Genomic DNA, 70999 nt, shown 5'->3' with positions numbered 1-70999 from the left:
CTGTATAGAAAAACAAAATAAATAAGGTAATTGTATTTAGGCAATTGAAGTTTGTTTACAAGAATATTCATACTTGTAAACAGACAATAATTCAGGAAAAATAAATGCTTGCAAATCTTGAATGTATTCAAATGTCAAGTCACAAGTTTGTGACCGTTAAGTCTCACATGATACAAGCTTGCGAAATTAAAATGACACATATGCAAATCGTACTTGCGGCCATGAATCTCTTTGTGTAACCATTGTAATATTCATATGTGAATACATACTGAATTATAATTGGATGCATTTTACCGCCGTATCATACTGTGCGGTGATTGGTTAAGACCACCCAGACGGTTAGGTCATGTGCAGTTGATCGTGGTTGGAGATAGGCTAACATGTAGTTGTAGCTAGTTAATAAAGAGTTATGTTAAGAAACATCCTGTAGTTCTGCGTTTTATTATTTTGTACAAAGTGTACAAAACAAAACATGGTGTCAGAAGTGGGATGGTCTTAAAAGATGGATTTTTCTGGAGTTCCTTCACCTCGAATGGACTGGGAGTCTACAAACTTACCCGATGCATGGCGTAAGTACAAACAGCAATGTTCACGGGTCCCCTGAAGGAAAGAGGAGAAGAGGAAAAATGTAGCTACCTGCTCCTCTGGATCGGTGAAAAAGGGAGAGATATTTACAACACATGGACACTTACCGAGGCTGAATCAAAGGTACTGGAAACATACTACGATCGTTTTGAAGCATATGTTGTGCCGAAGACTAATACAATTTACAGGGAGCTAGCGAGTCTTTTGAACAGTTTGTGACTGAGCTGCGTCTGCTTGTGAAAGACTGTGATTATGCAAACAAGGATGAGATGGTCAGGGACCGTATTGTATTTGGAATACACTCACCACGAGTGAGAGAGAAACTTTTGAATGTTGGGTCTGAGCTAACGCTGGACAAAGCTATCGACATAGCCAGATCTCACGAGCTAGCACAGGCTCAGATGAAAACCATTTCGCGCGGCAGCACGAGCGCATCACGTGAACAAGCAGTGCACGCAGTCAGGCAGACATCAAAGCACACCTCCGGTGCCCAGAGAGAGCGTTTCAGAACGGAGAGAGACATAACTCCAAAACAGAGCGACACAGACTCAAAACGCCCCAAAACATGTGGATATTGTGGATACAAAGTGCATGGCGAACAAGGAAATTGCCCAGCTAAAGGCAAACAGTGTACTAAATGTGGTAAATGGAATCACTTTGCAAAAGTGTGCAGAGCTTACCGTGGAAAAACAGTACACACAGTGAGTGAAGATGAAATGTCAATCAAAGAGTCAAATGATGATGAACTGTTTATTGATTCAGTGACACAGAAAAGTCACATATCAGAGACAGAGCAAGCCTTTGCTGACATTGAGATAGGAACACAAGGCACAAAGCTAAAGTTCAAACTAGACACTGGTGCACAAGTAAACATTATTCCTCTGAATAAGTACCGCAGCTTGACATCTGAGTGCGAGCTACAGCCCACCATGCGCAGACTGAATGGTTATGGTGGTGAACAGCTCCCAGTAAAAGGCACATGCACTTTCAAATGCAAATACAAGGAAAGTGACATGATGTTGGACTTTTACGTTGTTGACACTAGAGCACCTGCAGTGCTAGGTCTTAAAGCATGTTTAGACATGGACCTCATCAAGCTAGTTTTATCAGTAACAGCACCAGTAGAGACAGAAAATGTACTGGAGGAGTTTGCTGATGTCTTTACAGGAATAGGATTATTCCCAGGAGAATGTACCATTCACCTTGACCCAAGACGCAACCCCTGTGGTCTACCCACCGAGAAAGATTCCCCTTGCTCTCCGTGCCCGTCTGAAGAAAGAGTTGGAGAGCATGGAGCAATCTGACATAGTCACCAAGGTTACAGAACCGACTGACTGGGTAAACGCGTTAGTGGTGGTGGAGAAACCACGCACAGGCAAGCTCCGAGTATGCCTCGACCCAAGAGACTTGAACAAGGCTATCAAACGGCCCCATTACCCTTTACCGACGCTAGATGGTATCACGCACAAGCTAGCGGGAGCACACTACTTCAGTGTCATGGACACTAGATCAGGCTACTGGGCTATCAAGCTCACAGAAGAGTCATCTAAGCTCACAACATTCAACACACCGTTTGGACGCTACAGGTTCCGTCGCCTGCCTTTTGGGATTATCTCAGCCCAAGACGAGTTTCAGCAAAAGATTGACGAAGTATATGAAGGCCTCGACGGAGTTGTGGCAATTGTGGACGACATCCTTGTTTATGGTCGAACCAAAGAGGAGCACGACCGAAACCTCCGCGCGATGCTGCAAAGGTCCCGCGAGAGAGGAGTCCGGCTCAACCCCGAGAAGAGCACAGTCAGCGCTACAGAGGTCAGCTACTTCGGACATCTTCTCACAGCGAATGGAATCAAGCCAGATCCACAGAAGATCTCAGCCATAAAAGAAATGGAGCCACCAAAGAACCGTGCAGAGCTGGAAACAGTGCTTGGCATGGTCAACTACTTAGCCAAGTTCGCACCCAGCCTCTCCAATGCTAATGCACCCCTGCGTCAACTGCTAAAGCAGTCCAGTGAGTTTCTTTGGGACAAGCAACACGACATTGCTTTCCAGAATGTGAAAGACTTGATCACGAGAGAACCAGGACCAATCCTTGCCTACTACGACCCCAACAAAGAGCTCAGACTCCAAGTGGACGCGTCGAAGTATGGACTAGGTGCAGTGCTACTGCAAGAAGGAAAGCCCATCGGCTACGCTTCCAAATCTCTCACAGACTGTGAAATCAACTACGCTCAAATCGAAAAGGAGCTCTATGCCATTCTGTTTGGATGTAAACGTTTCCATCAGTACGTATATGGACGACAAGTCATTGTGGAATCCGACCACAAGCCCCTTGAGTCAATCATGAGGAAACCACTAGCTGCAGCCCCGCCAAGGCTACAGAGAATGATCCTTCAACTACAAAAATACGACTTCACAATCACTCACCGTCCAGGCAAAGACATCCCTGTCGCAGACACACTCTCCAGGAAGTTTCTTACCTACAAGGACAGCAGCCTCAGTGAGGGCATGGACATGCAAGTGCACACTGTGTACAGCAACTTACCAGTTAGTGACACGAAACTGAAGGAGATCCAAGCAGAAACAGACAAGGACTCACAACTCACACAGCTGAGGAAAGTCATACAGGATGGATGGCCTGAGGAGAGGAGAAAATGCCCTCAGAGCGTCTCAGAATTCTGGAACCATCGTGATGAACTATCACAGATCAACGGAATCATTTTCAAAGGACAGAAAATCATTATTCCTACCAGTCTCAGAGAACAGATTTTGACAAAGATCCATGCTGGACACATGGGCATGGAAAAGTGCAAACAGAGAGCACGGGACATTTTGTTTTGGCCTGGAATGTGCAAACAAATAGAGGACATTGTTGGTAGATGCACCATCTGTCTTGAAAGACGCCCCTCAAACACCAAAGAGCCAATGTTACCTCACTGTATCCCAGACCGACCCTGGCAGGTTGTGGCAACCGATCTGTTCACCTGGAACAACGAGGACTACATCGTAACAGTGGACTACTACAGCAGATACTTCGAACTCGACAAGCTTCACAGCACCACATCTGCAGCTGTGATACACAAGCTGAAAGCAGCCTTTGCCAGGCATGGCATTGTAGAGACTTTAATATCTGACAATGGGCCCTGTTACAAATCAAATGAGTTTGAATCCTTCACAAAAGCATGGGAGTTCACACATGTCACCACAAGCCCACATTACCCTCAAAGTAATGGCCTTGCTGAAAAATCTGTGAAGATTGCTAAATCACTCATGGACAAAGCAAAAGCAGACAAGAGGGACCCCTACCTCAGTCTCCTTGAATACCGCAACACTCCAGTTGACAACTTCAAATCACCAGCCCAGCTGTTGATGAGCCGCAGACTTCGCTCAACCCTTCCCAGCACCAACCAGCAGCTGCAACCTGAGGTTGTCAGCTACAAGGAAATGCATGAAAAACGTGCACAGAGACAACAACAACAAAAGCGATACTACGACAGGTCAGCTAGACCACTGCCACCACTGATCGACGGAGAGTCAGTTAGAATCCAGGAGCATGGCCTCTGGAAACCAGCAGTCGTCATCCAGCCAGCTGACACTGAACGTTCATATCACGTCCGCACAGCAGAAGGAGCAGTGTACCGCCGCAATCGTCGTCACTTACTGAACACAAAAGAACAACACACTGATGAGATGAACTGTTCCCCTGAAAGAGAACGTGATGGACTAAACACACACACAGCACAACATACACCACACTTACCTGCAACACCACAAGAGCTGTTGACTGACACAGAAGCATGCTCAACATCATATCGCACAAGGTCAGGAAGAGAGGTCAAGCCCAGAGCTGTCCTCGACCTGTGAAATGTCAAAGGGTGTAGGCGGATCGCTGCCCTAAAAGCGTTCCAGACTGTAAACTTGTTATTGAAAGTTCACTTGACATGCTTTGGTATTGTATTTGTTTGAAATGTTAAGATGTCATTTCTACAGTGAAAGCTGAGTTGCTGAGAATCCCTTGTTTGAAAAGTTGGATCATTGTTTCAGAGTCTATGTTGATTCAGTTGGTGTATTATGCAATATAAATGGTTACTTACCTTGAGTTCAAACTACAGAGCATGTATCCAAAAGAAAAGCTTAGAATATGTAAAACATTTGTATTTTGTTTAAAAGAAGGGGGATGTAATATTCATATGTGAATACATACTGAATTATAATTGGATGCATTTTACCGCCGTATCATACTGTGCGGTGATTGGTTAAGACCACCCAGACGGTTAGGTCATGTGCAGTTGATCGTGGTTGGAGATAGGCTAACATGTAGTTGTAGCTAGTTAATAAAGAGTTATGTTAAGAAACATCCTGTAGTTCTGCGTTTTATTATTTTGTACAAAGTGTACAAAACAAAACAACCATGACATTCAAACTCACGTTGACCAGTGTGGTGACTAATTTCTGCATTACATTTTTACATTTATGTCATTTAGCAGACGCTCTTATCCAGAGCGACTTACAAATTGGTGCATTCACCTTATGATATCTAGTGGAACAACCACTTTACAATAGTACATCTATATATTTTTGGGGGGGAGGGTAGGGGGGGGTTAGAAGGATTACTTAATCCTATCCCAGGTATTCCTTAAAGAGGTGAGGTTTCAGGTGTCTCCTGAAGGTGGTGATTGACTCCGCTGTCCTGGCGTCGTGAGGGAGCTTGTTCCACCATTGGGGTGCCAGAGCAGCGAACAGTTTTGACTGGGCTGAGCGGGAACTGTGCTTCCGCAGAGGTAGGGAGGCGAGCAGGCCAGAGGTGGATGAACGCAGTGCCCCTCATTACCAAATGAGGATAGTTACAAACACACCAGTCCGAGTTAACTACATCTTTAATACTTAAGATACTTTTGCAAAAGCACTTGACCCTCAATGATGCCATTGAAAAAGGTGATTACACAATGGCTACAGAGATATTTTATAGCAAAGATACACCCCCTTCAACGTACATGACAAACCACAGATGCATAGAATGGGTCACAAAGGTTAAGTTTTGTATGACAGATATCCATAAAACACAGCAGGCAGTAACTGCTATGTCAACAGGGTTCATTGTATATCCCAGTATCTGGTCCCCCTAGAACCGTCCCTCCCTGGTACTTCATAGAACAAAAACACAATTTCATCCAATGGCATATATCAATTGTCAACTCTAGATACTCCCATCTCAAGCAAACCCCCTCTTGACCCCACTCCTGGACAGGCTCACTGGGGGGAGTGAGCCTCTAGGCCATATATTATCACAGGATAAGTGTGAGATCTAAGAGAGGACATACAAGGGTCCAGTTACTGCCATAAACCTCCCCACAATAAAGAAAAGGAGGGAGTGACTTGCTCACAGACATTGTGGAGACAAGTCATTGGTTCCCCATTAATCACGCCATCCCTTCACATGGTTTAAGAATAGGTGAAGACACATTCACATATAAAAGAGTCTGACCTCTCCCCTCTCTGGGCCCCAAGTGACTGAGCCCCAGCTAAGGGAAACGTGCAACTGAAACATACCAGAGTCCAAAGGACACTTTCTGATGACAAGTATCTCACGTAAGCATATTATACTAATAAAACATCTTAATTATCTATGTTACCCAACTAATTCTGATTCATCCACGACACCAGACCGCACGCACACGTCGCACATACATGTTATTCAATCATTGAACCAACACTGCTTGCTTGTGTTTGCGTAGCCAGGGGCTAAAATAGAACTTGGTTCTATTTGTGACGCGTTGCAAGTCCTGCCTCTCTCATCTCCTCAGTGGTTTTTAGGCACAATTACCCACGTGCCATCTCCTCATTGGTTTTTAGGAGCATATACCCACATGGGTAATTGAAAGATGAACTGAAGTCCACACTCCAGTACAGTGTGTTGTGGTAATGCACCTTAAAGTTGGTTGCCAACCGCCATATAAAGTCCAAAGAAGAAGCCTGAAGGAGGAGAGATTAACAGAAAAACTTTTAAACTCTTTGTTTTGGGTCCCTGGACTACACATAATACCCCAAAATGTCAACGTGGAATTTTGTTTCTTCAAATTCTTTACAAATTCCTACAAAATGAAAAGCTGAAATGTCTTGAGTCAATCAGTATTCAACTCCTTTGTTATGGCAAGCCTAAATAAGTTAAGGAGTAAAAATGTCACATAATAAGTTGCATGGACTGTGTCAAATATAATATTAAACAATTATTTCAATGACTACCTCATCTCTGTATCCCACACATACAATTATCTGTAAGCTCCCTCAGTTGAGCAGTGAATTTCAAACACAGATTCAACCACAAAGACCAGGGAGGTTTTCCAATGCCTCGCAAAGAAGGGCACCTATTGGTAGATGGGTAAAAATAAATATCCCTTTGAGCATGGTGAAGTTACTAATTACACTTTGGATGGTATATCAATACATCCAGACACCACAAAGATATAGGTGTCCTTCCCAACTCAATTGCCAGAGAGGAAGGAAACCGCTCAGGGATTTCACCATAAGGCCAAAAGTGACTTTAAAACAGTTCCAGAGTTTAAATGGCTGTGACAGGAGAAGACTGAGGATGGCTCAACATTGTAGTTACTCCACAAGACTAACCTAATTGACAGAGTGAAAAGAAGTAAGCCTGTACATAATACAAATATTCCAAAACATGCATCCTGTTTGCAACAAGGCACTAAAGTAATACTGCAAAAAATGTGGCAAAGGTTATTACCTTTTTGTCCTGAATAGGGCTGTTACGATGACCATATTACCACCACAACGGCGGTCACGAGTCATGAAGGCAGTCAAATTCCACGTGACTGTTTAGTCACGGTAATTAGGCTTCTCCAAGCTCTGATGCTGATGGTCATTAGTAGCCTACCAAACTTGCTAACTGCCTGGTACTCAGGACTCTATTGTCCCTCGAATCACTCTGACATCAATGCAAATGTAATTGAAAAATCGAATCAAACAATTCATGACAGCCCATGAGCTCATATTGCGCAACATTTCTATAGGCTATGCAATTGTGTGTGAAAACAGAGTGGTGAATTTAATGATAACGAACATGGAACGATACAAAACAAGAGAAGAGTCTGACATGGAAACACAAACAATACTACCTGATGACTGACAAAACAAGAGTGCTAGATAAATAATAAGTAATGAAGGTAGTCTTCAACCCAGTGGAGGAGTGTCGCAATGAATTCTGGGTGTATTCAAGGATGGAATCGGGCCAACTTTGGATTGGGCACATACGGAACAGGAGTTGACATAACAAGTGACGTCCTGTGCCAAGGTGGGCCACCAGTACTTTCCAGAGATGGACTGAATGGTGCGGGTGATACCTGGATGTCCAGCAACGACAGCGCAGGGATGCAAACTGGTGGGTGCCCAAAAAGGTGCTGAAACATGCAAAAAATCCCTGCTAGGGGGAAATGCAGGTTTTAACTAATTAAACACCAAAGAATATGATCTACATCATGGGTGTCAAACTCTGGCCCGCGGGCCAAATTTGGCCCACGGGGTAATTATATTTGGCCCGCGAGACAATACCAAATTACTACTAGAGCTGGCCCGCCGGTATTATACAACGCATTCACCGCTAATACTACGAATCCCATAATGCTCTGCTGTTGTTTTCGCGCGCCAATCAGGACAGGACCCAGAAACGCCCTCTCCTCTGTGACAGTAGTCATAGCAACATATCCCTTCCCAAAAATGGCGAAAAGAAAGGCAGAAAACAGGAGCTTTCTGGACAAGTGGGAGGCAGAATATCTGTTTACATATGTAAAAGACAAACCTGTTTGTCTTGTTTGTGGAGTCAACGTGGCTGTAAGTAAGGAGTACAACATTAGACGACACTATGAAACGAAACACCATGACAAATACAAGGACCTGGACATGACTCAAAGGAGCCAGAAAGTAGAGGAGATGAAAAGAAGTTTGGTTTCACAACAGAATATGTTCAAAAAAGCCACATCACAAAGTGAGGCTGCTGTAAAGGCTAGTTATATAGTGGCAGCAGAGATCGCAAAATCAGCCCGGCCCTTTAATGAGGGAGAGTTCGTGAAAAAGTGCATGATGAAAGTTTGTGACCTCGTATGCCCAGAGAAAAAGCAAGCATTTTCAAACGTGAGCCTGAGCAGGAACACAGTAGCTGATCGCACATGTGATCTTGCCACCAATCTGTATGACCAGCTGATGGAAAAGGGAAAAGATTTCGTTGCGTTCTCCCTCGCTGTGGATGAGAGCTGCGACGCATCTGATACTGCTCAGCTGTCAGTCTTCATCCGTGGAGTATTATCATTTTATTTGTAAAATTATTAGCCAGTGGAAAAAGTTTATTTTGGTATTTAAATCAGAAGGCTGCAAATAGAAAAGAGGCATACGATTTTTATTAAAATTTTATTTATTTAATAAATGAATGCCATTGATGTGTTTTTTCATTTGAAATTCGATTTTGCATGTCTCCACTATTAAATTATATATTGTATGGTAATAAGCGATGCTTGTTCCATATTCAATGTTAAAGCAAAACTTGTTTGGGTCCATATTAAAAGGTTCATTTGTTCAATGTTGGCCCGCGACTTTGTTCAGGTTTTACATTTTGGCCCACTGGGTATTTGAGTTTGACACCCCTGATCTACATGATCAGTCTCTGTGTGTAAAAAAAAAGTGGGCAATGTGAACCTAACTCACAGAAAGCAATCCAATGTTATTTGTTGCCTAGACTTTACAGCAAATGACACTCAAGTCTTGAGAAAAAAACAACACTAATATTGCAGTTTGCCATGACAACCTTTATAATAGAACGCTTGTGACCACACACACAATATATAAATAATGCACTTGGGGGAAAAAAAACATCTTAAAGTAGAAATAGAATGAAACAACCCGGCATTCTATTTTTGCTCTACTATAGTGGCCACTATAGTAGACATTGATCACAAGGCTACATGTGTGCAAAAATAACGTTCACTGAGTAAAAACAATTATAATCCCCCCCTCACACATGTGTTACTGTCAAGTTCAACACGACAAAAACAAAAAGCTTTGTGCTGCACTGCACATTATACACTTTCTGCCTGTGGATATCTGTTCTACAATGTGCCAGCAGAGCATGATACCCTTTGTTGGCATAATTGATCTCTTTCAGACAGAGTACACCTGGCATACCCCATTTTATCCACTGTATTGAAAAAGTGAGAAAGGGGGAAAGTGTGTGGTGTTCCTTTCACCACTGGCATCCAGCTTAAGCCAGGCCCAGCTCCAGCTACTCTTGATCCCTGAATCCACTTGTTTCACAAGCAACGCCTCATTTTCACCTAATTCTCTCATTCTGAAAATTAACCACATACTGTAGAGAGAAAACATTAGTTAACAGATAGTGGTTAGTTCTTCAGCTAGTTAACTAGTTTCACACAGATTGCCAGGGTCCAGTAAGCAACTAACGTGTTATAACTTGAGGAACGGCAAGAAGTTGTATACCAGTTAATACTATAGCGAATTGTTTAGGTTACTAAAGTTAGCTCATCTGATGTTGTAACGTTAGCTAGCCAATGTTAGCTGTCTGACTTGATTAGCAAGCTAATTTTCACACCATAAACTCAATTTTTTGATTCGTTAAGGTTGCTCAACATTTCTCTGGCTAGCTAACGGAGAAGTCGATCCAGCTAGCAAGATACTTAACAATGCTAATACTTGTTCCACCACACTTTCTCCCTCACCTCAAACTTTCCAAATGCCAGTTGTTTTTCGGGTTACAGCTCATGAAGTACGCTTCATCACCTTCTCACCCCGTCTCCGTGGTCAGGCTTCTCACCTAACGTTACCTCTTCATTATCGTTCAGGGGACCCGCTGCTGTAAATGGCAAGCTGCCTGTCCAGAGTGCACGCTAATACTATAACTAGTAAGTTGGTTGTCTCTTCTTTCTTCAGTCGCGTGCTGCGCTGAATGCTGTTATGTGAACGATTGGCTGAGCCTTGGATACAACCAGTATTGCTCCAAATGTGCATCACTTGTTCGCTTACAGTCAGTAGTGATCCAACCCCACCCCCCCAAAAAACAAATTCTCATTGGATCTACACGAATCACGTAGGTCACCTATTTTGGATTCAAAATGGCGAATTTCGCTGAAAGGTGACTAGTTGGCATCCCTGCAGCTGTTTGCGCCCAGGTCAACAGCCGATCCCTTACCCCCGTGGGAACGTAGGTGCACTCAGGAGGACAGCTAGCAGGCGTGGGTTCCCTCTCCAGGGCCTGGTGAATGTTCACATCTACGTCCCAGAGAACGTGGGCTACAACTCGAGAGGGCGGAATTATGGGTGCACTCAAGACAGGAACCTCTCCTGAATCGTAGAGATGGAACAGGGCATTGGCTTTGATGTTTATTTAACCTGGACGATATGTCAGCGTGAAATCAAGTCTGGTGAATAAAAGCACGCACCTGGCTTGGTGCCGGTTCAGTCACCTCACTTGTCCATATATACTCCAGGTTCCGATGGTCGGTGAGGATGAAAAATGGGTCCTGGGTGCTCTCCAGCCAGTGTCTCCACTCCTCCAATGCCAACTTCACAGCCAGTAGCTCCCGGATGTGAGCGATGTGATCCCCCAAGGTAGCCGTGTAGACTAGGATTGCGTCTATATACACACAATCAACTGGCATCCAAGCATGTCCCGGAACACCTTGTTGACGAATGCATGGAACACTGACGGAGTATTGGCTTATCCAAAAGGCATCACCAAATACTTGTAGTGACCAGACATTGTGCTGAAGGCCGTCTTCATTCATCCCCCTCCCGGATACAGATCAAATTGTAGGCACTCTGCAGGTCCAACTTGGTTAAAAATAACGGGCCCCGCGGAGCTGTTCGATCATGGCTGGCACCAACGGGAGAGGGTAGCGGTACTTCGTGGTGATGGAATTTAGATTTCTGTAATCAATGCACGGGCGCAACCCTCTGTCCTTCTTGGCCATGAAGAAGAAGCCTGCCGATGCAGGGGAGGTGGACTTGCGAATGAAACCCTGCTGGAGAGCCTCTTGGATGTACTCCTCCATAGCCTTGGTTTCAGCCACCGACAGAGGGTAGATGCAGCCACGCGGAGGTGCAGAGCCGGCAAGCAGGTTGATTGCACAGTCTCAGGGGAGATGAAGAGGGAGAGAGGTGATGTGGGTCTTGGAAAAAACCTCCCAAAGATCCTGCTATACCTCCGGGATGTTGGGCTGAAGGGCAACCACAGGACTGTCAACTGATGTGGCACCACAGGGAAAGGAAAAGCAGTTATTTCGGTATTTGGGTGCCGAGTCGGTGATCTTGTGTACGGGTGCACTGATGATGAGGAAGGGAAGGCTTTCTTGATGTATGGATTCTACGGTGAGGGTGAGTGGTGCTGTGATGTGTGTGATTGTCCTGGATCCTAGTGGTTGACTATCCAGCGCTTGAATCAGACAAGAAGAGGAGAGTGTGTATGAGGTGACATTAAGAGAGGAGGTGAGGGCCTGGTCAATAAAATACCCCGTGGCACTGGAGTCCAGTAGAACTGTAGAAACAAAACAAGAAGGACAGCCAGCCAGTGAAATCGATACTAGGAAATGTTTGGCGGAAAGGGATGATGATAGAATACTCATGCCTAACCCAGGAGTCGGATGATCATGTGGCTGTCCCTCTGCTCTCGTGGACCCCCGGTTAGAACGTGTCGGTCACCGTTAAATAATTATGAATAGATCCACCATTCAGCACAAAAACAACACTTGTTACAGAATATTTTACGTAGAAATATATATATATATATATATATATATATATATATATACATAACTGTCTTATGATTTATATTATCTTGTTTGATATTGTCTGCAATAAGGACAGAGCCACAGCTGTCTACGACGGCGTCGCTCAGCCGCGTAGAGGCGTGTGGCCCCCACCTCCATGGGTTCAGGCTTGGACTCGAACGGTCAGAGAGGGGGGAGAGAGGCGATGGTGGTACCGACGCTCCCGAAGCAGGTTATCCAGATGGATGGCCATCGCGATGAGGGTGTCCAAGGATATGTTGTCGTTTCGGCACGCCAACTCTGTCTGGATCTCTTTGAGCAAAATGTTCTTCTGAATAGGGTGCGGAGCACCGGTGGATGGTCGAAGACCTCCCTGAACAGAGTCATGAACCTATTATAGGAATCCAGCCCTTCCTTTCCTCTTTCCCAGACGGCCGTAGCCCACTCCAATGCCCGTCCGGTCAGCAGAGATAATAACTTTGGCAACCTTGGACCTCTCGGTAGTGGGGGCTCCAATCTGTTGAGCGAAATAGAGGGAGCACTGGAGTAGGAAGCCACGGCATTTCGATGGAGTCATATTTGTCCGGGAGGGACAAATGGCCTCGCTGACCAGTACGGACTGCTGGATGGGCTGGGGTACTGGCTCGCTGGGTCGACTTTTGGTAGAGAATCCTCCACTGTTTGGAGATGACTTCACTTGAGTAGTGTCTACTCATTGAAGAACGCGGAGGATCTCATCCATAGCCGTTCCCAAATGAGCCAGCTGGACGTGGTGTTGACAAAGTAGGTGTCCCTGTTCGTCGACCATCTGGGAAACGTCTTGATTAACTGCTGCTTCCATTTGTTGAGGTAATATTCTGCAACGTAGACGCAGGTGCAGTTAGTGAGTTTAATGATAATGAACATGGAACGATACAAAACTAGAGAAGCATCTGACATGGAAACACAAACAATACTACCTGATGACAGAGTGCGAGATAAATGGTAAGTATTGAAGGTAGTAATGAAATCCAGGTGTGACTGATGATAGGTTTGCGAAATAGTGGTTGCCGGGTGTGCGTAAAGATGGATTGCCATGGCCGGTGGTTATTAGACCGGTGACGTCAAGCACTGGAAGCGGGAGAGCGGGAGTGGACATAACAGGTGGCCTCTATTAAGATGAGGATCCCACGAGCTTTGTAACACCTAGGTCTACTATATTTATTTATCAACTTTCCTAATATTAAGCACATTGCTTCTCTTTTACAACAGGAGTATAGCCTACCTGGCTAGCATTAAAAAAATTACCACGGGAAAAGTGTCCTCCATTCGCTATTTAAGTGCATAGATGACATGTATTTTTCCCCTGCCCCCTGGTGCATGATAATGGTCCATTTTAAATCAAAACAAATTTCAAACATATTATTTAGTATATGTAAAGACAAGACTAATAGTCTGATGGGTGAAAGTATTAGCTTATGACTTGTGATTTACATATTATCACTTGTGAATGATGCCCAGTTTAAGGCAAGAAACAATGCCTTTTTTTGCGACTTTTTCGAATCATAGTCGCACACCTCATGTAGCATAAGCCCATAGAACTATATGTTTTGATAAGGTTTGTTTCACTAATTAAGTGGCAAAATAACTTCTTAAAATTAAGCACATTAATCCACTGTACAAGGGGAGTAGTGCCTAACTGGCATACATAAGCAGAGTGTGAGTTTCAAGCTTGGGGAAGATAATTTAACATATAAATTCACCTTTATAATAAATGCATTACGTGCAAAATCGCATTTGCGGTCACTTTTGATAATGGTGTTTTCCCGCTAATGGAACATTCACGCTTATAGCCTACTGCCGTGTGTGCATTGCTGGGCTTATAATGTGAAGAAATAGCCTAATAGTGTAGCAACATTTTAGGCTAAACGTTCAGATCTGTTGTGTCAGCCTTATTGCGTAAAACAGTTTTTTTGATGATAGTGGTTGTATTAATTTGGGATCTATTGCATCCCACAACTGTCCCATACTATATTTGGAATATTTGTTTCTCGCACAGAATAGAATAGGTCAACTGTTGTACTATGGGGGATAGTAGATTGACATAGGCCAGTGCTTTTGCTGTTCATTAGGCCTACTCATCTCGTTGGCTGATGAAAAGTAAATGTGGATAGTTCTTCCAATATCTTCAATATGCACCACGGAATTGGATAAGGACGCGCGCAGTTGCGTCCCCGATGTGTCTGTCTTCACCTGTAGTCTGTGAGAAAAACCCGATCACTTGATGGTGAGCCGTATGAGTGAGATGCTTCGGAGCACGCAGCACTCAGGGAGAAGGGAATTATAATGATTATGTTCAGCCCAAGGGTACAACGTCCACTGGCTGCAAAAGGCAAGGATTTTTTTAGGGGGCATTGCGGCCACACCAAGGGGATGCCGCCCAGGAAATTCGGGGCATTATCAAGTGCTTGTCAAATATTGAATGAGAGACTGATGAAGTGTGTACAGCCTGCACATAAAACAAAGCAGAGCTCATGCTTTTCATGAAACTTTTCAAATCATCCTTCGACTGTCATCATGCAATGCAATCATACATTGTATTAAAAATCAAAACATATAGCCCAACATTTGTAGAACAACTAAAGTTACATTAACATCTAGACGTTCCGCTAGCGGAACACCTGCTCCAATATCCAATGATAGGCGTGGCGCGAATGACAAATTCCTCAAAAATACAAAAACTTCAATTTTTCAAACATATGACTATTTTACAGCATTTTAAAGACAAGACTCTCCTTTATCTAACCACACTGTCCGATTTCAAAAAGGCTTTACAGCGAAAGCAAAACATTAGATTATGTCAGCAGAGTACCCAGCCAGAAATAATCAGACACCCATTTTTCAAGCTAGCATATAATGTCACAAAAAACAAAACCACAGCTAAATGCAGCACTAACCTTTGATGATCTTCATCAGATGACACACCTAGGACATTATGTTATACAATACATGCATGTTTTGTTCAATCAAGTTCATATTTATATCAAAAACCAGCTTTTTACATTAGCATGTGACGTTCAGAACTAGCATACCCCCCGCAAACCTCCGGTGAATTTACTAAATTACTCACGATAAACGTTCACAAAAAAACATAACAATTATTTTAAGAATTATAGATACAGAACTCCTTTGTGCAATCGAGGTGTCCGATTTTAAAATAGCTTTTCGGTGAAAGCACATTTTGCAATATTCTGAGTAGATAGCCCAGCCATCACGGCTAGCTATTTAGACACCCACCAAGTTTAGCCCTGACCAAACTCCAATTTACTATTAGAAAAGTTTGATTACCTTTGGTGTTCTTCGTCAGAATGCACTCCCAGGACTGCTACTTCAATAACAAATGTTGGTTTGGTCCCAAATAATCCATTGTTATATCCAAATAGCGGCGTTTTGCTCGTGCGTTCAAGACACTATCCGAATGGTAAATAAGGGTCACGAGCATGGCGCATTTCGTGACAAAAGATTTCTAAATATTCCATTACCGTACTTCGAAGCATGTCAACCGCTGTTTAAAATAAATTTTTATGCCATTTTTCTCGTAAAAAAGCGATAATATTCCGACCGGGAAAGCATGTATACGTACAAAGAGAGAGAAAATAAAAGCATGTGATCCCCTCGTGCACGCGCCTGAGTCTCACAGTATTGTGACCAGCCACTATCCAAACGCGCTACTTTTTTTCAGCCAGAGCCTGCAAAGCCACGATTCAGCTTTTTGCTGCCTTCTGAGAGCCCATGGGAGCCGTAGGAAGTGTCACGTAACAGCAGAGATCCCCTGTATTGGATAGAGATAATCAAGAAGGGCAAGAAATTGTCAGACAGGGCACTTCCTGCATGGAATCTTCTCAGGTTTTGGCCTGCCAAATGAGTTCTGTTATACTCACAGACACCATTCAAACAGTTTTAGAAACTTTGGAGTGTTTTCTATCCAAAGCTAATAATTATATGCATATTCTAGTTTCTGGGCAGGAGTAATAATCAGATTAAATCGGGTACGTTTTTTATCCGGCCGTGAAAATACTGCCCCCTAGCCATAACAGGTTAATAACTCGAAATGAAGCATATAGGAGTACCTATTTCTTTGTTAACCACTCAACAGAATAACTGCCTGTGCGCACTCCCTCAAATGTTTGGAGAAAATATATTTATTTATTCAGCTTTGTTCAATTGTATTCTCCATACTATAAAATAATATAAAAGTCTGCCACGTAACTCTAAGCAAATATTGTCTGCTAAATGAACTAGTGTGGCCCACAGCCATATGGCATAGCCAGATGAGGACAGAACATAAGGACAACTCAGAGTATGCTATTCTGTTCTTCTGAAATAGACTACTGTCACGCCCTGACCCGTTTCACCTGTTCCTGTGATTGTCTCCACCCCCTCCAGGTGTCGCTTATTTTCCCCAGTGTATTTATCCCTGTGTTTCCGGTCTCTCTGTGCCAATTCGTCTTGTATGTTAGTCAAGTCAACCAGCGTGTTTTTCCCGTACTCCTATTGCTATTCTCTTTTTGATAGTCTTCACGGTTTTGACCCCTGCCTGACTCTGGTCTACTTTCCGGCCTGCCTGAACATCCTGCCTGCCCTGCCCTTGATTCTGCCTTCCCTTCGGTACCTTTTGGACTCTGAAATGGTTTTGACTCTTTTGCCTGTCCACGACCATTCTCTTGCCTTCCCCTATTGGATTAATAAATATTTTAAGACTCCAACCATCTGTGTCCTGTGTCTGCATCTGGGTCTCGCCTTGTGTCATGATAGTACGAACTGGCCATGACAGACCCAGCAGACTTGGACCAGCTCCGTCACGCTGTCTCCCTGCAGGGAGTTGTTGTTACAGGGCCTTTTGGAAGGGCTCAGTTCCTTGACGGAACACCATGACCATGGGTTAAAGGCTATTATGGAGCAAATCAGGGAGTTAGCTCAGACTGTCTGCCACCTCTGGGAAAAAACCCAATCCCTCAGTATTTTTTTCCCTATCTGTGGTGAGTTTGTACAGCCTATCCCGACTCCCCGTGAACCCTGCTTTCCTCCAGAGGGATATTCGGGGAATCATGGTACCTGCCAGGGTTTTTTTTCTCGGTGCTCGCTTATTTTTGAGCAACAGCCATATTCGTTTTCTTCAGACCGCTCGAAGATAGCGTGTATAATTATGCTAATGTCGGGAAGGGCGAATTCCTGGGCTACGGCAGTTTGGGAACAACAATCTGCTATTTGCGGTCATTTGGAGGAATTCATGGCAGAGGTCAGAAGTTTGAGTCTCCGGTATCCGGGAGAAAGGCGGCCAGCAAACTGCTTAACTTAAGTCAACACTCCCATTGCGTGGTAGACTACGCGTGGACTTTTTCATGTTGGCCGCCGAGAGTGCTTGGAATCTGGAGTCTCTTTTCGATACTTTTCTGCACGGATTATCTGAGGAGGTAAAGGATGAGCTAGCTGCTCGGGAACTGCCGGTGGACCTCGACTCCCTTATCGCCTTAACCATTAAAATTGATGGACGCCTAAGGGAACACAAGAGTGAGAGGTCTGGTCTCAGGCACACTCGTGCACCCGATATGGCGCGTTCACCTCCTATGGAATCCGGAAGTTTCCGAAGGCAGCTCTTCCAAGAGGAGTCAAAGCCACCCGAGCTCGCTCGTGAATCTACAACGGGAGAGTTGGATACTCCTGAGCCTATGCAGTTGGGAAGAACTAGGCTATCAGTTTGGGAGCGCTCACGGAGGATGAATAATAACTGTTGTCTGTACTGTGGAGGGGCAGGACATTTTATAGCTGCCTGCTCTATTAGGAAACCCTTGTCCCTAGTGGGTACCAGTACTATGGTAAGTCAGACTAGGAGTTCCCTAATTCCCATCACTCGCACACCCTTTTTTGTGTTTGTGCTGTGGGGAGACCAATCTAAGTCTCTTCGAGTGCTCATTGAACTCTGGGGCTGATGAGAGTTTTATGGATGCCACTTTTGCTCCAAAAGCACTATCCTGTGATTGACTGGACCACAAGCTCCATCCTGGGTTGGAGCCCATTTTGCCATTCCCACTGCCTTCAAGCAGCACAGCCTTCCCCTAGTCATCGTGGATGTCTCTGTTATCACTAAAAAGATTTCCGGTTGGTTTTTCTTTGGATTTCTTCCTACCATGTAAATTGTGTTATAGTCTCATACATTATTTTAACATGTATGCAAACTTCAAAGTGTTTTCTATCCAATGATACCAATTATATGCCTATCCTGGCTTCTGGGGCTGAGTAACAGGCAGTTTACTTTGGGCACGTCAGTCAGGCGGAAATTCAGAAAAAAGGACGCTAGCCTACCTGTTTGGGATAGGGGTTCCGCTAGCGGAACGTTTCGACAACATCCGGTGAAACTGCAGAGCGCGAAATTCAAATTCAAATTATTATTTTTTTTTACTTTCATACATTCACAAGTGCAATACACCACATGAAAGCCTAACTTCTTGTTAATCTAGCCATCGTGTCAGATTTCAACAAGGCTTTACGGCGAAAGCAAACCATGCTATTTTCTGAGGACAGTACCCCATCAAACAAACACATGACGATCATAATTCAACCCGCCAGGCGCGACACAAAACTCAGAAATAACTATATAATTCATGCCATACCTTTGAAGATCTTCTTCTGTTGGCACTCCACTATGTCCCATAAACATCATAAATGGTCCTTTTGTTTGATAAATTCTGTCGTTATATCTCCAAAATGTCCATTTATTTGGCACTTTTATTCAGAAAAACACCGGTTCCAACTCGCCCAAAATGACTACAAAAGATCTAATAAGTTACCTGTAATCTTGATCCAAACATTTCAAACAACTTTCCTAACACAACTTTAGGTATTTTTTAACGTAAATAATTGATTAAATTAAAGACTGGATAAACTGTGTTCAATACAGGATGAAACAAAGTGGAGCGAGCTTTCAGGTTGCGCGCCCCAACCACAACAGTACACTAGACTCGACCATCGTTCTGAACAGCCATACTTCTTCATTACTCAAAAGAAAAACATCAACCAATTTCTAAAGACTGTTGACATCCAGTGGAAGCAATAGGAACTGCAAGCAAGTGCCTTAGAAATCTCGATGCACATAGAAAACTCATTGAAAACACTGTCACCTCAACAACAACAAAAATCCTGGATGGTTTGTCCTCGGGGTTTCACCTGCCAAATAAGTTCTGTTATACTCACATACATAATTTTAACAGTTTTAGAAACTTTAGCGTGTTTTCTATCCAAATCTACCAATTATATGCATATCCAAGCTTCTGGGCCTGAGTAGCAGGAAGTTTACTTTGGGCATGCTTTTCATCCAAAATTCCGAATGCTCTCCCCATCCTAAAACAGTTAAGTATTTTTTGTTGTAGTGGGAACAGTAACATTAGTAATCTCTTAACATTATACCTTAAGGAAAGTTTTTCTTTATATTTTTTATTTTTTATGTTTAGCTCACATAATATAATTTAAAAGTATGCATTAAGGTGTCTAATAGAATAAACATGGCAAAAATGTATGTAGACAAAAAACAAGATGGCGCTGCAGTGAATTGCTGCCATCTTACTGTCTCCTGACCAATTTTGCTATTTTGTGTGTTTCTTTACTCTGATCTTAACTTTTTTTGTAAATAATGTTTCCGCCATAATTTCTTATGAACAAAAACTTCTGGACATCAGAACAGTGATCACTACCCTCGATATGGATGAAGACTACATCAGTAAGCATCTAGACCTTCATTAGCTCTGTTTTGTTGGCGAATGTACAATCACTATAGAACAAACTGGACGAGCTCCGTTTGAAACTATCCTATCAATGGGACCTGAAGAACTGTAATATCCTGTGTTTTTTGGAATTGTGGCTTAACAAGGACATGGATAATATACACCTCCCTGGCTTTTCCATGAGAGGAGGTGGGATGTGTCTCTTTGTTAACGGCTGGTGCACAATCTCTAATCTTAAGGAATTTTCAAGTTTTTGCTCACCTGAGTTAGAATATCTCATTTTCATAGCTGTCTGTTTACCACCACAAACCATTGCTGGCACTAAGACCGCACTCTACGAGCTGTATAGGGCCATAAGCAAACAAGAAAATGCACATCCAGAGGTGGTGCTTCTCGTGGCCGGTGATTTGAATGCAGAGAAACTGAAATCCGTTTTACATCATTTTTACTAGCATGTCAACCGTGCAACTAGAAGCAACAAAGCTCTAGATCACCTGTCCTCCACACGCAGAAACGCATACAAAGATCTCCCTCGTCCTCCCTTTGGAAAATCTGACCATAACTCTATCCTTCTGGTTCCTGCTTACAAGCAAAAACTTAAACAGGAAGTTCCAGTGATGCGCTGAATTCGGAAGTGGTCCGATGAAGTAGATCGGATACTAATGTCATGACTGTCCTGTGAGGATCACAATGGGTGAGATCAGTTTGGCAATGGCTGACAATAACCAGACCATCTCTCACCCGCAAAGGGAAGGAGGGAACTGATGTGGGGGCTTTGACACCTCCAGACCCGGTCATAAATTAAGCAGGAGAGGACTCTCTCTCTACCCTCCAGTATTGGTGAGAGGATTGTGCCTTTGTTTCACAGACTTGTTACCGCCAAAACTCTAATGTCCAAAAAGTGAATACAGGAAACAATATTTCTAACATAACAATGTGGGGAATGGTCAGTGGGGATCTGTGGAAAATGAATGTAATATTGGTTTTCATTTTGTGATGTCATTAAAAACTATATAACGGAAATACTGTAACTTGAAAAGTATCTCCCCTTTATCTGTCAAGTTTTCATCCAATATCTTGTGCATATAATATGAACATGATGAAAGTATTTTTGTTAAGATATGAATGTGATTTTACTTTTCGAATAAAATAATTGTTTTTGATAATACTTTGCACAGTAACTAGCCCCGCCCCAAGTTAGGTCAGAGAGCTTGTCAGCATGACGGAACACCCTTTTGACCAAGAGTGCATAAAGGCTTGGAAGAGAAATCAACCTTTAGACCAGAAAAGCGTGGAGCGGTAGCCACATGTTTGAAATGGTTGGAACTTTGAACCTCAATACGAGGTGAAGAAATAAACTCATCTTTCTTTACACCAGGAAAGACGGGGAGCTGCAGCCCACGTCTTAAGTGGTCTAAATCCTGACTATCAACACGAGGAGGAAGAGGTGACAAACTCCCCTCTCAGACAATCACTGGTACAGCTGATTAGCTGTCCTAAGTCAAATATCTAAAACTTTTCAAACCATCCCACTACGAGTCTCAAGTCACCATATGCTACTCTTATCACCCACTGGAACCATCGGCACAGCTGGCTTGTCTTCAAATAAGCAGCTTCAGAAGCAAATGGAAGAGTGAACTCTGTACAGAGTTCAGCAGCATCTGGTCTCCCATCCAGGGACTGACCAGGACCAACGCTGCTTAGCTTCAGAAGCAAGCCAGCAGTGGGATGCAGGGTGGTATGCTGCTGGCTCAAATGCTCAAATGTGGTCTCCTACTGGCCCTCCAACACCACTTCCAGCAGCATCTGGTCTCCCATCCAGGGACTGACCAGGACCAACCCTGCCCAGCTTGGTATGGCAACTGCTTGGTTTGATTAATAAATGCATTTCTATAGCTTTCAAAATATTTTTTACAATAGTGAGGGAGTGCGAAGATTGAGGTGTGGTGGCTTGAACACAGCACCCCCTGATAGTCATCTAGTTAAGATATCAAATATTGGTAGTACTTCACTGCGAAAATGGCTGAACTGATTTTTAAGCTTTACATTTTAAAATGACCCTAGCGATCGGGGCTTTCAAAAAAAAAAATTATAACACACAGACAGGCGAAGAAACTTCAAACTTATTTTACAATGTATTTTCCTACTGGAAACAAGTGAAATAAATCAATGACGCATATGGAGGATAAATTCAAGGTAATGACACAGTAAATGTGGATGGAAAAGAAATGTGTTGCATTACAATGACCACCAGGGGGTACCCTTTCCATGCATACAAAATGTTTACACTTTTGGTGACTTGATCTAAATTGCACATGACCATGGCCACTGGTGGAAAAAGTACTCAATTGTCATTCATTAGTAAAGATACCTTAATAGAAAATGACTCAAGTAAAAGTAAAAGCCACCAAGTAAAATACTACTTGAGTAAAAGTCTAAAAGTATTTGCTTTTAAATATACTTAAGTATCAAAAGTAAATGTAATTGCTAAAATATACTTAAGTATCAAAAGTAAAAGTATAAATCATTTCACTTTCCTCATATTAAGCAAACCAGACAGCATGATTTTCTTGTGTTTTAATTTGCTGATAGCCAGTGGCACACTCCAACACTGACATAATTTACAAACGAAGCATTTATGTTTAGTAAGTCCACCAGATCAGAGGCAGTAGGGATGACCAGGGATGTTCTCTTGATAAGTGTGTGAATTGGATCATTTTCATGCCTGCTAAGCATTGAAAATGTAACGAGAACTTTTGGGTGTCAAGGAAAATGTATGGAGTAAAAAGTACATTATTTTCTTTAGGAATGTAGTGGAGTAAAAGTAAAAGATGTTTAAAAAAGTACAGATTTTTTAAAAAACGATTTAAGTAGTACTTTAATGTATTTTTACTTAATTACTTTACACCACTAACCATAGCTGGTGATTTACGGCCTCTGACCAAAATTGACAGTGGGTACAACTTAAACTCTGCTCAGAGTTTAACAGGTTGAACTTCTGGTCTAAAAAACATGTTAAAAACTGCTACAAAACACTCCTAAGCAACTCATAATACATCAATCAACAATAGGTTTGGAGTGTTTTGGAGCGTTTTCTAACATGCTTTAGACACATTTTCATAATGCATTGTAATCAATGGCAATGTGACAACCATTTTTTTCTGTAATGAAAGAAAATATAAAAAAAAATTGTTTGGGTGATCAGCTACAAGCACAGAAAGAGTGAAAATAAGGCACCATGTAAACGTGGGTGAACTTCTCCTTTAATTATATGGTCATTCATGAGAGATGATCAAGAGGGATAAACCATAAACTATTGAATTGCATTATACTGAGAATGAAAAACACACACTTGATTTTGTTTTAGTGTTGATAAATAGCAGCCAGACAGTGTGACACGATAAACAGTGCGTTCAAAACAACTGGGGACTCGGAAAAATATGAGGTCAAATCAGTGATCTTCAAGTACGACAGTCGAAGTTCTCGAAAGAGGTCCGACATCCCCAGTTTGAAATCCGAGTTGGATGACCGTTCAAAATACATTTCCCTAGTCTGAGCACATTTCTTCCGAGTTCCCAGTTGATTTGAACGCGGCAACAGTAGACCGTTCACTGGTTGAACGCTACAAACACATTACGTAAATGTTTCCACGACATGACAATGTAGGGTACAGGGCGTGATTTAAATCCATGCAAATTATAAATAATCCAACATTTTAGATCTGATAGGCCAAAACGCGGATTCGGAACTCATTATTTTAATCTGACCCCGCCCTCTTTGCGTGCCCTCCGCCCCCCTCTGCACTACGGTCTGTAGTAGCCGTTGACGGCTCTTGTAGTGACGGATCAAATTCTCCTGTAATATTTTTATTTTGTTTTGTGGAAAAAGAAAAAGGAGTACAAGTAAGCCGCTTTACACACGTCAATCTCCAGTATCTCCTCTCTGGTTTTATAATATAAATCAATTTGTATTTTCAGCTAGCAAGCTAGGGTAAACGTTACTTTCTAGCACCAGCGTGAGCAATAAGCTAGTGTAGTGAGCTAACGTGATTACATTATTCTGCTGTACAACCTCGAGACAAGTCGGGACAAGACCAGGTTAGTAGCTACATATTGTATTTCCTGATGTAGAAAAAATAAGCTAGTTAAAATTATAGTGGATATGTAACGATGGCAACCGCAATAGATGTGTGCTAATGAGGTAACCTTAGTTAGCTAACTAATGTTAGCGTCGGCTAACAGTCACTTGCTAGCGATAATAGTGTTGGCTAACTATCTGCTCAATTGCTGTCTGGTTTGGTTCATAACAGGACGAGTTGTAGGAAGATATATTGGAGATGGCTAGGTTACTATTTTCGATTAGATAGTTATACAATAATATGGTTGCACAACAGCCAATTGTGTTTTCACAACGTGGGTGAATGTTCAATGTGTGTATCGTCAACGCAAGTAACGTTAGCTAACTAGCTAGATTCATTGCTCACCGGTTTGTTCTAAAGATGGGCCTACCCGCACCGCCATTTTGTTTTGTTATCTTAATAAAATAATTAGCCAAATCGCCTAGTTCCTAGTATTTGGGCTTTATACGATCCTTATTATCGCATTAAATGGGAGTTATGATTGACGTATCCACTGTGATTCAACGAGGAATGCAACTAAATTAATTTCACTAACTGGATATGCATTACGAAACATCGCAGCCCCCCCCCCCCCCCCCAACGTGAATATGGAGGCCGCATTAACTGCCTAGCTAGCTGTTCACTGAGCTAACGTTGCCTACAGTCAATTCTATGTGCTAACAACCGTTTTTGTTTAAGCGTATTCTTGGGATGTATGTTTGTTTGACCATTGCCGTTGAGTGTACTGTGTTAGCGGTTATGATGCTGATGATGGCAGGCTGTGGCTGGTCCTGAGCTCCTTTCTGTGTTAAAGGCCCTTTCCTGGTGTATTGTAGCGATGGCTTCCTTAGCTGCCCTGTTAATCCCCGCACAACATGCAATTTGCCGGCCATCCCACGACCTAATTTTCTAATCTCATTGGGCTATTGAGGCACACACGGTTCACTGTTATTTGGTAGTTTTTGAGACAATAATATGACTTGAAAGTATATTTAAATCATTAAGGCAATCTTCGCTAAATACAAATTTGCATTGAAAACATTCTTGATTCATCATCTGGCATAGTTATTGATGGGGGCCTTCCCGTCTTTATTGTTGCAGTCTTTAAATGTGTCAAGTTATTTTGTCAGTTGCTCTTGTGGTTTGCAGTGCCCTATTGAATACCCATCTATCATGACACTGTTTATGCTGTGTACTTGCCATGGATCATAACTGTGTCAAGGCTTGTCACTGCTCCTTCTCTCTTGATATAACTACATGAACTCACAATATAGTGATGCTGCCCATTTTCTGGCAAGATTGGCAGAGCTCAACAATTCAGTTACAGCATAAACAGTTACTGTCAGAGCTCAACATTGCAATCTTGCCAGGAAATGTTACTGAAATGTTGAGCTCTGACAATCTTGCCAGAAAATGGGCAGCATCACTATATTGTGTGTGTGTATATATATATATATATATATATAACACACAACATTTTGGATACACCTACTCATTCCAGGGTTTTTATTTATTTTTTACTACTTTCTACATTGTAGAATACTTGTGAAGACATCAACTATGAAATAACACGTAACCATCCTGGCGTTGCAAGTACCACGCTCTACCAACTGAGCTACAGAGGACCTTACGTTTACATTTTAGTCATTTAGCAGATGCTCTTATCCAGAGCGACTTACAGTAGTGAATGCATACATTTCATATTTTTTTTTATTTTTTATTTTTCCTTCTCCGTACTGGTCCCCAGTGGGAATCGAACCCACAACCCTGGCGTTGCAAACACCATGCTCTACCAACTGAGCCACACGGGACCTCTGATTCATCAACTCATTGTGCAGCTTGCAATTTATCTCCATCTTGTTAAATGACATTGAGGGCAACATTTACCTCAAACAAGATGGCACTGCCTACAAGACTGAGATTGTTTTTGTAATGTTTGACAAGGTTTATACCGAACTAAAATATAATCAATCGCAACATGTAAGGTGTTGGTCCCATGTTTTAATGAGGTAAAATAAAATACCCCAGAAATGTTACATCTCTAAAATTCTGTGCACAAAGTTGTTTACATCCATGTTAGTGAGCATTTCTCCTTTGCCAAGATAATTAATCCACCTGACAGGTGTGGCATATCAAGAAACTGATTAAACAGCATGATCTTAACACAGGGGCACCTTGTGCTGGGGACAATAAAAGGCCACTCAAAAATGTACAGTTTTGTGACACAACACAATGCCACAGATGTCTTAAGTTTTGAGGGAGCATGCAATTGGCATGCTGACTGCAGGAATGCCCACCAGAGCTGTTGCCAGATAATTTGTTAATTTCTCTACCATAAGTTGCCTCAACGTCATTTTAGATAATTTTGTATTACGTCCAACCAGCCTCACAACTGCAGACCACGTGTAATCACGCCAACCCAGGACCTCCACATCTACTTCACCTGTGGGATCATTTAAGAAGTGGGTGGGGGTGCTGAGGAATATTTCTGTCTGTAATGAAGCCATTTTGTGTGGAAAAATAATTCTGATAGGCTGGGCCTGGCTCCCCAGTGGGTGGGCCTATGCCCCCCCTTGCACACCCATGGCTGCTCCTCATGAAAAATCTGTAGATTAGGGCTTAGTTTATTTATTTCAATTGACTGATTTCCTTCTATGAACTCAGTAAAATCTTTGAAAGTTTTGAGTGTTGCGTATATATTTTTGTTCAGTATACATACACACAACACCTCTCTAGCTGTCACCAAATCTTTGAATTGGACAGATGTCAACCCAGTGGATTTTATTGGTGAGCAGTAAAATGGGCTCAACCCTGGTGTTGCCATGGAGGCAACCCCTCTCAAGGCAGACCTAGTAGAACTGAACATCATTTATAATGCATCACCATGGCAACTGTGCCATGGATTGCATTATTCTCTCGGTACAATATTTCCTGTGTTGACGTGTTTATGGCAATGTACTAGCTCTGCTCACACACACAGGTCTCTGTAATGCTACTGACCTGTCCTGAGCATGGTCTTCCCCCTCTCTGTCCACACTACAAACTTTGTCACGCACACACTGCAAACCAAAGACTGGAAATCTGGACTTGTTTTGTTTAGATACCTGCGTGAACTCAACACCACATTTACCTTCACGTACAGTGCTGCATCAAATGTCTCCATTTCTTTCTCTCTCTCCCAGTCTCAGGGCTCACCATACTCAATGAGCGGACAGCGCAATGTCAGAGCGCTCTGGGCAAACTGCAAAGGGGAAGGATGGCAAATCCAAGTATGCGTCTCTCAACCTGTTTGATACCTACAAAGGAAAGAGCCTTGAAGCACAAAAGCCTCTTGGTGAGTTTTCTCGTTTCCATTGTCCAAGTATTCTGTGTGTGGATAGTGCAAAGCCTCCCTTTTTAAAAGTAGAACAATGTCAGGTGTTGATGTGAGGTGTCCCGATCGGATCGTCGTGTTCTGATCATAGTTTGATTGTTCTTGTTGATACAAGTTATAATAAACGGGTCATATTGTGCACTCATTTTGTCAACATAAGATCTATGGGCCAACTTGGTTGTGCATGCATATCTAGTCCACTTTTTTAGCACGTTGCATCAAATACATCCTTCACAAGAACTGGAGTTACTCATGTTGGCTTTGGCCCCATTACATATGACTGCCTACATTATTTTTTCCCCCCCCTTTGATCACTTAAACTCTGTTATTGATTTAAAAGAAAACAGATTCTTGAGACGTGACATTGTGTTGTGTGACAACTGCACATTTTAGAGTGGCATTTTATTGTCCCCAGCACACCTGTGTAATGATCATGCTGTTCAACCCTAAGGTCGATGTCCACGCCCCCTCTGAAATCAAACTTTCCTCCACATCTGCCTAAGAAAAAATGTATGGCAGTATATATGGAGACAGTTTAGTGCCAAAAAAATAAGGGGTTAAATACATCAACAACAAAAAGTTTCCTGATCTTTTATATATACTGTATATATGACAGACACTTCAAAACAATTTCCTTTTGATTTGTTTTGGGACTTTTGGGATCTGTTGTTCCATGTAGTGAATCTGTTGTTCAGTTCATTTGTATGGGCTAATAGCAGGTGGGCCCCCAAAAAGTTTTTCATCAAATAATTGTTATAGATTTTTTTTATACTTCAACGGGTCTTAAAATTCTAAATCAAATAGCAAAATGATCCTTGGTATGACCTTGAAACAATTCCATATACAGTGCATTCAGACCCCATGACCTTTTTCACATTTTGTTACGTTCCAGCCTTATTCTAAAATTGATAGTTTTTTCCTCTCATCAATCTACACACAATACCCTATAATGCGAAAGCAAAAACACTTGTTCAGATTTCTTTGCAACTAAAAAATTTATAAAATACCATAAACATCACATTTATGTAATTATTCATACCCTTTACCCAGTACTTTGTTGAAGCACCTTTGGCAGTGATTACAGCCTCAAGACTTCTTGGGTATGATGCTACAAGCCAGGTTGGATGGGGAGCATCGGTGCACAGCTATTTTCAGGTCTCTCGAGATGTCTGATTGGGTTCAAGTCCGGGCTCTGGCTGGGCCACACAATGCCATTCAGAGACTTGTCCCAAAGCCATGTCTTGGCTGTGTGCTTAGGGTCGTTGTCCTGTTGGAAGGTGAAGAACCTGCTCAAGAGCACTCAGGACTTCATCAAGGATCTCTCTGTACTTTGCTTCGTTCATCTTTCTCTCAATCCAGTCCCTGCCGGTGAAAAACATCCCCACAGCATGATGCAGCCACCACCTTGCTTCACCGTAGGGATGGTGCCATGTTTCCTCCAGACGGCATTCAAGCCGAAGAGTTCAATCTTGGTTTCATCATACAAGAGAATCTTGTTTTCCATGGTCCGTTAGTCCTTTAGGTGCCTTTTGGTGAACTCCAACTGGAGTGTTATGTGACTCTTACTGACGAGTGGATTCCGTCTGGCCATTCTACCATAAAGGCCTGATTGGTGGAGTGCTGCAGAGATGAGAGAACCTGCCAGAAGGACAACCATCTCCACAGAGGAACTCTGTCAGAGTGACCATTGGGTTTTTGGTCACCTCCCTGACCAAGGCCCTTCTCCCCCAATTGCTCAGTTTGGCCAGGTGGCCAGCTTGAGGAAGAGTCTTGGTGGTTCAAAACTTCTTCCTTTTAAGAATGATGGAGGCCATTGTGTTCTTAGGACCTTCAATGCTGCAAACATTTTTTGGTACCCTTCCCCAGATCTGTGCCTCGACAAAATCCTTTCTCGGAGCTCTACGGACAATTCCTTAGACTTCATGGCTTGGTTTTTGCTCTGACATGCACTGCCAGCTGTGGGAACTTATATAGACAGGTGTGTGCCTTTCCAAATCATGTCCGATCAATTGAATTTACCACAGGTGAACTCCAACGAAGTTGTAGAAACGTCTCAAGGATGATCAATGGAAACATGATGCACCTGAGCTAAATTTCGAGTCTCTTAGCAAAAGGTCTGAATACTTATGTAAGTAAGGTATTTCTGTTCGAAATTTTGGCAAATTCAGTAAAAAACGAACAGCCAGTTTTCGCTTCGTCATTACAGGGTATTGTGTGTAGATTGAGGAAAATGTTGTATTTAATCAATTTTTATAATAAGGCTGTAACGTAACAAAATGTTGAAAAAGTCAAGGGGTCTGAATACTTTCCGAATGCACTGTAGTTTCGTAGAACCTGTCGCTCGGCTTAGACGGGGTTTAGACTCTTATGGGTTAATCAGCTTCATGATATGCCACATCTGTCAAGTGGAAGGATTATCTGGCAAAGGTGAAATGCTCACTAACAGGGATATAAACACATTTTTACACAGTTTGAGAGAAAAAGCTTTTTCTGCTAATGAAAATGTAGGGGATTTTTTTTCTTCGGCTCATGAAACATGGGACCAACACTTTACATGTTGCGTTTATATTTTTGTTCAGTGTATGAGAAAATGACCCATTCTATGCAGTGTTCCGTTATCTAGTGAACAGTGTTCAATTCAATATATTTTGTTTTGAGTGAAAGTGTGAATATCAGTGACCATTTCTTTGTGTAGCACGTGCGCATTACGTTTAGCAAACGGGAACAAGCGTAAGGGTATGCTATGCCACTGAATTTTTCCCTTTTGGTATCGCAATGCTACTCGGTACCGTGATACTTGGCCTGGTATTGGATCTTCAGTAAAATGTTGATATTGTGACAACACTGTGTTGTGCTATTTTTGTGAAACCAAATGAGATACTTAGCCTATAGCTGTGTCCTCAGCTGGAATCTGCTGCCTGTTGCACAGAAACATACCAAGCATTCAGGGTGTCATACATGACTCTTACTGTCAGTGAAAGAGAGAGCTCCAATACATGGTAACAAGCCATATTAGCTATCATCTAGGCCCCTGTATAAAGAATATCGTAGGATTTTTTTGGGCTTGGTGCAGTCGATTGCGCTGATGGCAAAAAAACTGTCTCTAGAATGATTTCTGCATTCGATGAGTCTGAGGAAAAGGTTAACATTAGTTAACTGAATATTCACATTTTCCTCATTGAAAGCAACATTAGAGTTAATGGTGGAATGGGAAGGGATTGACAAATCTTGTATGAACTGTGGTCGCTGGGTGCAGGCCCCATGGTCTGGTGGTCTAGGCATATGCAAACTAAATTATAATGTAAAAAATGTTTTGTCACATTCACCGGTGCAGTGAAAGGCGCTGTTTTACATGATGGGCCATAGCAGTATGGCATCCCTGGATAAAATTAGAGTTAAGTGCCTTGTCAAGCGTGCATATAGACAGATTTTTTACCTTGTCGTCTTGGATATTTGAACCAGCGACCTTTCGGTTACTAGCCCACCGCTCTAACCACAAGGCTACCTGTCACCTTACCAGGACACTTAGAGCTGCCCCGGTCAACTATCAGGGCAGGAATTTGACGAACTGACTTGTTGGAAAGGTTGCGTCATATGACGGTGCCACTTTGAAAGTCACTGAGCTCTTCAGTAAGGCCGTTCTACTGCCGTTGTTTGTCTATGGAGATTGCATAGTTGTGTTCGATTTTATACACCGGTCAGCAATGGGTGTGGCTGAAATAGCCGAATCCACTAATTTGAAGGGGCTCAACATGCTTTTGTATATACAGAGCATTCGAAAAGTATTTAGACACCCTTTTCCACATTTTGTTACGTTACAACCTTATTCTAAAATAGTTTAAAAAATAAAAACTCTTCGATCTACACACTACCCCAACCCCATAATGATAAAGCGAAAACAGGGTTTTAGACATTTTCAAATGTATTTAAAATAAAAAACATACCTTATTTACATAAGACTTCAGACCTTTTGCTATGAGACTCTAAATTGAGCTCAGGTGCATCCTGTTTCCATTGATCATCCTTGAGATGTTTCTACAACTTGATTGTTGATTGGAGTCACGTGGTAAATTCAATTAATTGGACATGATTTGGAAAGGCACACACCTGTCTATATAAGGTCCTACTGTTGACAGTGCTTGTTAGAGCAAAAACCAGGCCATGGCGTCGAGGGAATTGTCCTTAGAGCTCTGAGACAGGATTGTGTCAAGGCACAGATCTGGGGAAGGGTGCCAAAAAATGTCTGAAGGATTGAAGGTCCCCAAGAACACAGTGGCATCCTTCATTCTTAAATGGAATACCCATACAAACATACTGTATACTCCATACTTAATGAGTATATACTTATACTATGTACTATTATTTAATTTTAGTATACTGTAAACGAACAGTATCCTTTCAGTTGAGCGTACCAGCGCTTTGTCTGTCTACCGGAAGTTGATGCAGTTGCTATGCAACCTCTTGCTAGCTTGTTAGCATAACAAATTACTAGCTAGATATCTTACAATTTCGGTTGTGTTCGTAAATTCAATCTGGAGTGCCAAAGTGCGCTCTGGCTGTTTTCGCTACGTAACAGCCACTGCTATCCTGTGGCGCGATTTTCAAAACCTTAAAAATCCTATTACTTCAATTTCTCAAACATATGACTATTTTACAGCCATTTAAAGACAAGACTCTCGTTAATCTAACCACACTGTCCGATTTCAAAAAGGCTTTACAACGAAAGCAAAACATTAGATTATGTCAGCAGAGTACCAAGCCAGAAATAATCAGACACCCATTTTTCAAGCCAGCATATAATGTCACCAAAACCCAGAAGACAGCTAAATGCAGCACTCACCTTTGATGATCTTCATCAGATGACAACCCTAGGACATTATGTTATACAATACATGCATGTTTTGTTCAATCAAGTTCATATTTATATCAAAAACCAGCTTTTTACATTAGCATGTGACGTTCAGAACTAGCATACCCCCGCAAACTTCCGGGGAATTCGCTAACATTTTACTAAATTACTCACGATAAACGTTCACAAAAAGCATAACAATTATTTTAAGAATTATAGATACAGACCTCCTCTATGCACTCGATATGTCCGATTTTAAAATAGCTTTTTGGTGAAAGCACATTTTGCAATATTCTAAGTACATAGCCCAGGCATCACGGGCTCGCTATTTAGACACCCGGCAAGTTTAGCACTCACCATAATCATATTTACTATTATAAAAGTTTCATTACCTTTTGTTGTCTTCGTCAGAATACACACCCAGGACTGCTACTTCAATAACAAATGTTGGTTTGGTCCAAAATAATCCATCGTTATATCCGAATAGCGGCGTTTTGTTCGTGCGTTCCAGACACTATCCGAAATAGTAAAGAAGTGTCACGCGCAATTCGTGACAATAAAATTCTAAGTATTCCATTACCGTACTTCGAAGCATGTCAACCGCTGTTTAAAATCAATTTTTACGACATTTTTCTCGTAGAAAAGCGATAATATTCCGACAGGGAATCTCCTTTTCGGCAAACAGAGGAAAAAATCCCAAAGGCGGGGGAAGGTCGGGGTCACGCGCATAAGCTAGTGTCCCTTGATCGGCCACTTGAGAAAGGCGATAATGTGTTTCAGCCTGGGGCTGGAATGACGACATTCTGTTTTTTCCCGGGCTCTGAGCGCCTATGGACGACGTGGGAAGTGTCACGTTAGAGCAGAGATCCTTAGTAAATGATAGAGATGGAAAAGAAGTTCAACAAATGGTCAGACAGGCCACTTCCTGTAAAGGAATCTCTCAGGTTTTGACCTGCCATTTGAGTTCTGTTATACTCACAGACACCATTCAAACAGTTTTAGAAAATTTAGGGTGTTTTCTATCCATATGTAATAAGTATATGCATATTCTAGTTACTGGGTAGGAGTGGTAACCAGATTAAATCGGGTATGTTTTTTATCCAGCCGTGTCAATGCTGCCCCCTAGCCCTAACAGGTTAAACATGTATGGCAATTTAGCCAGCTAGCTTGCACTTGCTAGCTAATTTGTCCTATTTAGCTAGCCTGCTGTTGCTAGCTAATTTGTCCTGGGGTATAAAAATTGAGTTGTTATTTTACTTGAAATGCACAAGGTCCTCTACTCCGACAATTAATCCACACACAAAACGGTCAACCAAATCGTTTCTAGTCATCTCTCCTCCTTCCAGGCCTTTTCTTCTCTTGACTTTATACTGCGATTGGCAACTTTCATAAATTAGGTGCATTACCGCCACTGACCTCCTTCGTCTTCCAGTCACCCACGTGGGTATAACCAATGAGGAGATGGCATGTGGGTACCTGCTTCTATAAACCAATGAGGAGATGGGAGAGGCAGGAATTGCAACGCCATCTGCGTCAGTAATAGAACTGACTTCTATTTTATCCCTTGGCAACGCAGTTGTTTGTTGGCACGCGCGAGCAGTGTGGGTGCATTTCTACATTTATTTTGCAACGCACGCGACGCGAGCGGTGTAGTCAGCCTGTCAGACCATGAGAACCAAGATTCTCTGGTTTGATGAAACCAAGCATCACGTCTGGGGGGAACCTGGCATCATCCCTACGGTGTTGCATGTTGGTGGCAGCGTCATTCTGTGAGGATGTTTTCCAGCGACAGGGACTGGGAGACTAGTCAGGATTGAGGGAAAGATAAACGGAGCAAAGTACCCAGAGATCCTTGATGAAAACCTTCTCCAGAGTGCTCAGGACCTCAGACTGGGCAATGGTTCACCTTCCAACAAGACAACGACCCTAAGTACACAGCCAAGACAACGCAGGAGTGGCTTCGGGACAATTCTTTGAATGTCCTGGAGTGGCCCAGCCAGAGCCCGGACTTGAACCCGATCAAACATGTCTGGAGAGAGCTGAAAATAGCTCTGCAGGGTAGGTCTCTATCCAACCTAACAGATCTTGAAACTCCCCAAAAACAGATGTGCCAAGCTTGTAGCGTCATACCCAAGAAGACTCGAGGCTATTAACACTGCCAAAGATGATTCAACCAAGAAATGGGTAAAGGGTCTGACTACTTATTTAACCTGTCTGGGAACCCACCCTAGTCAACAGCCAGTGGAATCGCGTCGCGCGAAATACAAATACCTCATAAATGCTATAACTTCAATTTCTCAAACATATGACTATTTTACACCATTTTATAGATACACCTCTCCTGAATCGAACCACGTTGTCCGATTTTAAAAAGGCTTTACAGCAAAAACAAAACATTAGATTATGTTAGGAGAGTACCTAGCCAAAAATAATCACGCTGCCATTTTCAAAGCAACTAGCATGCATCACAAATACCCAAAACACAGCTAAATGCAGCACTAACCTTTGACAATCTTCATCAGATGACACTCCTAGGACATCATGTTACACAATACATGCATTTTTTGTTCGATAAAGTTCATATTTATATATAAAAACAGCATTTTACATCGGCGTGTGACGTTCAGGAAATATTTTCCCTCAAATGCTTCCGGTGAATCAGCGCTACAATTTACAAAATTACTATTCGAAAACATTGTTAAAATGTAATATTGTCATTCAAAGAATTATAGATTAACATCTCGTGAATGCAACCGCATTGCCAGATTTAAAAATAACTTTACTGGGAAATCACACTTTGCAATAAACGAGGTCCTATGCTCAGAAAAATAGGCTAGGCGATACAGGTTAGCGCCATCTTGGAACCATCTAAAATCAAATATACTATTGTAAATATTCCCTTACGTTTGATTAACTTCATCAGAAGGCACTTCCAGGGATCCCAGGTCCACAACAAATGTAGTTTTGTTCGAAAAAGTTAATAATTTATGTCCCAATAGCTCCTTCTTGTTAGCGCGTTCCGAAGGCTACTCATAATGTACAAGGCGCACGGGACTTGTGCAAAAAATATATATTTACGTTCGTTCAAACATGTCAAACGTTGTATAATATAAATCTTTAGGGCCTTTTTCAATCAGAGCTTCAATAATATTCAAGGCGGACGATTGCATTGTCTTACTAAACGTTTCGGAATGAAAGGCTACCCATGGGCGCCCTCCCAGTAGTAATGGCCCTCCCTCTATGACCAACTTTCCAAGCCTCTTTCGGTCAGTTTCTACCGGAGAAGACTCAAACCACTTTGTAAAGACTGTTGACATCTAGTGGACGCCTTAGGAAGTGCTAAATGAATCCTAACTCACGGTGTGTTTCATAGGCAAAGGCTTGAAGGTGATTCCACAAATCAGATTTCCACTTCCTGCATGGAATCTTCTCAGGTTTTGGCCTGCCATATGAGTTCTGTTATACTCAAAGACACCATTCAAACAGTTTTAGAAACTTTAAAGTGTTTTCTATCCAAATCTACTAATTATATGCATATTCTAGTTACTGGGCAGGAGTAGTAACCAGATTAAATCGGGTACGTTTTTTTATCTAGCCGTGCAAATACTGCCCCCTAGCCCCAACAGGTTAAATGTGATTTTTCAGTGTTTTTGTTGTATAAATTTGCTAATTGATATTCGGTAGACTCACTTTTTTACAGAGGGTGCCCCATGTAAAATGGCTGACACCTTTCCAACGTTGCTTGAGCACAATTTCTTTCTACTGGCCTCGAGCAAACAAAAACAAAAATCTTCTATGCAGTTGAAGGCAACTGCTACATTTTAGGAATGGTCACGATTATTCGATATCCAAACATACGTTAGTGTTCTATTACTTGGGAGAGTATAAACAATTATTCATGTGACATTGCTATATAGCCTACAAGGATGCAGCATTACATTTTACGTTTTCAATACAACTGTTTTATGACATGTTTGTGAATGCGCCAGATTAAAGAAAAGACTCACTGGTAGCCTACATGTGTATCTTATTGTCAATGCCGGTCAATCAAAGCAGCGCTACAGTCAGAGACTCCATGTGTAGCAAGTGAAATGGGACATTTTTTTAATCAATGCAAAATGTAATTAAAGTTACAGAATTAAGTGAGGAATAGGCTAGTGTTTCATATGAATGGAGTTGTTATAGACATTGGACGAGTAGTGCAACAAAATATCCTCAATTAGCCTTGCTACTTTAGCTGGCTAGCTAGCTAGCATCTTTATAGCAGTTTGATGCAGTCATGACAGCCACTACCAGATGGTATGATAGACAGAACCTATGGCAGCAACAAGTTTGTCTACAAGTTTGTCATGAGTCGGTTTACTTTCTCTCTCCCTCCATGCCACAGGTATAGACAATCACACACGCCGGCCCCTGCTCCTCTCTCGCCCCTCCCCCACATTCTGCTGAAATAAGCAGAGCGCAGCGCACCGGCTCTCTAAAGCAGTGCGAGCAAGTCTCTATTTGAAGTATCTCTCCAAAAAATGTCCCTTTAAAACATGTATTCCGACTATCCAGAAAAAAATATTGTGACGTTATTCGAATACCGAAATCATTTCAAATGCCCGTCCCTATTAATTAGAACCCAGCATATGTCAACTCGTGTTGTAATGCAGTTCTTACGGCGTCTCTATCGAATTCCTACATATTGTGTCGGCGATCACCACTGTCGTTCTCATGTCCCCCTCTCCCTTCCATTTGATTCTCAGTGCTCTCAAGTTACTGTGGTCTTTCTGCTAATGACCTCATCTCCCCCCTCTCTTCCTCCCCCTAATCAGTTCCCCCCCGCCATGGCCTTCAGTCTCTTGGTAAAGTTGCCTCTGCGCGGCGCATGCCACCCCCTGCCAGCCTGCCCAGTCTGAAGGCAGAGAACAAAGGCAACGATCCCAACGTCTCGCTCGTTCCCAAAGACGGCACAGGATGGGCAAGCAAGCAGGAACCAGCAGACCCAAAGAGGTGAGGAGGCCCCCCTGACATGCTACCCATGAGGCGCTCTATAGATTTAAATATACTAAGTCCTTGTCAGTGTTCGCTCTGTATACCTGATCTTTACTATGTTATCTGCAGTAAAAAAGAAAAAATAAGAATTGACTACTGCATCTTCTAATAGTGATTTGAATGCACAGATGCTATCTTATCTCAAGAAATGGCAGGAATAATGCTGTGGAACATCGCTAATAGGCCCCATACTAGCTCGGTAATTGGCGCAATTGTCTGTCTGACTGACTGGCGCGTCTGACACTTATCCATCTGGTGTTTCTCTCCTTTTCTCCTCTTTTCCTCTCTCTCCATCTCTCAGTACCGATGTATTGTCAGCACCGCAGCTGGAGTCGCAGCAGCCTGTGGTTTCACAGACGCCTGCACCGACCCGCCCGAGAACCCCGCCAGCTCCAGAGGTACACACCAATTCGATGCCAATGTAAACTGAAACACAAAATGGTTCCATACTGCCAATGGTGCTTAATGTTGTGCTGTTTTGTGTGTCTCTCAGGTTCCACCTCCGGTTCCGGCCACGGTTTCAGCCCAGGCCGCAGGGGCAAGGTCCTGGGCTCAGGCCAGTGTTACACATGGAGCACAAGGAGATGGTGAGTATCATACTTTACATCTGTCTGTCACTTCCCTCTCCTATGGTACTTTGCAGCAGACTTGACTGCCTCATCAATGGCCTAATTAACTCACATTTGGATATTTGACGTTGAGTAACCCCTCCTCTCTCTCGCACCACACAGGTGGAAAGGGATCAAACCAACGGTCGCCATTCTCTCGCGAGGAATTTCCCACCCTGCAGGCGGCTGGCGACCAGGACAAAGCTGGCAGGGAACAGGGCACTGCAGATCAGTTGTATGGGCCCGGACCAAGCCTCCGCCCCCCGAGTGAGTAACGCCAAATCTCCTCTCTGTATTGCTTATTGTAGACCACACGTACAGTGAAGAGGGTTGCCGACAGAACAGAAGAACCAGCGGTCAGAGCAAGGGCTTATTTTAACAACGACTATGATTTCAAAATTCCGGTACCTGTCCTAAAATTCCCAGATTTTCCAGAAATTCCAGTTGTAGGATTGCCAGTTGGAGGATTACCTCCCTGCTTATTCACACCTGATACTGAGAATCCTCCAACTGGGAGGAGAAAAAAAGGAATTCTGGGAACATTTTGTTAGTGATGCACCGATATGACATGTTTGGCCGATACCGATATCCAATATTTTCCTTGCCAAAAAAAACCTGATATCGATAACCGATATTTGAAATTTTAGTGGCCTTTTAACTATTTAACTGTACTAGAATGCTTAACATACACACACATGGACGCAACGGTCTAAGGCACTGCATTTCAGTGCAAGAGGCGTCACTACAGTCCCTGGTTCGAATCCAGTCTGTATCACATCCGGCTGTGATTGGGAGTCCCATAGGTTGGCGCACAATTGGCCGTCATTGTAAATAAGAATTTGTTCTTAACTGACTTGCCTAGTTAAATAAAGGTTACACACACACACACACACCACACTGACCAAAAAGTTATTTTGTTAGCATTTACGTATGTCCCCATTACCAGTAAAGTATAATCAAAACCTATTTCTGTGTTTTGTTGTTCATTTGTTCAGTCATTTCATCAGAATAAAAGTATGTACCGTAAATTCCGGACTATAAGCCGCAACTTTTTTCCCAGCTTTGAACCTCGCGGCTTAAACAATGACGTGGCTAATATATGGATTTTTCCCGCTTTCAATTTTTTTTCTAAAAAAACAAACACATTCTGTGACGTGCTCAGTTTTTTGGCGGCATGAAGCTTTCATTAGACCAATGAAATTGCCGAACGGGTTAAGGTCAAACAACTTTTTTGTTTACTGTTTAGATTAAATCGAGCGCTCTCAAACTTCCCATCATTTTGATTACGGTAGTCATTTTGTCACCCTCATCATGGCAAAGACACAGAGAAATGCATATGATGCAGCTTTCAAGTTGAAGGCGATTGATCTGGCTGTTGGAAAAGGAAATGGAGCTGCTGCACGGGAGCTTGGTCTTAATGAGTCGATGATAAGACGTTGGAAACAGCAGCGTGAGGAATTGACTCAGTGCAAAAAGACAACTAAAGCTTACTGCTAATTTTGTATTTTTTGTTACAAGCCGTGTTTCGTTAAAGCCTATTTATTTTTGTTACAAGCCGTGTTTCGTTAAAGCCTATTTATTTTTGTTACAAGCCGTGTTTCGTTAAAGCCTGTGTAAAGTTCATTTGTTTCAATGTACCGGTAGGCACCTGCGGCTTAGACGTGCGGCTTATTTATGTTCAAAATAATATATCTTTTTAAATTCAGTGGGTGCGGCTTATATTCAGGTGCGCTTAATAGTCCGGAAATTACGGTAATTGAGAGTGATGCAAATGAATACAAATAGTAGAATTTTGCCATAATTGAATAGATCATGCTAAACAAGGTTGGAATGTTATATAAAATCAACAAAAGACTATTTGTTAATTTGACAAAAATCTGTTGCAATCACTAAGCTTATGGATTGTGGATCAATGACATGGGGTATCAGTCTACTCAGTGACACCCAGAGAACATTAGCGTCGTAGCTCTTATTGCAGTACTCTGAAACTGTGAATTGAGCCACATTTGTCAACCTATGTGTATTGAACACTATTCCCGAGGCCCAAAATACTGCGTGTATGTTTTGGAGTATGATAACTAAGGAGGACGTTGGGAAAAAATACTTGGGTATTGAGTCATCTGTTACCCCATTTCATTGATCCCCAATCCTTAGGTAAAGATGTACAGTGCAATATGAATGTCAATACACACAATAGGCTGATGGGGGGGATTTCACACTGTCACAGTCCTGCTATAAGAGCTACAACGTTAATATTTGCATGAACTCTTCACAGTTGTGTTCTGTGGGTGTCACCGAGTAGACTGAGCCCATTTCATTGCTTCACATTTCAACCCTGTTTGACATGATCTAGTCTAAATATGGCATGATTTCACCAATTGTAACCTTCTGCATCACTTTCGAAGAGGTACTTTTATTTTGGAGGCAAACTGCAAATTCCACTATTATGCCAAATCCTTATTATGGCTAGCTTCACAACCCGGTCGGTCGAGCCTCAATAGCCAGATGAAGCTAGCTGGATGCTTATAACGTTAGCTTTGGGCAACATGGTTAAGTAGCTGGCTAGCTATTTATTTTCATGAATTTAAGTTCAGTTTCAATAGGCGAACAACAAGTGGCTACCTAGCTAATACTTACACACAAGGATTCCTAAGTCATTGCTAAGAATAATGAAAATGACTGCAGTTTCTACTGGTCATTGTTTTCAGGCTGGTTGTATTGGTGCTAGCTATGTACCAAGCTAAAGCTAACACCCCAGAAGTAGCGGTCGAACAAATAATGCTTTATTACCAACGCGGTATTGTAAACACATCGTTCGTGGCCGGTGTTCGCTTGTTTGCAGACATTTTTGTACAGCAAATAGCGCACTTGGTAGTGTGTACCCGTGCTCAACCAGTCAGCAAAAGCCAACATCACCCACAACAGACAACGGTTGATTGTCAAGGGTAATGAATTCCATTATCTTGGCGTTAACCTGTCTGAGCCAGTGGGACGCTTGCGTCCCACCCTAATCAACAGCCAGTGGAATCGCGTCGCGCTAAATGCAAAACCTCAATAAATGCTATAACTTCAATTTCTCAAACATATGACTATTTTGCACCGTTTTATAGATACACCTCTCCTGAATCGAACCACGTTGTCCGATTTCAAAAAGGCTTTACAGCAAAAGCAAAACATTAGATTATGTCAGCAGAGTACCCAGCCAGAAATAATCACACAGCCATTTTCAAAGCAACTAGCATGCATCACAAATACCCAAAACACAGCTAAATGCAGCACTAAATGCAGCACTAACCTTTGACAACCTTCATCAGACACTCCTAGGACATCATGTTACACAACACATGCATTTTTTGTTCGATAAAGTTCATATTTATATATAAAAACAGCATTTTACATCGGCGCATGACGTTCAGAAAATCTTTTCCCTCAAATGCTTCCGATGATCAGCGCTACAATTTACAAAATTACTATTCGAAAACATTTTTTAAAATGTAATATTGTCATTCAAAGACTTATAGATTAACATGTCTTGAATGCCATCTCTTTGCCAGATTTAAAAATAACTTTACTGGGAAATCACACTTTGCAATAAACGACGTGGTATGCCCAGAAGAAAAGTCTAGGCTATACATGTTGGATCCAACTTGGAACGATCAACCATCAAAAATACTATTGTAAATAATACCTTACCTTTGATTATCTTTATCAGAAGGCACTTCTAGGAATCCCAGGTCCATAACAAATGTAGTTTTGTTCAAAAAAGTTAATAATTTATGTCCCAATAGTGTTAGCGCGCTCCGAATGCTAGTGAAAATGTACCGGGTGCGTCTGACTTGTCATCAGGAATGAGCAAAAAAAATATTTAAGTTCGTTCAAACATGTCAAACGTTGTATGACATAAATCTTTAGGGGCTTTTTCAACCAGGGCTTCAATAATATTCCATTGGGACGGTTGCATTGTCTTTCAAAACGTTTCGAAAAGGGAGATTACCCATGGGCGCCGACGTCACAATGGTAATGGCCCATCCCCTGTGACCAAGGTAAACATCCTCTCTTTCAGTCAATTTTGATGGTAGGAGGCTCAAACCACTTTGTAAAGACTGGGGACATCTAGTGGAAGCCATAGGAAGTGCTAAATTAATCGCAAGCCCCTGTGTGTTTCAATGGCAAATGTTTGAAGTGATATCCACACATCAGATTTCAGTTTCCTGTCAGGATTTGTCTCAGGGTTTTGACTGCCATATGAGTTCTGTTATACTCACAGACACCATTCAAACAGTTTTAGAAACTTTAGGGTGTTTTCTAATTATATGCATATTCTAGTTACTGGGCAGGAGTAGTAACCAGATTAAATCGGGTACGTTTTTTTATCCGGCTGTGCAAATACTGCCCCCTAGCCCTAACAGGTTAATGGATTTCGCCTTTGAGTTGTCTCGCTGAAATTTTCTTACTCTTTCAAATGACTGCTTGACTTGTTGACTGCTCGATCCACACAGCAGACATTGTGGGCTAGGTTAGGAATGCTGTGTTGCACGTGTAGCGCAAAATTTTACGTGGCGTCATTATACGCCATGTACCTACGTTATATAGGTATGCACATCAGCTTTGACATCGGTTTTGCACATTGGCGTTAAACTAGACATCGGGCTTATACCGATGTTGGCATTTTTAGCTAATATCGGCCGATTACGATATGTTCACTAATATATCGTGCATCCCTAATTTTTATAACTAGGACATCAGCTATGGCATGATTCTATTGCATGTGTAGTATTCATTTCTGAATACAAACACTGGTATAAGTGGCTCCTATTCCCATCCATTTTTACCTATTTTCCTCGTTTTCCCTTTCTCTCCCCAGACATGACGAGCTGGCGGGACGGTGGGGGCCGTGCCCTGGCGCCCACCGGAGAGGGGGTCGCAGAGGGTGGCCCGGGCGGGGTGCTGGCGTTGGAGGGGGCGGCCGGTGGTGGCCAGGCAGGCCCCCCTCCTCTCCAGCAGCAGCAAAACCCCCAATCCCATGGGCTGCCTAGGAATCCCCCCGCTGGCAGCCCTGGCCTGCCCCAGCCCCCCATGGGCCCTGGGTTCCCCCAGTACAGAGGGATTATGCCTCCATTTGTAAGTCTACTCCTGAGCTGTGTTTGAATACTCATACTAACCATACTATTTGTGATGTAAATTGAGTATATGGAATGCTGATTGGTCATAGTATGGATATAGTTAGTATGTGAAAAGTTCCCGGATGTCATACTATATTTGTATACAAGCAGTGGACACTATTTCCGTGCTTTTAGGGCCCATAATGCAGTTCTTCATAAAATGGGCATGGCTTCATAACGTTTTCGGGTTTTGAAGAAAATTGCGGAAAATATGCAGCCGTGAGTAAAATGGTCAGTGTGAGGTGTTCTATCATTGTGTCTTGAAGTAGTTAGCAAGTTAGCCAGTTAGCTTGGGTGCTTGACTGCCGTTGTGAGTTAAGAACGCTCGGATCAACGCTACTCCTCGGCCGAAATCGTAAAATGTCTAGTTAGTAGGTTGTTAGCAAAATAAATGACTAAGAGGTTGCATAGCTACAGCTTCAACTTCCAGTAGAGGGGCGAAGCGCTGGTATGCTCTCAACTGAAAAGATACCGTTTGTTTACAGTATACTAAAATGAACTAATAGTATGTAGTGTATATACTTTTTAAGTATGTAGTATTTAGTTTATGTATTATTATTTTTGTTAACCTTTTTAATTAGGATAGTCAGTTAACCTCTATGGGCTAGGTGGGACGCTAGCGTCCCCCCCGTGGTGCACTCCATCAACAGCAGGTGCATTTCAAGAGCGGCAAATTTGAATCCAAATAAATGTCAAAATTCAAATTTTTCAAACATACAACTATTTTACACCCTTTGAAAGATAAACATCTCCTTAATCTAACCACGTTTTACGATTTCAAAAAGGTTTTACGGCGAAAGCATACATTTAGAGTATGTTAGGACAGTACATTTACAAGAGTTGTGTGTAATGTTTTGTCAATTCAAAGACAGGGTCACCAAAACCATAAAACCAGCTAAAATGATGCACTAACCTTTTACAATCTCCATCAGATGACACTCCTAGGACATTATGTTAGACAATGCATGCATTTTTAGTTCTATCAAGTTCATATTTATATCCAAAAACAGCGTTTTACTATGGCATTGATGTTGAGGAAATCGTTTCCCGCCAATAACCGGCAGTCAAGTCAGTACCACAAATTAAATAATTAAAATTAGAAAACATTGGTAAAATATTATATTGTCATTTAAAGAATTATAGATTTACATCTCTTGAACGCAATCAACTTGCCAGATTTAAAAAAAACCTTACTGGGAAATCACACTTTGCAATAATCTGAGCACTGCGCCCAGAAAAATACGCGTTGCGATACAGACTAGACGTCATGTTGGGGAGATCTAAAATCGAAAATACTATGTAAATAATCCATTACCTTTGATTCTCTTCATCAGATGTCACTTCCAGGTATCACAGGTCCATAACGAATGTAGTTTTGTTCAAAAAAGCTCATCATTTATGTCCAAAAATCTCCGTCTTGTTAGCACATGATCTAAGCCAGCCGGACTTCTCGTCATGAACGAGGGGAAAAAATATATTTACGTTCGTTCAAACATGTCAAACGTTGTATAGCATAAATCATTAGGGCCTTTTTTAACCAGAACATGAATAATATTCAAGGTGGACGAATGCATACTCTTTTAAAACGTATTGGAACGAGGGTACCCAACATGAACTCGCGCCAGGTGTCTAATGGGCCATCATCGTTCCATGGCTCTTGTTCGGTCAGATCTCCCTCCAGAAGACTCAAAACACTTTGTAAAGGCTGGTGACATCTAGTGGAAGCAATAGGAAGTGCCAAAATATTCCTCAGCCCCTGTGTTTTTCAATGGGATAGGTTTAAAGGTAATACAACACATCAGGTATCCACTTCCTGTCAGAAAATGTCTCAGGGTTTTGCCTGCCAAATGAGTTCTGTTATACTCACAGACACCATTCAAACAGTTTTAGAAACTTTAGAGTGTTTTCTATCCATATATAATAAGTATATGCATATTCTAGTTACTGGGTAGGATTAGTAACCAGATTAAATCGAGTACATTTTTTTTATCCACCCGTGCAAATACTGCCCCCTAGCCCTAACAGGTTAAGAACAAATTCTTATTTTCAATGACAGCCTACACCGGCCAAACCGGACGACGCGGTGCCAATTTTACGCTCCTATGCGACTTCCAATCACGACCGATTGTGATACAGCTTGGATTCGATCCAGGGTGTTTGTAGTGACACATCTAGCACTGAGATGCAGTTCCTTAGACCGCTGCGCCACTCCCCCGATTGTATACAGTATGTTAGTGTGGGTATTCGAACGCAGCTCTGGTATAATCTCTGTATGTGTGCTCACAGGGGCTCTATCTATTATAGCTACAGCGCATTCGGAAAGTATTCAGACCCCTTGACTTTTTCCACATTTTGTTACATTACAGCCTTATTCTAAAATAGATTCAATTGTTTTTTTTGTACACACAATACCCCATAATGACAAAGCAGTTTAGAATTGTTTGTAAATGTATAAATACATTAAAAAAATATCAGTTACATAAGTATTCAGACCCTTCACTTAGTACTTTATTGAAGCATCTTTGTCATTGATTACAGCCTCGAGTCTTCTTGGGTATGACACTACAAGCTTGGCACACCTGTATTTGGGGAGTTTCTCCCATTCCTCTCTGCAGATCCTCTCAAACTCTGTCAGGTTGGATGGGTTGGACAGCTACTTTCAGGTCTCTCCAGAAATTTTAGATCGGATTCAAGTCTGTGCTCTGGCTTGGTCACTCAAGGACTTTGAGACTTGTTGTCTTGGTTGTGTGCTTAGGGTCGCTGTCCTGTTGGAAGGTGAACCTTGGCCCCAGTCTGAGGTCCTGAGCGCTCTGGAGCAGGTTTTAATCTGTGATCTCTCTGTACTTTGCTCACTTCATCTTTCCCTCGATCCTGACTAGTCTCCCAGTCCCTGCCGCTGAAAAACATTCTCACAGCGTAATGCTGCCACCAACATGCTTCACCATAAGGATGGTGCCTGGTTTACTTCAGACGTGACGCTTGGCATTCAGGCCAAAGAGATCCATCTTGGTTTCATCAGACTTGTTTCTCATGGTCTGAGAGTCCTTTAGGTGCCTTTTGGCAATCTCCAAGTTGGTTGTCATGTGCCTCTTACTGAGGAGTGGCTTTCGTCTGGCCAATCTACCATAAAGGCCTGATTGGTGGAGTGCTGCAGAGATGGTTGTTCTTCTGGAAGGTTCTCCCATCTCCACAGAGGAACTCTGGAGCTCTGTCAGAGTGACTATTGGGTTCTTGGTCACCTCCCTGACCAAGGCCCTTAACCCCCTATTGCTCAGTTTTGCCGGGAACACAGCTCTAGGGAGAGTCTTGGCGGCTCCAAACTACGACTTCCATTTAAGAATGGAGGCCACAGTGTTCTTGGGGACCTTCAATGCTGCAGAAATGTATTGGTACCTTTCCCCAGATCTGTGCCTCGACATGATCCTGTCTCGGCGCTCTACATTCAATTCCTTTGACCTCATGGCTTTGGCTCTGACATGCACTGTCAACTATATAGACAGGTGTGTGCCTTTCCAAATCATGTCCAATCAATTGATTTTACCACAGGTGGACTCCAATCAAGTTGTAGAAACATCTCAAAGATGATCAATGGAAACAGGATGCACCTGAGCTCAACTGAGTCTCATAGCGAAGGGTCTCCATACTTATGTAAATAAAGTATTTCTGTTTTTTAATTGTAATGCATTTGCCCAAATTTCTAACAACCTGTTTTCGCTTTGTCATTGTGGGGTATTGTGTCTAGATTGAGGAAATGTTTTTATTTCATCCATTTTAGAGGAAGGCTGTAACGTGACTTTTTCAAAATTTTGTTAAGGCGTCTGAATGCTTTCCGAATGCACTGTATGTTTCCATCCATTTGGCGAATATTTTCAAGGGGATAGACAAACGGTGGCACAGAAACTGTGTTAGAACATCTCACTGTTAGAGGTGTGCGCACAGATTGGCTCTCACCCTGTTACCCACCAGTCTAGCATTAGTGTACTGTCAATCTCTGCTTTTGTGCATCTCAGGGTCTCTAAATGTCTTCTACCCTCTCTCTTTCTGTGTGTCTCTCTCTCTCAGATGTACCCTCCCTTCCTGCCCTTCCCGCCTCCCTACGGCCCCCAGGGGCCCTACAGGTACCCCTCCTGGTGAGGCCCCTCCCAGGTTTCGCCAGCAGGGTCAGGACGGCCGCGGGCGTCCCCAGGGCGGTCCCCGTGGTGGGGGAGGAGAGATGGTGAAGCGACCCTCCATTCTGAAGCAGGATGACCTGAAGGAGCTAGATGAACTGGACCACCAGGACGGAGACGAGGGCTGGGCAGGTGAGAGAGAGGAGACGTCAGGACTCATGAACACTTGGAATTATTGGTAGAGTATACTGCTCAGAAAGCAGTGGCAAGTGTAAAAAGTCATCACATTAAGAGTAGAGACCTGTACACTGTTAAATTGATATGAGAACCTTAAACAACGTGGGACAATTGACTGGATAGCCTGAAAGTATTACAAGGAAGCCACCTTCATTATTTTAGAATCCGAGCGACATTCACTCTCTATCATATCAATTGTATGATGCTGATATGGTGGGAGTTTGCTAATACATGGAGAAACACAGCGGGTATCACATTTGACTGCATCATCTCATCTCATGGGTCCAGTAGTGCTTTGTGTGGGGGAGGGGAGACATCAGGTTTATCCAAGTGGGGGAGGGAGAGATGAGAAGCATGCATTGTTTCAAGTCTCCCTCATAGCGTGTGTGACTGTGTATAATGGTCGAGGATGGCAACGGTGCAAATGCGTTCCACATGTCCATTGTGCTTCCCCTCTGAACCGTTGAGTCTGTCAAACAGGGGCACACGAGGAGATCGACTACTCGGCCAAGTTGAAGTTCAGCGATGATGAAGGAGAGGAAGATGAGGAGAGGAACGATAGACCCGAGAGGAGTGAAAGAAGCGAGAGCAAGAACGGCTCACGGTATGTCCCACAGTATCTGCCCAACATAACAGATTGACATGGTGTGGAAAATACAGTTTAAACGTTTAAAACTATTTGTGCTGTGCTAGCAATCCTCCTTTCTGCCAAGAAGACCCATACGCTCACATAAATTGTTTCTGAATTAATAAATGACGGAGCTAGAATGTAATGAATTCTTGAAATGGTTGTTGAATGTGGGATTGCTTTTGACGTGACAAACGTGTCGTCTCTTCTTTCCTTCCCCAGGGAGATGCAAAGGTCTCAGGAAGGTCCCCCTCAGGTGGTCCAGCGCTCCCGAGTCTCTGACAGCGGAGTGGACAGGGACACCCGCCGCACCCCTCCCTCCAATGCCGACCACGACGGCCCCCCACCCCCCTCCAGCAAGCCAGGATGGGCCGAGGAGGGGGGCAAGTGCGGCTGGGGGAGCCAAGGTGCCCATGCCACCTACCAGGTACGACCCTCGGCAAGGGCTAGTCTAGTGGACTTTCAAAGGCATCTCAGGGCTAGTGCAAGTGAACAGTGACCATTTTATAGTAAAAAGCAGGATTGCTTTGAGGACATGGATATTAGCGTATTTAGCGTAGTAGGTAACTAGATGCATCTGGCTAACTGTAACCTGTGGCTGCCTGTACACTACAGGGGCGTAGGCCTGGACTGGGTGGGTCCCGGGAGCAGCCCTCCCCCCCACCAGGGCCTCTCCTCCACCAGGGACAGGGGCCTTACTCCTACTACCGACAGGTATCTGCCTACCTGGGGAGAGAGAGGGCCTCGTGTGTGTGTGTGTGTGTGTGTGTTATATATATATATATATATATATATATATATGCGAGAGTGTGTGTACAAAACATTAGGAACACCTGCTCTTTCCATGACCAACTAGGTGAATGCAGGTGAAAGCGATGATCCCTTATTGATGTCACTTGTTAAATCCACTTCAATCAGTGAGTGCGTTCAGAAAGTATTCAGACCCCTGACTTTTTCCACATTTTGGTATGTTACAGCGTTATTCTAAAATGTATTAAATTGTTTTTTCCCCTCATCAATCTACACACAATACCCCATGAAGACAATGCAACATTTTTGCAAATGTATTTAAAAAAAAAACTGAAATGACATTTACATAATTATTCAGACCCTTACTAAGTATTTTGTTGAAACATCTTTGGCAGAGATTACAGCCTTGAGTCTTCTTGGGTATGACGCTACAAGCTTGGCACACCTGTATTTGGGGAGTTTCTCCCATTCTCTGCAGATCCTCTCAAGCTCTGTCAGGTTGGATGGATAGCGTCGCTGCACAGCTATTTTCAGGTCTCTCCAGAGATGTTCGATTGGTTTCAAGTCCGGGCTCTGGCTGGACCACTCAAGGACATTCAGAGACGTGTCCCGAAGCCACTCCTGCATTGTCTTGGCTGTGTGCTTAGGGTCATTGTCTTGTTGGAAGGTGAACACAGTCTGAGGTCCTGAGCGCTCTGGAGCTGGTTTTCATCAAGGATCTCGCTGTACTTTGCTCCGTTCATCTTTCCCTTGATCCTGACTAGTCTCCCAGTCCCTGCCTCTGAAAAACATCCCCACAGCAGGATGCTTCCACCACCACCATGCTTCACCGTAGGGTTGGTGCCTGGTTTTCCCCGGATGTGACGCTTGGCATTCAGGCCAAAGAGTTCTGTCTTAGTTAATTCAGACCAGAGAATCTTGTTTCTCATGGTCTGAGAGTCCTTTAGGTGTCTTTTGGCAAACTCCAAATAGGCTGTCATGTGCCTTTAACTGAGTAGTGGTTTCCGTCTGGCCACTCTACCATAAAGGCCTGATTAGTGTAGTGTTGCAGAGATGTTTGTCCTTCTGGAAGGTTCTCCCAACTCTATAGAGGAGCTCTGTCAGAGTGACCATCGGGATCTTGGTCACCTCCCTGTGGAAGCCTTAGGAAGTGCAATATGACCCCACAGACACTGTATATTAGAGGCAATCCCTTGAAAAACTACAAACCTCAGATTTCCCCTGCTCAGTTTGGCCAGGCGGCCAGCTGTAGGAAGAGTCTTGGTGGTTCCAAACTTCTTCCATTTAAGAATGATGGAGGCCACTGTGTTCTTGGGGACCTTCAATGCTGCAGAATTGTTTTGGTACCCTTCCCCAGATCTGTGCCTCGACACAATCATGTCTCGGAGCTCTGCGTATAATGCCTTCGACCTCATGGCTTGGTTTTTGCTCTGACATGCACCGTCAAATGTGGGACCTTTTTTATATAGACAGGTGTGTGCCTTTCCAAATGATGTCCAGCCAATAGAATTTACCACATGTGGACTCCAATCAAGTTGTAGAAGCCTCTCAAGGATGATCAACGGAAACAGGATGCACCTGAGCTCAATTTCGAGTCTCATAGCAAAGGGAATACTAATGTAAATATCTGTATCTGTTTTTTTTTATCTTCAATACGTCAGCAAAAAATTCTAAAATCCTGTTTTCGCTTTGTCATTGTGGGTTATTGTATGTAGATTGAGGACAACAATTTATTTAATCTATTTTAGAATAAGGCTGTAATGTAACAAAATGTGGACAAAGTCAAGGGGTCTGAATACTTTCTGAATGCGCTGTAGATGGAGAGGAGACTTGTTAATTAAAGGATTTTTAAGCCTTGAGACCATCGTGTATGAGACATGGATTGTGTGTGTGCGCCATTCAGAGAGTAAATGGGCAAGACAAAAGATTTAAGTGCCTTTGAACAGGGTATGGTAGTAGATGCCAGGTGCACCGATTTTGTGTCAAGAGCTGAAACGCTGCTGTGTGTGTATCAAGAATAGTCCACCACCCAAAGGACATCCAGACAACTTGACACAACTGTTTGAATCATTGGAGTCAACATGGGCGAGCATCCCTGTGGAACGCTTTCAACACCTTGTAGAGTCCATGCCCAGACTAATTGAGTGTTCTGAGGGTAAAAGGGGGTACAACGCAATATTAGGTGATGTTTTTAATGTTTTGTGCACCGTGTGTAGCCGGACAGCATTTTCACACACTTTTTTGCAGATCAGTTATTTGAGTTATTCATACCATCCTAGGAAAGTTTTTTTTTCTCATATTGCAGCAGAGTTTGTTGTCATGTGTGTCCTCATTCAATCTCTCCTTACCCAGGACCGCAACTCCCCTAATCAGTCCAGCCCGGTGGTAGCCCCTGAAACTGTCTCTGCCTCCCTGGCCCCCGGGAAGGCCGCCCCCTCCTCACAGCTCCAACAGCAGCAGGCTACTTCCCCCGTCCCCGGAGGCCCCACCCCTCCACCTCAGACGACTGGCCTGCTGGCCCCGCCCCCCGGCGAAGATGAAGAGGAGACATGGCGCCAGCGCAGGAAGCAGTCCTCCTCGGAGATCTCGGCCGCTGTTGAACGCGCCCGCCGGCGCCGCGAGGAGGAGGAGCGAAGGATGGAGGAAGAGCGGCGTGCGGCCTGCGCTGAGAAGCTGAAGAGGCTGGATGAGAAGGCCCAGCAAGGTGGTGGTGGGAGCAGCGGAGGCTCCAAGCCCCCCAGTCTGGACGGCAACTCCACCACGGCCGGAAGCCCCAGCCCTTCCCTGTCGGCCTCAGCCTCCTCCCCCAACATCAGCCAGCCCCCGTCCCCCTGCGTGGACCTTGAGGAGCCCCCCCTGGCTGCCCAGGCTGTTACCAGGGACCTAGTGCCAGGGCCCAGTCCCACCGACAGACAGAGGGCCAATAGCAATAGCAGCTATGACTCCAATGCTGGTGAGTTTTGACAAGAGCTATGACGGTCATAAAATTGTCAGCAGGTGATTGTCATACAAATAACTGCAGGTTGCAAGGTAATTTACCATGAATTAACATAAAAATGTTTAGCATCTCCTGGCTTCCATGCACAGCCTACAAGCCAGTGATGCGGCGCTTTGGAACATCTACATTTTAAAGTCTTAATAAATCCATTTAATAAAGCCTACACATCACAATAAATCTGTTATTTATTTTGGGCATGCCTAAAGAAACATGATATTAAGAAAATATAGCCTACTTCAGAAGAACATATTATGAGTCGTTCTTATGTTAGGCCCTGATCTGGCTCTGCCATATGGCTGTGGGCTACAGTAGTTTGCAGACAAGATTTGCTTATAATTCCCGTGGCATTATATTACAGTAGGAAGAATACAATTGAACATAGCTGAATAAAATAGAAGATATATTTAAATGAAACAGGTCCTCCTAAATGAAACAGGTCCTCCTAAATGATTAATTGTGTTATTTATTATGTTTAGATTTTTTTATACATTTTATGGCTGCATGATGCAACTCTAATGATGATTTGAAAAAAGTCCCTTCAACGCCATGAGCTCTGCTCTGTTGCTTGCGCAGGCTGCACACACTAGAGGTCGACGGATTTATGATGTTTCAATACAGATACCGATTATTGGAGTACTGAAAAAAGCTGATGCCGATTTTTTTTACAATAATAACAATTACAACAATACTGAATGAACACTTTTATTTTAATATAATACATAAATCAAATCAATTTAGTCTCAAATAAATAAGGAACAAGTTCAGTTTGGTTTAAATAATGCAAAAACACAGTTTTGGAGGAGAAAGTAAAAGTGCAATATGTGCCATGTTAAAAAGCTAACATTTAAGTTCCTTGCTCAGAACATGAGAACATATGAATGCTGGTGGTTCCTTTTAACATGAGTCTTCAATATTCCCAGTTAAGAAGTTTTAGGTTGTAGTTATTATAGGACTATTTCTCTCTATACCATTTGTATTTCATATACCTTTGACTATTAGATATTCTTATAGGCACTTTAGTATTGCCAGCCTAATCTCGGGAGTTGATAGGCTTGAAGTCATAAACAGCGCTGGGCCTCAAGCATTGCTGAGAGCTGCTGGCAAACGCAGTAAAGTGCTGTTTGAATCAATGCTTACGAACCTGCTGCTGCCTACCACCACTCAGACAGATTGTTCTATAAAATATCAAATCATAGACTTAATTATAATATAATAAACACACAGAAATTCGAGTCTTTGGTCGTTATTATGGTCAAATCCGGAAACCATCATTTCGAAAACAAAAAGTTTATTCTTTCAGTGAACTACATAACCGTAGGACAAGCTAGTTAACGTATTTTATCGAACGGGTGGCATCCCTAAGTCTAAATATTGCTGTCACATTGCACAACCTTCAAAGTTATGTCAAAATTATGTAAAATTCGGGCAAATTTATTACGGTCTTTGTTGGGAGGAAATGGTCTTCACACAGTTCGCAACAAGCCAGGCGACCCAAACTGCTGCATATACCCTGACCCTGCTTGCACTGAACGCAAGAGAAGTGAAGTGAATTTATTTTAACTAAATATGCAGGTTTAAGGAAATATACTTCTGTGTGTTGATTTTAAGAAAGGCATTGATGTTTATGGTTAGGTACATTTGTGGAACGATTGTGCTTTTTTCGCGAAGGCGCATTTGTTAAGTCACCCGTTTGGCTAAGTTGAAGTAGGCTGTGATTCGATGATAAATTAACAGGCACCGCATTGATTATATGCAATGTAGGACAAGCTAGTTAACTTAGTAATATCATCAACCATGTGTAGTTAACTAGTGATTATGTGAAGATTGATAGTTTTTTATAAGATACGTTTAATGCTAGCTAGCAACTTACCTTGGCTCCTTGCAGCCACAAGGTCCTTTTGATGTTGTACTCGCGTAACAGGTGGTCAGGCTGCCACGCAGTCTCCTCGTGGATTGCAATGTAATCGGACATAATCGGCGTCCAAAAAGGCCGATTTTACCGATTATGAAAAAATTTAAATTATATTTAGATTTGTTTAACACTTTCTTTGGTTAGTACATGATTCCATATGTGTTATTTCATAGCTTTGATGTCTTAACTATTATTCTACAATGTAGAAAATAGTAAAATATAGAAAAAAACTGGAATGAGTGTCCAAACTTTTGACTGGTACTGTATGTGTGAAATTTGTTTTGATTTAGAATGGGCCATTATCATACACCTGTCGGTCACGGGCAGGGGGGAAAAATGCATGTCATCCGTATGCACTTAAATAGCAAATGGAGGACGCTTTTTCCGCAGTTCATTTTCATGCCAGGCCAGGTAGGCTACTCTGGTTGTAAAGCGAAGCAGTGTGCTTAATATTAGGATAGTTGAGAAATAAATATAGTAGGCCTAGCCTATAGCGGCATCAGAGAGCAGTTTTTGAGAATGCTATTTACTATGACTAAATGGTCACATGGAATTTGACTGTGGTCATGACTTGTGACTGCCAGTGTGGTGGTAATACGGTCACTGTAACAGCCCTAGTTTTGACCCAGCATTCTGGTGTTGTCTACGTAGTTTAACTTGGTTAGCCGTTTGATGTGGGTATCTCTAAAAAGGTATGTTTGGGCCAGTCGACAAAAGGCTTGTATGTGTTTCGCCAAGCGGTTGTTCATCTTTGAAGTTGTTGTTTTATCACGTCTTAAGTTCACAATAGTACCTTTACTGACCTTCCTTAATTGTATAGCACATGACTTGGTATTATTCACATCTGCTTACCTCTTCCAACAACCAGTGGCATATCATTCCTATATTCTCTCCCCTTCCTCCATCCAGATGCCCAGGTGTGTCCCCAGCCCCCCACTGCCCAGCTGCAGCAGCCCCCTCTGGAGGTCCTGGTGCCTGGGGAAGGGAAGGAGGAGATCCAAGGTAGTGCTCACGTCCGCAGCGGAGGAGGAGTAGGAGGAGGTGGTGGGGGAGTGGTAGACCCAGTGAAGGTAGAAAGCATGGGAGGAGGGGCAAGTCGCCAAGCCAGCGGACCCCCCGGACAGGGCTACTCCAAGTACCAGAAGTCCCTGCCTCCCCGCTTCCAGAGACAGCAACAGGTCAGTCTAATAACCTATTGAAGTCATTACCCAATGGTAAATCTATGGGTAATGATCTTATGGACAATATTTCTCTTCGCTATGCTGCTCCCCAATTGCAGCTCCTCTGAAATATATATTTAATTGGTCACTGGAAAACGGTCAATATCCAAATGTATGGAAGCATGCTGAGGTGTGTCCAATCCCAAGACAACAAATTCCTTATGTCTGCTAATAGTTAACCAATCAGTCTACTCCCTTCAATCAGTAAGATATTAGAGGGTATTGTGAGTAAACAAATAAGCAAGTACATGGAAAATAATGATTTCATCACAGCCAATCAGCATACTTATCGCAAAAAACATTCTACCGCTGCATTGGTTGACATGATTGATAATGGCTTGGTGCTGTGGATGATGGCAAGTTTTTGGGTATACAATTTCTAGATTTTAGTGCAGCATTTTGATTTAGTGGGTTGAAAAATATTTTCAACTGCCGTTTTTTAATATTGTTTAAATGATAATATAGAATCCCTTAAAGATAGACTTCTCGTTAACCTATATGGGCTAGGTGCGTCCCACCTACGTAACAGCCACTGCCAGCCTGTGGCGCGATTTTCAAAACCTTAAAAATCCTATTACTTCAATTTCTCAAACATATGACTATTTTACAGCCATTTAAAGACAAGACTCTCGTTAATCTAACCACACTGTCCGATTTCAAAAAGGCTTTACAACGAAAGCAAAACATTAGATTATGTCAGCAGAGTACCAAGCCAGAAATAATCAGACACCCATTTTTCAAGCCAGCATATAATTTCACCAAAACCCAGAAGACAGCTAAATGCAGCACTCACCTTTGATGATCTTCATCAGATGACAACCCTAGGACATTATGTTATACAATACATGCCTGTTTTGTTCAATCAAGTTCATATTTATATCAAAAACCAGCTTTTTACATTAGCATGTGACGTTCAGAACTAGCATACCCCCCGCAAACTTCCGGGAAATTCGCTAACATTTTACTAAATTACTCACGATAAACGTTCACAAAAAGCATAACAATTATTTTAAGAATTATAGATACAGACCTCCTCTATGCACTCGATATGTCCGATTTTAAAATAGCTTTTTGGTGAAAGCACATTTTGCAATATTCTAAGTACATAGCCCAGGCATCACGGGCTCGCTATTTAGACACCCGGCAAGTTTAGCACTCACCATAATCATATTTACTTTTATAAAAGTTTGATTACCTTTTGTTGTCTTCGCCAGAATGCACACCCAGGACTGCTACTTCAATAACAATTGTTGGTTTGGTCCAAAATAATCCATCGTTATATCCGAATAGCGGCGTTTTGTTCGTGCGTTCCAGACACTATCCGAAATAGTAAAGAAGTGTCGCGCGCATGGCGCAATTCGTGACAATAAAATTCAAAATATTCCATTACCGTACTTCGAAGCATGTCAACCGCTGTTTAAAATCAATTTTTACGACATTTTTCTCATAGAAAAGCGATAATATTCCGACAGGGAATCTCCTTTTTCGGCAAACAGAGGAAAAAAATCCCAAAGGCGGGGCGGTCGGGGTCACGCGCATAAGCCCAGTGTCCCTTGATCGGCCATTTGAGAAAGGCGATAATGTGTTTCAGCCTGGGGCTGGAATGACGACATTCTGTTTTTTCCCGGGCTCTGAGCGCCTATGGACGACGTGGGAAGTGTCACGTTAGAGCAGAGATCCTTAGTAAATGATAGAGATGGAAAAGAAGTTCAACAAATGGTCAGACAGGCCACTTCCTGTAAAGGAATCTCTCAGGTTTTGACCTGCCATTTGAGTTCTGTTATACTCACAGACACCATTCAAACAGTTTTAGAAAATTTAGGGTGTTTTCTATCCATATGTAATAAGTATATGCATATTCTAGTTACTGGGTAGGAGTGGTAACCAGATTAAATCGGGTATGTTTTTTATCCAGCCGTGTCAATACTGCCCCCTAGCCCTAACAGGTTAAAAATTGAAAATCGCGCCACAGGCTGGCAGTGGCTGTTACGCAAGCGTCCCACCTAGCCCATAGAGGTTAATCCAACCACAGTGTCCGATTTCAAAAAGGCTTTACTGCAAAAGCATACCATTAGATTATGTTAGGACAGCACCTAGACAAGAAAAACCACACATCCATTTTCCAAGCAAGGAGAGGCATCACAAAAAAACAGAAATACAGCTAAAATTAATCGCTAACCTTTGATGATCTTCATCAGATGGCACTCATAGGACTTCATGTTACACAATACATGTATGTTTTGCTCGATAAAGTTCATATTTATATCCAAAAACCCCATTTTACACTGGCGTGTAATGTTCAGAAATGTTTTGCCTCCAAAACCTCCAGTGAATGAGCACATCAATTTACAGAAATACTCATCATAAACTTTGATAAAAGATACAAGTGTTATGTACAGAATTATAGATCAACTTCTCCTTAATGCAACCGCTGTATCAGATTTCAAAAAAGCTTTACGGCGAAAGCACACTTTGCAATAATCTGAGTACAGCGCTCAGACATCAAAACAAGCCATACAGATACCCGCCATCTTGTGGAGTCAACAAAAGTCAGAAATAGCATTATAAACATTCACTTACCTTTGATGATCTTCATCGGAATGCACTCCCAGGAATCCCAGTTCCACAATAAATGTTTGTTTTGTTCAATAAAGTTCATCTTTATGTCCAAATACCTCCATTTTGTTCGTGCGTTTAGTCCAGCATTCCAAATTCACTAAGCGCGCGAGTTTAGTCCAGACGAAAAGTCAAAATAGTTACATTACAGTTCGTAGAAACATGTCAAACGATGTATAGAATCAATCTTTAGGATGTTTTTATCATAAATCTTCGATAATATTCCAACCGGACAATTCCTTTGTCTTTGGAATTGAAAGGAAAGGCAACTCGCTCTCATGGCCACGCGCATGATTGAGCTCATGCCAATTTTCCAGACACCTGATACAATCAGCTCTTATTCTCTCCCCATTCACAGTAGAAGCCTGAAACAACATTCTAAAGACTGTTGACATCTAGTGGAAGCCTTAGGAAGTGCAATATGACCCCACAGACACTGTATATTAGAGAGGCAATCCCTTGAAAAACTACAAACCTCAGATTTCCCACTTCCTGGTTGGATTTTTTTCTCAGGTTTTTGCCTGCCATATGAGTTCTGTTATACTCACAGACATCATTCAAACAGTTTTAGAAACTTCAGAGTGTTTTCTATCCAAATCTACTAATTATATGCATATTCTAGATTTTGGGCCTGAGTAGCAGGCATTTTACTTTGGGCACGCTTTTCATCCAAGCTACTCAATTCTGCCCCCCTTTCCCAAAGAAGTTAACCGGTCTTGAAGTGGATTTAACAAGTGGCATCATTAACTTATTACATCTAGGCGTGAACCCCTAGCCAACTGCCAATGGGATCGCATGGCGCGAAATACAAAAACAACTAAAATACCACAATTCAATTTTCTCAAACATACGACTATTTTACACCATTTTAAAGACAAGACTCTCCTTTATCTAACCACATTGTCCGATTTCAAAAAGACTTTACAACGAAAGCAAAACATTAGATTATGTCAGGAGAGTACCCTCCCAAAAATAATCACACAGCCATTTTCAAAGCAAGCATATATGTCACAAAAACCAAAACCAAATCAAATCAAATCAAATTTATTTTTATATAGCCCTTCGTACATCAGCTGATATTCTCAAAGTGCTGTACAGAAACCCAGCCTAAAACCCCAAACAGCAAGCAAAGCATGTGAAAGAAGCACGGTGGCTAGGAAAAACTCCCTAGGAAAAACTCCCTAGAAAGGCCAAAAACCTAGGAAGAAACCTAGAGAGGAACCAGGCTATGAGGGGTGGCCAGTCCTCTTCTGGCTGTGCAGGGTGGATATTATAACAGAACATGGTCAAAATGTTAAAATGTTAAAATGTTCATAAATGACCAGCATGGTCAAATAATAATAATCATAGTAGTTGTCGAGGGTGCAACAAGCACGTCCGGTGAACAGGTCAGGGTTCCATAGCCGCAGGCAGAACAGTTGAAACTGGAGCAGCAGCACGGCCAGGTGGACTGGGGACAGCAAGGAGTCATCATACCAGGTAGTCCTGAGGCATGGTCCTAGGGCTCAGGTCCTCCGAGAGAAAGACAGAAAGAGAGAAAGAGAGAATTAGAGAGAGCATATTTAAATACACACAGGACACCGGATAAGACAAGAGAAATACTCCAGATGTAACAGACTGACCCTAGCCCCCGACACATAAACTACTGCAGCATAAATACTGGAGGCTGAGACAGGAGGGATCAGAAGACACTGTGGCCCCATCCGATGATACCCCGGACAGGGCCAAACAGGCAGGATATAACCCCACCCACTTTGCCAAAGCACAGCCCCCACACCACTAGAGGGATGTCTCCAACCACCAACTTACCGTCCTAAGACAAGGCCGAGTATAGCCCACAACGATCTCCGCCATGGCACAACCCAAGGGGGGCGCCAACCCAGACAGGAAGACCACGTCAGTGACTCAACCCACTCAAGTGACGCACCCCTCCCATGGACGGCATGGAAGAACACCAGTAGGCCAGTGACTCAGCCTCTGTAAAAGGGTTAGAGGCAGAGAATCCCAGTGGAAAGAGGGGAACCGGCAAGGCAGAGACAGCAAGGGCGGTTCGTTGCTCCAGCCTTTCCGTTCACCTTCACACTCCTGGGCCACCACAGCTAAATGCCGCACTAACCTTTGATGATCTTCATCAGATGACACTCCTAGGACATTATGTTATACAATACATGCATGTTTTGTTCAATCAAGTTCATATTTATATCAAAAACCAGCTTTTTACATTAGCATGTGATGTTCAGAACTAGCATACCCACCGCAAACTTCCTGTGAATTTACTAAATTACTCACGATAAACGTTGACAAAATACATAACAATTATTTTAAGAATTATAGATACAGAACTCCTTTATGCAATTGCTGTGTTAGATTTTAAAATAGCTTTTCGGCGAAAGCACATTTTGCAATATTCTGAGTACATAGCTCGCCATCACGGGGCAACCTAAACTCAGAATTAGTATTAGAAGTATTGTATTACCTTTGCTGATCTTTGTCAGAATGCGCTCCCAGGACTGCTACTTCCACAACAAATGTTGTTTTTGTTCGAAATAATCCATAGTTATGTCCAAATACCTCAGTTTTGTTCGTGCGTTCAGGTCACTATCCAAAGGGTAACACGCGAGCTCAATTTGAGACACAAAAAGTCAAAATGTTCCATTACCGTACTTAGAAGCATGTCAAACGCTGTTTAAAGTCAATTTTTATGGTATTTTTAACGTAAAATTGCGATAATATTCCAACTGGACAATAGTGTATTCATTCAAGGAGGAAAAGAAAAAACTGCGTGCTCGCGGGAACGCATATATCCAATCTCTTTGTCCTCAGGCAGACCACTCAGTAACTGAGCTCCTATACTCTGCCCAGAGACAGGAGAAGACTCAATCCACTTTCTGAAGGCTTTAGACAGCCAATGGAAGCCTTAGAAAGTAACAGCACAGATACTGTAGTTTCGAAAGGGAATAGAAAGAACTACATTTCTCAGATCCTACACTTCCTGGTTGACTTTTTCTCAGGTTTTTGCCTGCCATATGAGTTCTGTTAAACTCACAGACACCATTCAAACAGTTTTAGAAACTTCAGAGTGTTTTCTATCCAAATAATATGCATATTCTCTTTTCTGGGCTAGGGTAGTAACCAGTTTAAATCGGGTACGTTTTTTTCATCCGGCCGTGAAAATACTGCCCCCTATCCATATCAGGTTAAAACGGTGTATAATACTTGTATGTGTGAGAAATTTGAATTATGAGATTTTTGTTGTTTTGAATTTGGCGCTCTGCTATTTCACTGGCTGTTGTCGGGGTGGGACGCTCCCAGAGAGGTTAAAGAAGGATTTTTAAGCCTTGATACATCAAATTGTATTGGTCAATTACACTTGTTTAGCAGATGTTATTGCGGGTGTAACAAAATGCTTGTGTTTCTAGCTCCGACAGTGCAGTAATACAGTGAGGGGAAAAAGTATTTGATCCCCTGCTGATTTTGTACGTTTGCCCACTGACAAAGAAATGATCAGTCTATAATTTTAATGGTAGGTTTATTTGAACAGTGAGAGACAGAATAACAACAACAACAAAAAATCCGAAAAATGCATGTAAAAAATGTTATAAATTGATTTGCATTTTAATGCGGGAAATAAGTATTTGACCCCCTCTCAATCAGAAAGATTTCTGGCTCCCAGGTATCTTTTATACAGGTAACGAGCTGAGATTAGGAGCACACTCTTAAAGGGAGTGCTCCTAATCTCAGCTTGTTACCTGTATAAAAGACACCTGTCCACAGAAGGAATCAATCAATCAGATTCCAAACTCTCCACCATGGCCAAGACCAAAGAGCTCTCCAAGGATGTCAGGGACAAGATTGTAGACCTACACAAGGCTGGAATGGGCTACAAGACCATCGCCAAGCAGCTTGGTGAGAAGGTGACAACAGTTGGTGCGATTATTCGCAAATGGAAGAAACACAAAAGAACTGTCAATCTCCCTCGGCCTGGGGTTCCATGCAAGATCTCACCTCGTGGAGTTGCAATGATCATGAGAACGGTGAGGAATCAGCCCAGAACTACACGGGAGGATCTTGTCAATGATCTCAAGGCAGCTGGGACCATAGTCACCAAGAAAACAATTGGTAACACACTACGCCGTGAAGGACTGAAATCCTGCCGCTCCCGCAAGGTCCCCCTGCTCAAGAAAGCACATATACATGCCCGTCTGAAGTTTGCCAATGAACATCTGAATGATTCAGAGGACAACTGGGTGAAAGTGTTGTTGTCAGATGAGACCAAAATGGAGCTCTTTGGCATCAACTCAACTCGCCGTGTTTGCCAAGTTTCCTAAGAGCTAGAAGCAAGGCAGCCCTCTCTGTCGGCACCATTTTTTAAAATCATGGATTGTGTATGTGTGCCATTGAGGCTGAACTGGCTAGACAAAAGATTTAAGTACCTTTTGTACGGGGTATGGTAGTAGGTGCCAGGCGCACCAGTTTGACTGTGTCAAGAACTGCAATGCTGCTGGGTTGTTCACGCTCAACAGTTTCCTGTGTGTATCAAGAATGGTCCACCACCCAAAGGACATCCAGCCAACTTGACTCAACTGTGGCAAGCATTGGAGTTAACATGGGCCAGCATCCCAGTGGACTGCTTTTGACACCTTGTAGAGTCCATGCCCCAACAAATTGTGGCTGTTCTGTGGGCAAAATGGGGTGCAACTCAATACTTGGAAGGTGTTTGTCTTGAAAAAAAACACAAGATAGAGAGAGATGGATGGATGGATATTCATTCTCTAAATAAGCTTTGTTGCACAATTAAGTCAATACACTACATTTCAAACAGTCAGCATTCTAATGAATTCAGGGATTGTAAAATTATACCTAGGCTAAGTTATAAGCCTTTCACAACCGTAAGACCAACTAATAATGCAGTTATTTTATAAAATAGTTCAACCTGCTTTTTTTTTTTTTTTCAATAATCACTGATCTGGCTTCCATGTCTTATCTATGAAAATCCCCTTTTTTGTTACAAATTTTACCAAAACCATGCACATCTAATAATGACAAAATAATTGTGGAATTTATTACAGAAAATGAACACAGGATTCCAAAACAATCTCTCAAGCACCAGCCCATGTGCTAGCAGAAAAAGCCTGCTAATCTTTTGTATTTCAAGTCTAGCCAACTTGGATCTATTTGCTAGCTAACAAGGTAGAACAGTTATGAACCCTCCTGTCCGTCTCCAACTGTTTGAACTGTCCATGTTGTTTAGATGTTAATTAAGTGGCCTACCTGGCTATTATTTCTTAGAATGAGGAGTTGTCAATTCCTTACATAAATCTGTATTTTTATGCTCATTGCACATTTATGACAGACTACACAGCTAGCACGTCTGGCTAAAATGCTGCCAGCTAGCGGTACCGCAAGGCTGCGCGCAACAAAATGAGCATTCATTTTCCAGAATCAATATTCTATGAGTAGTTTTTGCTCTCTGTCAATTTTGTTAGTTGAGCCAATAAAAGGGGTATCCTCTGTTACAGTAAAATGTCTCAATGTGTTTTGGTGTACATATGACCGATTTTCTGTTGGACTAAACCTCAAATACAAATAGCGAGTTTAAACTGCTTGTCAGAGAGGAAGGTGTGTGTGTGTGTGTGTGTGTGTGTGTGTGTGTGTGATTTTAGTGGGAAGGTGCACACAGCACAGAACGAGCCAAGGAGACGAAACCACAAAGACATGAGATCAAGCGGACATAAACGCTGATAAAAATGAAATAATGTGATTCTGGCATTTGGAATTTTGCCCTAAAACATACATTCAAATAAATCTAATTAATGCTTTATCGCCCAGCCCTACACACATGATTAAGTAGCTTTGGATAAAGCGTCTGCTAAATGGCATACAGTGCATTTGGAAAGAATTCAGTCAGACCCCTTCACTTTCTCCACATTTTGTTACGTTACAGCCTTATTCCAAAATGGATTAAATTGTTTTTTCCCCTCATCAATCTACACACAATACCCCATAATGACAAAGCAAAAACTGTTTTTTAGAAATGTTTGCAAGTAAGTATTCTTACCCTTTACTCAGTACTTTGTTGAAGCACCTTTGGCAACGAGTCTTCTTGGGTATGATGCTACAAGCTTGATGAACCTGTATTTGGGGAGTTTCTCCCATTCTTCTCTGCAGATCCTCTCAAGCTCTGTTAGGTTAGATGGGGAGCGTCACTGCACAGCTATTTTCAGTTCTCTCCAGAGATGTTCGATCGGGTTCAAATCCGGGCTCTGGCTGGGCCACTCAAGGACATTGAGACTTGTCCCGAAGTCACTCCTGCGTAGTCTTGGCTATGTCCTTAGGGTCGTTGTCCTGTTGGAAGGTGAACCTTCACCCCAGTCTGAGCGCTCTAGAGCAGGTTTTCATCAAGGATCTCTCTGTACTTTGCTCCGTTCCTCTTTCCCTCGATCCTGACTAATCTCCCAGTCCCTGCTGCTGAAAAACATCCCCACAGCATGATGCTGCCACCACCATGCTTCACTGTAGGAATGGTATTGGTCAGATGATAAATGGTGCCTGGTTTTCTCCAGACGTGACGCTTGGCATTCAGGCCAAAGAGTTCAATCTTGGTTTCATCTGACAAGAGAATCTTGTTTCTCATGGTCTGAGTCCGTTAGGTGCCTTTTGGTTAACTCCATGCGGGGTGTCATGTGCCTTCTACCGCGGGGTTTCCGTCTGGCCACTCTACCATAAAGGCCTGATTGGTGGAGTGCTGCAGAGATGGCTGTTCTTCTGGAAGGTTCTCCCATCTCCACAGAGGAACTCTGGAGCTCTGTCAGAGTGACCATCGGGTTCTTGGTCACCTCCCTGACCAAGGCCCTTCTCCCCAGATTTCTCAGTTTGGCCGGGCGGCCAGCTCTAGGAAGAGTCTTGGTGGTTCCAAACTTCTTCCATTCATGAGTGATGGATGCCACTGTGTTCTTGGGGAACTTGAATCCCGCAGACGTTTTTTGGTACCCTTCACTAGATCTGTGCCTTGGCATAATCCTGTCTCTGAGTTCTACAGACAATTCATTCGGCTTGGTTTTGGCTCTGACATGCACTGTCAACTGTGGGATCTTATATAGACAGGTGTGTGCCTTTCCAAATCATGTCCAACCAATTGAATTTACCACAGGTGGACACCAATGAATTGTAGAGATATTCTCAAGGATGATCAATGGAAACAGGATGCACCAGAGCTCAATTTCGAGTCTCATAGCGAATGGTATAAATACTTTTATGTAAATATGGTATTTTTTTTTTTTTTATATATATTTCTTAAAAACCAAACCTAAACCTGTTTTTGCTTTGTCATTATGGTGTATTGTGTGTAGATTGATGAGGAAAAAAGTTATAGTTTAATCAATTTTAGAGTAAGGCTGTAACGTAAGAAAATGTCAAAAGGGAAGGGGTCTGAACACTTTACGAATGCACTGCATATTATAACATCTCTCCCATTTGGTGTCTTCAGGAGCAGCTGATGAAGCAGCAGCAGCAGTGGCAGCAGCAGCACAGTCAAGCAGCCCAACAGAGCCAGCAGCTGCTCCCACCCCAGCAGCCTCAGCAGGCCCCCCAGCAGCAGGGCCCTTCACCGGGGGCCACCACACAGACCCAGGGTCCCAAGCAGCAGCAGCCAGGGTCCCTTCAGTACCCTCCACAGGGCTCCTTGGGCCGCGGCCCCCAGCCGCTGCCCATGAACTTTGACCCGCGCTGGATGATGATGCCCTACATGGACCCCCGGATGATGCAGGGGGGCATGCAGGGTCGACCTCCAGGGCCCATGGACTACTACCCGCCCAACATGCAACATGCAGGTGGGTACTCATGGTAGTGTGGTTTGATATATGAAATATTCAATCAAGGAGTTAGTATCTTGCCATAGGGCAGAATCTGAATTTGCAGGTCAATGGCAGATTTGTGCAAACCAGATTCAAATTTAGAATTTTGAGATTATGATAATGCAATAACGTTTATATGCTATAGGAAATGGCACCAGGTTGCCAGCTGTAATTTTTTATAATTGAGTATGACTTTTTTTCTAATGTGACACCCGTTTCTGTTGCAGGGATGATGGGGCGAGAGCGCTCCGATTCTGGGGGCTCTGGTTCGGACACCTTCGACAGGCAGCAGCACCCGGGACACCCGAACCGTGGGACACCTCCCATGGATCCCAAACTGGCCTGGGGGCCTGAGGTGTTCCCTGGGGGCAGCGAAGGCAGGGGACTGAGCTCCCCTCTGAGACAGAAGCAGGCACCGGAAGAGGATGATGTCAGTGGCAAAGGGCCTAGGTAAGACGGAGGGGGGGTGTCAGATGTCACACACACGATCATTTAAAGGGATACTTTTGGCAATGAGGCCTTTTATCTACATCACTAGAGTCTGATGAATTCGTGGATACCATTTTTATCTCTGCATGCAGTTCGAAGGAAGATGCTAGTTAGCTTTGGCTCGTGAAACTACCTCTAATTTCCTTAATACTGGACACAGAGACATAAAAGTGGTACCCATGAGTTCATCTGACTCTGGAAATAGATAAAGGGCCAATCCCGAAGTATTCGTTTAATGATCAAATCATACAATACTGTTTGAAAAGGAAAATGGGTATTAGTTGAAATGAAATGAGATTAATATATGAATTCAGTCAGTTTTATAAGTACAGTATACGGTTTATGGAATAAATGTTTTTATTAAATCACTGGTTTTTATTTTAGGAGTGACACCCCTCCAGTCCGTGGTATGCGAGAGGGAGGGCCAGGCCCCATCCAGCAGCCCAACTCTGTTTCGGGCTCCTCCAACCAGACCCCACCCCCTGTGGGCACTCTGGTGGGGGGCCAGGGAGGAGGCAGCCACCACCCCCACCACCACCAGTCCTACATGGGTGGCCGGGGCAACTACAGCAACTTTCCCGACCAGGGCTCCCGCATGGCCCTACACCAGCAGCAGCAGAGGGGGAGTGGTGGAGGCTTCAGCCACCAGGATGAGGGCCAGGGCCACAAGGGTGGCCAGCAACAGGGACAGATCTGGGGGGTCTCCCACCCCCACTACGACCGCAATGGGCGCACTGACCTCTTCCCCCTGGAGAATAACAACCTCCACCACCCTCAACAGCAACAACACCATGGTCATCAACAACACCAAGGCCCCTCCCACTTTCCCCTCCACCCCCACAAGCCCGAGAATGGCCGCGGTGAGAGAGGAGTCGAAGCCCCCAAGAAGTGTGACCCCTCGACCCCACTCCAACAGCCATCCCTCTCCTCCTGCTCATCCTCCTCCTCGTCATCCTCAGCCAGGGAGGACGGCAGCGGCAAGGCGGTCCTGCATCTCCTCCCACCTCAGCGCAAGGCTGACACAGGAACCGGGCAGAGACATGATGCAGGAAGCAGCAGAGAGATGAAGCAGGATAAGATGGGCCACAGCCACTCTCAGTCCTCTGTGACGTCTCAGCAGTCCCAGCAGCAGCCCCAACAGCAGCAAAGGCAGGGCCAGGAGCAGCACCACCACCGTGATCCCAAGCCCAACCAGCGGGAGCGAGGGGGGAGGGAACACAAGACTGAGACCCAGTGGGGGCCACGGCCCGGCAGCAGCAACGCAGGAGGCCCCTCACACAACAGGAGAGGAGTGGGCGGAAACAACCGCGGAGGGGAGGATTCATCCAATCACCCAACAGCGTCTGACCACAACAAACCTTCCGGTGGCCAATCGGGTGGCAGCAACACCAACAAGAGGGCAGGGCCTATCAAGAGGCCTGTGCTGAAGGAGATGAAAAGAGAGGGTGGGGAGGGCGAGGGAGGAGAAAAGACCAGCGGAGGAGGCTCTGGAAAAGACAAAGATGGAGGCAATTTATCAGTCAAGCAGGAAACATCCTCTGGCCCACAGAGCTCCTCTGCAGTGTCTGGTAAAGAAGAGCCGGCTCAGACCGGTCCCAAACCCAGAAACGGATGGAAGGACCGAGCGGCGAACGAACGAGGAGGAGTGGGCAAGGGTCCCAAAGACGGTGTCAACCCCACCCCCTCATCAGGGTACTCCGGCCCCCCATCCAATAGGCGGGACAGAGAGCGCTCGTTGGAGAGGGGCGGGGGCGCATCATACCACGGCGGCTCGGCCCGTGGCAGCAGAGCCAGCCGAGGACGAGGTGGCGAGTTCTACGGGCGTGGCCGGGGTTACCGGGGCACTTACACGGGCACGGCCGGTGTTGGCAACGTTAGCCGTGGCAGGGCAGCAGGCAGCAGGAGCAGCCGAGACTACCGAGCTGGCGGAGGCTACCACCAAGAATTCAATGATGAGGCATCGGGGGCAAGGCGCAACCGAGGAGGGTCGCAAGCCAACCCGGGGCGCGCCCGTAACCACAGCGAGACCCGCAGCGAGGGTTCAGAATACGAGGAGGTCCCCAAGAGGAGGAGGCAGAGGGGGTCGGAGACGGGCAGTGAGAGTGCCGCCAGCGACCTGGCCCAGTCGGACAAGGAAGACCGCAAATCCAGCACCAAGAATGGCAGCGGCACAGATAACTTTACCAGTGGCAGCTCCGCCCCATCCAGAGGCTCCCAGGCCCGGGTGTTCACCCCCAGAGGGGTGCCCTCTAGGAGGGGTAGGGGGGGTGGCGGCGGGGGAGGAGGAGGTGGCAGCATCTATAGAAGTGGCGGAGGAGGAATGGCTGGAGGTCACAGGTCAGGATCCAGGGCCGACCCTCAAGGCTGGGCCTCCAAGTCCTCAGCCTCGGTCCGCAAGCAGCAGGGCCCAATGCAGTCGTCTGCACCCAAAGACACGGGTCGTGGAACCAGTGGGGAGGAGAAGTCAGTGGACGGAAGCCAAGCTCAGAATCAGGGAGGAGCAACCCCTCCACAATCTATCCTTGCTGCACCTTCTCCAGCCCCACAGGGCTCCATGGAGAATGGAGGAGTTGGGACCCAGCAGTCCACGGCTAATCCCACTACCAACTCCAGCGGGCCCCTTCCTCTCTCCGGCCCGGACAGGTGTGGCTTCCCTTCCGTCCCCCGGGATGGCTTTGAGCGCCCCCCAAGACGCCGTCGCCACGGGCGCTCCCAGCACCAACAGGACAAGCCACCACGCTTCCGCAGGCTGAAGGAGCGAGAGAACGCCGCTCGCATCAACGGAGGAGGACGACCCTCCTCGCCCTGCCAGAATTACATTCAGGATGTCACCGACGTCGCTCAGAAAGCGGTGCCCTCGACCGGCACTGCCCCCAACGCTAACCACATTGCTACCACAACTACCAACAACAACAGCAGTACCGGCGCCCATCTTGGAAGCGCTAACGCAAACAGTCACCACCATCACTACAACCAGGGCAGCTCTGGCCCTGCCCACTCTCAGCATCACCACAACCCAGCAGGAGGCGCCAAATCCCCTGACTTCTCCAACCAGAACTCAGACCAGGCCAATGAGGAGTGGGAGACCGCCTCCGAGAGCAGTGACTTCACCGAGTTCCGGGAGAGGGAGGGAGGAGGAGGGAAGTCCTATTCCTCCCATCACCATCATCACCCACCCGGAAGAGGAAGTGGAGGTGGGGGAGGAGGAGGGGTCGGAGAGCGAGAGATGACTGCGAAGGAGCAGGCGGCAAACAAGAGAAGCTTCTCTAGCCAGCGTCCCGGTATGGAGCGACAGAACAGGAGGGTCAACGCTGGAGGAAGAGAGGGAGGAGGGGGAGGAAGAGGCACGCGGGGCCCGCCCAGTGGGGGAGGAGGCGGAGCTGGAAACGGAGGGGGCCAACGCGGTGAGCGCCGTGGAAACTGGCCCTCCCCCAAAAACAGGAAGTGAAGTAGAAGATCTGAAAACATTTCAAATGCATCCCCCTGCCCCACCCCTCTTCTTTATCCCTTTCTGTATCTATTGTTCCTTCTGCCTCTTATTTGTTCTCATCCCTTAACATATTAGCACATAGTTATGGAGACAGTGTACACACTCATGTTAAACCCCCCCCCCCCGCTTCTTTCTCCATCCAACTGCTATCTACCGTCCGTTATTGTAGTGTCACTCTGCTCCACCCCTTTTCAGTTGTCCCCCCCACCCTTCAGAATTCCACCCAAATGTAGGTTTGATTAGACACCCTTGTTCGTTTCGAACACACACCTCTTTTGACTGAGAACATAACAACAACAAAAAACATGTTTGCATTTACAAGCACAATATGACATATAACAGACATACACAACCACGGGCAGTAGTGTGTGTACGCAGTGTGACATGCCATGATAAACATGTTGGAGGAATTGGCTAGCCAGGAGAAGGCAGATTTTTATATTGATGTTACCTGTGTATATTTCTACCACGCTTTTGGTTGGGGTGGTATTCGGTAGGGCCGTAATCTTCATTATATTTTCCCACATGGGGGTGGGGGGGTTCAGGTTCTTCTTTCAACGAGAACAATTGTACCATAGATTATAATAAAAATTCTCTACCTTGTTTTTCCCCCCTCCTTTGTCAGTTTTGTTTCACCCCGCCGCCCCACCCTTGAAACAGTTAGGTATGTGTATTTTTTTCTTCTGCAAAGCAGGTCATTAAAATACCTTTTTATACAACTCCCCCCACTTCCCTCTGAGTTTTTGATCTCCTGATCTGTTTAATTACTGTGACAGCCACAGTAGACCAGTTGAAGTACTACTGCTCACCCATCCACACTCCTCACATTGATTGTGTCTCGAATATCAATGTATTTGCTGCTTGTTCAGAACTAGGCTGTGTGGTTGAGTTTTTGTTGACCTGCTCTTATTACTTTCCAATGCTCTTTTGGTTCTGTTAGAAAAAAGGCTCCCTCAACATAGCATTCTCTTCTCTGTTTTGCAGAAGAAAGATTCTCTCCTGTTCATTTACCCTAAGAAGACTGAATTGATAGCTTGAATGCTTTAAATATACACACACATTCATGCACGCGCGCACACACACACACACACACACACTACCGGTCAAAAGTTTTAGAATAACCTACTAATTCAAGGGTTTTTCTTTTTTCTACATTGTAGAATAATAGTGAAAACACATATGGAATCATGAAGTAACCAAAAAAGTGTTAAACAAAATATTTTATATTTGAGATTCTTCAAATAGCCACTCTTTGCCTTGATGACAGCTTTGCACGCTCTTGGCATTCTCTCAACCAGCTTCACCTGGAATGATTTTCCAACAGTCTTGGAGTTACCAAATATGCTGAGCACTTGTTGGCTGTTTTCCTTCACTCTGCGGTCCGACTCATCCCGAACCATCTAAAAAAAATTTGAGGTCGGGG

At 43.5% G+C, this 70999-nt stretch overlaps 1 protein-coding gene across 1 annotated transcript; it reads left to right on the top strand.

Annotated features, from left to right (window-relative positions):
* The first annotated feature begins 23913 nt into the window (after positions 1 to 23913).
* On the top strand, positions 23914 to 70299 carry LOC106570147 (protein PRRC2A-like). The gene is given in 17 exon segments (XM_045694624.1): positions 23914 to 24225; positions 27428 to 27579; positions 37285 to 37462; positions 37806 to 37902; positions 37998 to 38091; positions 38236 to 38379; positions 42977 to 43233; positions 47337 to 47395; positions 47397 to 47575; positions 48101 to 48224; positions 48471 to 48675; positions 48864 to 48962; positions 51351 to 51951; positions 54818 to 55086; positions 65231 to 65573; positions 65825 to 66047; positions 66471 to 70299. Coding segments are annotated over 16 exon segments (6051 nt in total). The 5' UTR covers positions 23914 to 24225; positions 27428 to 27464; the 3' UTR covers positions 69535 to 70299.
* Positions 70300 to 70999: the final 700 nt, after the last annotated feature.

Source organism: Salmo salar, chromosome ssa14, assembly GCF_905237065.1.
Source record: "Salmo salar chromosome ssa14, Ssal_v3.1, whole genome shotgun sequence".
NCBI classification, from domain to species: Eukaryota; Metazoa; Chordata; class Actinopteri; order Salmoniformes; family Salmonidae; genus Salmo; species Salmo salar.
The sequence above is the reverse complement of the archived record's forward strand: the minus strand, read 5'-3'. Positions and strand labels throughout refer to the sequence as shown.